At 33.6% G+C, this 71,877-nt stretch overlaps 7 protein-coding genes across 10 annotated transcripts; 5 read left to right on the top strand and 2 right to left on the bottom strand.

Annotated features, from left to right (window-relative positions):
- The first annotated feature begins 17,562 nt into the window (after positions 1–17,562).
- Positions 17,563–24,882, top strand: LOC132047711 (chromatin remodeling protein EBS-like). The gene is made up of 5 exons (XM_059438717.1): positions 17,563–17,606; positions 17,690–17,862; positions 23,452–23,791; positions 23,876–23,944; positions 24,801–24,882. Exons 1-5 carry the CDS (start codon positions 17,563–17,565, stop codon positions 24,880–24,882), a joined length of 708 nt encoding a protein of 235 aa, XP_059294700.1.
- Positions 24,883–35,862: 10,980 nt separating this feature from the next.
- LOC132043643 (heat stress transcription factor A-4c-like) lies at positions 35,863–43,954 on the top strand. Of its 4 annotated transcripts, none has more exons than XM_059434131.1 (3): positions 35,863–37,580; positions 37,684–38,702; positions 41,134–43,954. In XM_059434131.1, exons 1-2 carry the CDS (start codon positions 37,365–37,367, stop codon positions 38,692–38,694), a joined length of 1,227 nt encoding a protein of 408 aa, XP_059290114.1. In that variant the 5' UTR covers positions 35,863–37,364; the 3' UTR covers positions 38,695–38,702; positions 41,134–43,954. The 4 variants fall into 4 exon arrangements, with proteins under 4 accessions (XP_059290114.1, XP_059290100.1, XP_059290106.1 ...); XM_059434117.1 differs by lacking the exon at positions 41,134–43,954 and having other exon boundaries at positions 35,864–36,325; positions 36,535–37,580; positions 37,684–38,867; XM_059434123.1 differs by lacking the exon at positions 41,134–43,954 and having other exon boundaries at positions 35,864–36,325; positions 36,546–37,580; positions 37,684–38,867.
- A 360-nt stretch (positions 43,955–44,314) lies between these two features.
- On the top strand, positions 44,315–46,598 carry LOC132043622 (pentatricopeptide repeat-containing protein At4g18840). The gene has a single exon (XM_059434102.1). It carries the CDS (start codon positions 44,498–44,500, stop codon positions 46,109–46,111), a length of 1,614 nt encoding a protein of 537 aa, XP_059290085.1. The 5' UTR covers positions 44,315–44,497; the 3' UTR covers positions 46,112–46,598.
- Positions 46,599–46,795: 197 nt separating this feature from the next.
- On the bottom strand, positions 46,796–48,396 carry LOC132043637 (transcription repressor OFP5). The gene has a single exon (XM_059434113.1). It carries the CDS (start codon positions 48,233–48,235, stop codon positions 46,955–46,957), a length of 1,281 nt encoding a protein of 426 aa, XP_059290096.1. The 5' UTR covers positions 48,236–48,396; the 3' UTR covers positions 46,796–46,954.
- Positions 48,397–52,043: 3,647 nt separating this feature from the next.
- Positions 52,044–54,414, top strand: LOC132043630 (uncharacterized). The gene is made up of 4 exons (XM_059434108.1): positions 52,044–52,720; positions 52,807–53,381; positions 53,466–53,981; positions 54,143–54,414. Exons 1-4 carry the CDS (start codon positions 52,453–52,455, stop codon positions 54,266–54,268), a joined length of 1,485 nt encoding a protein of 494 aa, XP_059290091.1. The 5' UTR covers positions 52,044–52,452; the 3' UTR covers positions 54,269–54,414.
- A 9,086-nt stretch (positions 54,415–63,500) lies between these two features.
- LOC132043681 (heat stress transcription factor A-7a-like) lies at positions 63,501–66,434 on the top strand. The gene is made up of 2 exons (XM_059434148.1): positions 63,501–63,957; positions 65,564–66,434. The coding sequence occupies exons 1-2, from the start codon at positions 63,661–63,663 to the stop codon at positions 66,284–66,286; spliced, it is 1,020 nt and encodes a 339-aa protein (XP_059290131.1). The 5' UTR covers positions 63,501–63,660; the 3' UTR covers positions 66,287–66,434.
- Positions 66,435–66,671: 237 nt separating this feature from the next.
- On the bottom strand, positions 66,672–70,546 carry LOC132043671 (G-type lectin S-receptor-like serine/threonine-protein kinase SD2-5). The gene has a single exon (XM_059434140.1). The coding sequence runs from the start codon at positions 69,352–69,354 to the stop codon at positions 66,850–66,852; it is 2,505 nt and encodes an 834-aa protein (XP_059290123.1). The 5' UTR covers positions 69,355–70,546; the 3' UTR covers positions 66,672–66,849.
- Positions 70,547–71,877: the final 1,331 nt, after the last annotated feature.

Consider the following 71,877-nt stretch of genomic DNA (forward strand, 5'->3'; position numbering starts at 1 on the left):
ACAATTTATAATTTTCGCTTAGATGTAATTACTTGCATCTAATTAATTTAAGTTATTTTCTCTTATATGATAAAGCTCAAAGTTGTCGAATATGGTTTGCATTTCTATCATTTCAGGCTTAAGCAACATATCTTTATCCAGCATGAGACGACAAAATCTGAAAACGAAAATTCATATAAATTCAAAAAAGAAAAACAGCATATGAAATAAAACACAAAAAGGAGATGTAATATGGTTGAAAACTTGAAATATTGAAGCAATCATACTCATACTCAAAAGTAAACAAAACCCATTCAATAGCCGGAAAATTAATTGTTGTGTCCATAAACAAACACCAAAGGAGTGGACATGGTAACTGATTCAAGAGGCGAAGTGTACAATTTTTTTCCTAGCAAACCTTATTTTTTCCATACCCTTTTTCCATTTTCATGCCGACAATTCCGCCCATTTTTAAGACAGCACAAACAAAACCTTGAAACAAAATGAGAGGGAGAAAGCGTGTATATGTTTTTTTCCCACCTCCGTCCCCTTCCATTTTGATTATTTTGTATTATATGACAAGATCTCATATATATGTCATTCGAAATCAATTGGCCCGAGTAATTGATCTTTGTCTTGTGCAGTTAATTAAAAGGGAAAGTATTCTTTCTTAATGACATTTCATTCCTAGATAAGAGTGATGATCTGAAATAATAAAAGACAGGTAATTGACGCAACCAATGATTACTTGAGTTGAAATAAGTTGAGTTAACATGGGCTAAATAATGGGTTATAACCCATTCTATCCGACTCTTGTCAAGTCTTAGGACCCGTTAATTAGCCACAAAAATTATTAAACTTTTTTTTTTTTTTTTGGAATAATTTTTCACTTTATTTAAAAATACGTGTTTTCGCTATGAAAATTTCAAATCTAATTTAGTTGAAGTTGTATTTCAAATTTGGAAAACAACTTATAACCCATTTTCCAACTCAATTTTCACTTTTGAAATTGTATCTCAAATTTGAAAAGTATATTCAAGCGTGAATATTATTCCAAATATTTTTTGCAAGAAATAACCAACCATAACTCTACCCTCAACTCCAACTCCAACTGTACAAATTTCAAATAAAGTGAAAAATTATTTGTAATCTATGGCCAAACACCTACTTAATTTCTTTTTTTTTGTTTTTTTATAATTCGTTTAGTTAGTTAATAAAAACTTTCTTTTCTAAAACTATTTTGAGAAATTTCTCATGAGTTAATTTGGGCTACATATCAGCTAGATGTGTTGAATTAGATGGGTCAAAAAAGGCTGTACTAATAGATATCTTTAACAATTTAGGCAAATTCTATTTTTATGACTTAGAATTTTAGAGCTAAAATCTGAAACCCTCGTTAAGGGTGATGGCCTCTCAATGATAAGATTCGTTGATCCTCTCCGTATTGGGAAATCTTTAATTTCTATGTGTAACGGAAATGTTTCAATTATGAGAAAAGACATCATTTTCCCCCGAAACTTGGAAAAAAAACTCACTTTAAGAACTAAACTTAACTGGTAATTATTTACCCCCCTAAACAACTTAACTGGTAATTATTTACCCCTTAATTTGGTGACGTGGCAAGAAAGTGTACCAATTTCTTAAAAGCGCGTGGGATGAAAAAAAAAAATAATACTAAAAGTGGTCCCAACTGTACGTATGTCATCTTCTAATTGGATGATATATTAAGATTTTCTTAATATTTTATTTTCTATTTTAAATTAACTTTTTTCCTTGTCTTTCTCAATCTTTTCCCTTTCCCGTTCTTCTAACTCCTTCTTCCCCATCCTCCCCCTATATTGCTCTCGATCCTCATCTTCTTTCTTCTTCTTTTTTTAATTTTTTTTCCTTTCTTTTTCTAGATAAATTGAAGAGAGCATATACAATAAGTTAATGTTAATGCCATTGAAGAACAAAATAAGTTAACGATAATGCCATTGAAGAACAAAATAAGTTAACGTTAATGGCATTGAAGAATCGAGTACGATTTTAATGCCATTGCGATTCCTTCACCTTTACTTTATTACCACTAAGAAAGAATACACTGCCCCGGGTATGTTGTTGTTGGTCAAACCCAATTTCGAAAATTTCCCAATTTAAACAATACCCACTTATCTAAATCACTTATTTCTTCACTTTTTGTTACGTCATTCCTTTGAAGCTTCATATCTTCGCTATAAAGCACATAAAGCAAAAGACTCACTTGAATTGCTGTAGTAAGCTTGAAACGATGGGGAAGAAGGAGAGGGAGAGGAGGGGTGAGTGGGGGCGGAGGGACGGGGGCAGTAGCAACAACAAAAAAATAAAGAAATTGCACGGTTTGTCCTTCAAATGGGATGGTCTTTAATTTTGAGGAAGAGCCACTAAAATGGTTATGGAAGAAATGGGTTTGCTAATAATAGTAATAATGGGTGAAAAATGTTGACGTTTTGGAGAGCAGTATATGATGTTTGGTATGGTTTGATGTTGTTAATTTATGGATTGTGGAGTGAAGGAGAAGTGATGATGATGAAGCTCTCCCGTGCGTCTTTAATGGAGGAAACTTGAATTTGCCATTAAAGTAAGATCCGCATGGATGGATGTGGAAAAGAAAAGAAAATAGGAAAAAAGGAAAAAGAAGGGAGAAACTAAAGAAATAATAAAATAAATTTAGAGGAATTAAAAAAAAAAAAAATTAATGACGTGGACCTATCGTACGGCGAGTGGAACAACACCCACCTCTCAACCTGTATGGGCCACGTAAGGTTCAAAATAATTGATGTATAAGTTGTTTAGGGGTAAATAATTACCAGCTAAGTTTAGTTGCTAAAGTGAGTTTTCGTGCCAAGTTTGGGGGGGATATGATGTCTTTTCTCTTCAATTATTTTCATTCATTACAAATCAACAGTGTCGACCGTCACCTCCTATGTTGTTAGGGGTGGCAAGTGGGCAATTTGGGCTAAAGTTGGGCGGGTCAAGATGGGTTGAACCTATAGATGCGTCAAAGCCCAATCCTGCTCAAAGCTTGTTTGGGCTAAGATGGGTTGGGTCAAAATGAGCTAAATGAAGGGTCATAACCCAACCCGCCAAACTTAACTCACCTTTTCAACATTTTGAAAAATTAAAAATATCGATATTCTTTGATTGTAAATATTTTTTCGTTCATGCTTTTCTAAATAAAGGATGTTTTGAAAATCAAATTTATACACTTTTTGGATATTAAAAAAAACTCAAACATATGTTTTTACTCAAAATAATAAAGATATTCACTGTAAATATTTCCACATAAGTTATCCCAGTACATAATTTATATTCGAAACTATTCCGAAAATAAATCAAAAGAAAACTAAATGTTAATTGACGTAATGAATATTGATTTTGTCAAATTCCTCTATTTTGCCCCTTTGTCTTATTTATATATTTTTATGGTTGTCTTGTACATAACTAAGAGTGGCAAACGTAGGTCGAATATGGTGGGTCGAAAATAGGTTAAGCAAAAACGGCTTAGCATAGACCCTCAGGAAAAAAAAATTAAAAACTTAAAAATAAAAAGTTACTAGTAAAAAATTTAAAATAAGGAAATAAAAAATAAGAAAATAAAAAATAAAATAAAAATATTTTTTTCTAAAGAAAAGTAAAACATGAACATTTTAAAAAATAAAAATAATTACAAAAATAATAATTAAAAAAGAAGTTAATCATGTTTTGTAGCTTTTATTCTTATGAATGGAAGACAATTCATAGGTCAGTTTGGGCTCATTTGATGGGCCAATTTGGGTTGATGATTTGTGATGGGTCAACTTGGGCTAGCCCAAATTAGCCCATCTTCAAAATCACTCTAGCCCAAATCCATTAAAGCTTGGGTGAATTGGGCGGGTTAAATGGGTTTGGACTGGTCTTGCCACCCCTATATGTTGTTTATGCTCCAATTTATTATTTCTAGGACCATAAAAATCGTTGTTAATTTTAAGCATGTTGCGGCACTGTCGATCCTTATTGGACAATTGGGCCAGTAATTATGGGGTAATGATGCATTTTTTTGCGCGGAGTGCCCTTCTTTTGGGGTGGTCTTTAAATTTTGCCCCTCATATTTGTGGTCTTTAAATTATGCATCTCATATTGCTGGTCTTTAATTTTTGCCATTCGCATTGCAACTTTGAGCTTTCACGCCGAAATCATGAGGTTCTGAGTTCGAACCCTCGCTCAAGCATAAATTAAAAAAAAATCGCAAGACAAGGTTTGGGTCGCGTGTATGCCGGACCAGGCATACTTTTTTTAAGGAATTACAAATTTTATGCCGGACCCGGCATACTCATGCCTTATGGGCAGACTTGGAATAAGTATGCCGGGTCCGGCATAACTTTGATAATTCCTTCACAAAGTTATGCCTTGCATGGGGGCATACTTTTAATGGGCAAACTTTTATGCCGGACCGGCATAAACTTGTGAAGGAATTATCAAAGTTATGCCGGACCCGGCATACTTATGCCAAGTCTGCCCATAAGGCATAAGTATGCCAGGTACGGCATAACTTTGGTAATTCCTTCACAAATTTATGCCGGTGGGGGCATACTTTTAATGGGCAAACTTTTATGCCGGACCCGGCATAACTTTGTGAAGGAATTATCAAAGTTATACTGGACCGGCATACTTATGCCAAATCGCCCATAAGGCATAAGTATGCGGTCCGCATGACTTTTGTAATTCCTTCACAATTGTATGCTGTTGGGGGCATAGCGAAATTTAAACTCTGCCTTGCGAATTTTTTTTTAAATTTTTGATTGCGTGTGGGTTCGAACCTGGAACCTATGGATTTTAGCCGAAGGGCAAAATTTAAAGATTTCAAATATGAGGGGCAAAATTTAAAGGCCACCCCAAAAGAAGGGCAATTCTGCGAATTACCCGTAATGATGTAGCTTTCTGTAGAATAATTTTGTGGGTTGATTTGAAGCATGTTGTGTGTAAGGATAGGTAATTATGCAGATGTACAGCGGTTGAATTAGACTAAAAGGAAAAAAGAGAGTTCACTTGATTCTTTTTATGAAAAAAAAAAAAAATTAGACTAAAATATAGTGGCAATAGTTATGCCTCAATATCTATACTTGCAACTAGTTGTAGATTTGTGCCAAATCAACTCAAAATCCACATTATATTTGGATCTCTTATTTATTATCTTCGATCATACTCTTTATAAATAGAAAGAGACATATTATTTTGTTTCTATAAAAACTAATTGATACAATAAATAAATTAAAACAACGATATGATCTATTCAATGACTCACTCAACATGTTTTGTTTGTACACTCACGAAGGAATGGCCTCCCAAGTCTTAACACGACTAAAACAACTTGTTTTATTAGTGTATTCCTTCTTGCTCGAAAAGACAAAAATAAAGAGGTAAAACTAATAAAAGAATAATGAAAATGAAGAAAAATGTTATTATACATGTGAAACAGTACTCTTGGGAATATGATAGTTAATTAAATAAAATAGACAAAAGACATAAATTGACCCTTAAGTTTGTCCTCAAAAGTCATTTTTTTACACTTAAATTATCCTGCCGATCTATTACACACCTAATATATTTCAAAGTGATATTTTTTTAACCCCTGATGCACATATAACCAGTTATATTAGGGGAGGATGTACACACTCTCTCGCCACATCAATATCACGTCAGTGGCACGTCGAAAATCCTCTAATTTTTAATTTTTATATTTTTTTCCTTTTCCCTTCCCCTACCCTCCCTTTCTTCTTCATCTTTGCTCCCTTTCTTATTATATAACCACCGTTGTTTTCAACGAGCTTCAATATTTTCCGGCGAGCTCCCATTTTTTTCTGATCTTCTTCTTTTTTTGGTCACCAAATTTAGATCCGGGTTCGGATTAGAAAAATATCAACACTGCCTTTTTAAAAAGATGGAATCTTTTTGCATTTGTGGGACAACAGATTAGAAATAAATGGCACCAAATCTCTACTGGTATCAACGTTAGATGGCATCAACAGATTAGAGATTTGATGCCATTTTGGACGGAGTAATTTACTACTACTACTGCTATCAACGTTAGATGGCAACAAATTTGCTATCAATGTAAATTTCACAAGTATATCAATGGAGGGTTGTTGCTTTGGTGGTGGAGTTTGACCGGGGAGGGGGAGGAGAACGGCAGTGGGAAGGGGGGAGGGTGGTGTTGGTGAAATGAAGAAGAAGGGTTTGGGGCTGGGGTAGAGTGGCGTGAAGGTGGAGGAGAAGGGAGGGCGGGGCGGCGGTGGCGGTGGTTTGAAGCTGGAAGAGAAGGGGGTGAGGTAGGGTGGGGTGGGGTTTGGCGGGGGGGGCAGAGGTGGTGGAGGAATTATTTAAAAATTATTTTTTCTTTTAATTTTGACTTCACTTGCCTATTTTTGAATTATAATTTTTATTTTTGTCACATCAGCTTCTAGGAGGTAAAAAAAATATCACTTTGAAATATATTAAGTGTGTAATGGATCGCCAGATAGTTGAAGTGTGAAAATGACTTTTGAGGGAAATTTAAGAGTCAATTTATGTCTTTTGCCAATAAAATAAAACAACTAATCAAGCCATATGGAGTTGTCACTTGAGGTGAAAACCACTGTCTTTCACCAAAAAAAAAAAACCACTGTCTCTATTTTAGAGAGTTTGTTTTTATTATTGATAATCATTTTTTGATATTTTTTAAAAATTAGCAAAAGATTTAGATCGAGGTTTATCGTTGACTTTTAATTTTAAATAAACTGGAATACCATTCAAAATGTAAAGTATATATTATACAAAAGATAGCTTGACCTCTAGGTACCATAGAAATTAGCATCGCCAAAAATTTATTTTCTCTTGCTTATCTCCTTATAAGACTTGCGTGAGTGTAACTACTGGATGACTGCTTGCAAAAAACAATAACAATATGTTTTCTTTATTTCATTTTTCAGTTAGAAAGAATCAAATTTGTAATCCAAATTCAAGTTTAGGTAGATTTACTTAAATCTAATCCCGTGCAATCTATGTATGATATATAATTAATGGTAGGTGCATCAGAGTATTTCTCGAGCACAAGATTACGGAAACTATGTACTTCATGATAGTGGTGTGTGTATATGTATATACCTGATTGACCATTTGATGTTTAAAAAAAGATGCGCGCTCAATATTTTTCTCTGTAGATTATAATTTAGCATATCTTATCTACTTGTCCTAATTGTTGGAAATGTACTTCTGTTTTGTTTATCAGGGAAAATATTACAAAACTAGTCAAGCATGCCTCCGAACATCCCATGTGCTCAAAAAAAAAAAAAAATGATTACAATGAATCCCTAATATATGAAGGTCAATAATCAATATGTTAATTTTTTTTATTTTTTTTTGCTTTCTTCAATTCGCGTGTAACTATTCTACTAACCAAAAGTAAATTAAATGCATATAATGTCACAACTCAAGCTCAAGACACGTATTCTTTGCTTTGTCATAACAGGATTCACAAATTTGTCCCTTGGGTTACATCATCATTAAGCCCAAAAGCGAACGTATCATGTAAATTTGTGATACGTACTTATAAATCTATTCACTTTCCTTTTCCATTTAGACGTGGGATTCACCCATGATATCATATGCATCCTTTTTTTTCTTTTTTCTTTCAGGAACTTAATTATCCGCATAGAATTCTGCTAGTCTTTCTCTGTGATCCACCCTTCCCCTTAGGGACTCAGCAGACTCGCTAAGGTTTGCCCTAATACTATATTGAGAGAGTGTCCGACTCTGATACGATATTTGCCATGGCCCAAGCTCATGAGACGTAATGCCCACTTTGGCCTAACATGCATCACGTATTTGTCCCTTAGGCTATGTCATCATCGAGGCCAAAAGCGTGCGTACCATGTGAACTTGTGTTATATTTTATAAAGTTTTTCACTTCTTCCATTTCGACATGAGATTTGCCTAAAATATCATGTGCACCTCTTTTTCAAAAGCTATTCAAAGATAGAAGCCCACCTATCCAACTCTGTGACCCTACTCTCTGTCATAGAAAATTTAGAACATTTTATGTTTATTATATATAGAATTCCTAATTAATGACTGAATTGATTTATTTCCTTAAACTCGTAAACATAAGGGATTTTGTGTCTGATATATAAATAACACAATAAATATGCAAAATTGTATTGTCATAATTGAAATGTTAACCTTTAAGTTGCGAATAATGCTCAATGATTTCTTATATTTGGAAAGATGCATGCTTTAAATTACAAGATTATTTAAAATTATTTTTTCAGGCTTCAAAAGCAAATTATAAAGTAATAATGGTCCATTTTCTCAAACAGATTTGCAAGAAAAGGGAAAGCAAATTGTTAATTTAATTACGTGCCTCCCGGCTTAAGAGAGGAAGCTGAATTTAAGCAAGAAATTTCTCCACATCGAAAGCTTTCAATAGTTCTCAATATTGATATTACTATGTTCCCCCAATAATAGTACTTGCTTCGGTTTTTGTTTTTATTTTTATTTTTTATCAGTCATTTAAGATTCTGAGACGCCTATTAAGAACTGATCATTTGATAGGAATATTAATCATGTGCCATAGGGTTAATAACACTTGTGCTGATGTGGTCCATCAGTTAATGGTAATTTTTTATTTTAATTCTATGATACGTGACTAAGCACAAATTTTTTTCCAGTTAATTGACCTATGCACTTTTGATCCCTTTGCTAGTGAATATTCACAAATTTACCGTAAGTATCAACCGTTCCATCACTTAATTATTGTTATTTCATATTTGAGGGCAATATAGTTCTATAAATAGTTAAATACGACATATTTTCATATGAAGGGACTAAAAATACATTTTAATTAATTGAAGGTTAAATATGCTAAGTCATATATCATAAGAACCAAAAGTAAAATTTATCAATAACTTTGCCAGAGACCGAAAATGTTAATATCTCTGTAGGATATTTGACTTTTTAGCGTGTATATATATAAATAAATAATTGACGAGCTTATGCCTTCTTAAAGCTGTAATGGTATAATTAGAAAAGAGAAAATTATCGATTTATTGATTCTCTAAAGCGACAAATAATTTAAAACTAACATTTTTAACTAAAGCACGGATAAGAAGAACCGGAATAATTTTCAATAAGCTCAAACAAAGTTACAAAAATTAATTCTAGTGAATTTGATACCTATATCATTTCGTTTCTTAACATTCATATTAACTCCATATCGATAACATTTCGATTTCTCTTTATCTCTAGACTCCTGGACATTCCAACAAAACTCCATTGGGAAAAAAAATGCTCCCTCCGTCCCAATAAGATTGTCTTTTTTTTTTTTTTTAATCTGTCCCAGAAGGATTGTCACCTTTCTATATTTAGAAACAATTTAACTTTATGAGATAATTTACAGCTATACATTTATCTAAGGCTTATTTTAGACCACACATTTTAAGAGTCTTCCTTTATTTCTTAAACTTTGTGTTAAGTCAAACTAAGACAATTTTTTAGGAACGGAGGGAGTACTAAATTACGTGCATAAACTTACAGCTAACGTATTAATAGAGAGGTTAAGTGTAATATCTGTTTCTGATGCAAATTGCAACTTGTTAGATGCTAATGGCATGGTGACGACAGCAACAAAACAAAGCCCTAGATTTAAGCTTGTTTTTTTGGTAAACAAATCTTTTTTTGTTTTTGTGGGGTGTGGTGTTTTGGCGCAACTAATCTTGCTAAACTAACTTATCGTTGTGTATGATCATTGGTGGACATCAATCACTAACAATGTATTTAATCTCCAATATTTGAATTGGGGTATCTATTCCTAGTTGAGCAGCAATCACAGAGACCAATCCACTGAAATTTGAATAGACATTGTATAATATTCCTTCAATTTCATAATCTACCTGTTAAAAAGTTAATAAAAAAATAGGTAATTTACAAGATTATGATACATATATAATACAAAGTACATACATAGTATCAGCACATTATTGAAATCAACATATATACCTTTTACATTCAACTGTCATACATATTTTATACACAACTTCTCATGAAACATATCTATGCTATTAAACAGGCACAATACATAAAAATACTCGGCATTAAGATATACCCACCTGATGCGTCCCACCTTTCATTGTGTTGTACCATTATTGAATGAATTGTGCTATCTGCCATTGCTAGAATACGAAATTTTTGATCCGAAATTTTTTATATTCAACGTTTTATGAGTTCTGAAATTTCATTTACTATAATTGAATTTTAAGCCTCTTCAATAGTGATGGGGAGGATATGCCGCTTAATGGAATCAATTTCAAACTGTCATGAATTATGGTGGAATTGGAGAGAGAAAATCGCAGGGAGATATTATGGGGAGAAAGATACTGAACGGTTATGTGATCTTTGGGTTATGCTTTACTGTATATTAATTTTTTTTTTACTGTATTTGTTATTTTGTACAGGTTTTGTAAGTTTTCTAATGTTAGATTTTGAAAACTTAAAAGTATCGTCGTGTTTTGTAAATACACCCTCTATCTATGTATATATAAACGTTTTTCTCCAGATAAATTAAATAATCCTAATTTGCATCCGATATTCTCTTTTTTTTTTTTTTTCATTTCTTAAATTTATGAATTTAGTACAACTTTATAGGACTTAGATTTTAAAATTTTCAGATGCCTACGCTTTCAACCATTGTTTTTCCTTTTTAACTTTTCTAAAAGGTGTATAAAAGAATTTAAACTTTGATCTGCATATGCAAATTTCTCCGCTTATGCCGTTTTAGTTTGATCTCCAAGGAAATAGTACTATATGATATTTTCCGTGTTTCTTTTTTTGGAGTCCACGACTTTTTTAGTCTATATAAAAAAAAAAAAATTACATAAGTAGGTTTCGCGCACAGGATAGGCCCAAAGTGTAACTTTACGCTTAAGTCCTTTCGCGCACAGAATCTGTGCGTAATAGGCCTCCACAAAAACCCTAAAACACTAAGCCAATTTTTATCAAACTCTTCTCCTTCATTTCCTCCATTTTCACCCCCTTCAACACACTTTTGCACCCCCAAAACCATGTCTCAAAACTCAAACTTTGCTATAGAATCCGATGTTTGCTAATGCGGTTATTATTGTAAACTAAAATTATCAAGGACCCCATATAATCCGGGTCATCATTTTTGGCATTGTAAAGTGCTTGAAGATTATTTGTGCTATCTAGTTGTTGTTTATTATTTCTGTGTATTTTGTTTATTAAGTTTAATATTCCTATGTAATTTGTTTTTGTTACCCTTTAATCTATAATGTAATCTGCACCCTTTATGTACTAATTTATTTTAGTTTTTTCTTTAAATTATCAGTTGTTGAACTTTTTATGTATTATTAACTCTATAAATTAATAATAGACTTAAACAATCAAAGCAAATTTAAAATGTACTAATTTTTTTCTTATTGATGACGTCATCATAAACTAACAATACAAATTAACCGCATGAGTCAGAAATTTATAAAGAACTTAAATAACCCCTAATCTTCATCAGAATAGAAGTCCTCAATATCGTCCTCAGAAAAATATTGGCGGTTTCTTAAGACACATCTTTTTTCAGTAGATGTTAGTTCTCTACCGGTTGATGATGCTTGTTCTTCGGCCAACTTTAGCATGTAAAATCTATAACGTCTTGTCAGCATTCTGTTATTTTCTTTTCTAATCCTTTGTACGGCAAGCTCACAAGTTTCTGGACCTACTCGACGCATGGTTATTAAGTACCTTGTTGGGATTGGAGCGTTGAAATTTTCGAAGTCACGAACAAGATGTTTTGATTCGGCGAGCCGATGTGAACATTCTCGGTGTAAACCGCAATATTATTCTCATCGATCTGAATATTTTACGCTGTAGAAATCATCATTACGCTCTATAAGAAGGTGGAGATTTCGTCTAGTTTGAAATCACTGTTATCACTCGAAAAACTGCTATGATTTGAACTCTCATCATCACTGCTATTTGGTTCTTTTGGAAGGAGTAAAGACCAAGCTGCGTTTCTACTACTCGACATTGAATACGTTGTAGTCTAATAACAAAAGAAAGGGCTACTTATACAGTTGCAAACCCCCATGGACCCCTAGTTGGGAGGGGGTGGTCTTTATGACCCTACCTACTTACTTTATATTAAAAAATATTAATCTTCATCGGACATCTCACAGTTCGAATCCCACTTGAATCTAGATCTTGTGCTACCATGTACACCATATTCTACCCTAAGGTAACGTATTTGCATCCGATTGCTCTCTTTGCGAAAACGGTTAAGAGCAAAATTAAAGTCTTGTGGTGTTCCACAAGGCATTGAAAATAGCACCCTTTTTTTGGGCGTCTACTGTCGCTAACTTTTGCTCCAGTGCTGCAGCCTCCCTAACACGCCAATCTCACTCCTCTCTCATTTTATTATTGTATTCTCGATTGAATTTGTTGTTAGGGTTATTGAGTATTGAAAATCTTCATCTAGTTCCCATGTCCTAACCATTGCTTTGAGTATGTTTCCTGGGGTAAAACATGTAATAGAATCAAGATTACTAAATTGGGTGTAGAATGACATGATAACTCGTTTTAATGTGAATGCTTCCTGAAATTGTCAATCATGTTATATATAGTACTTCATTATTTGACCGTTTTAATATGACTCTCACTTGTATTGTTGATAAGCTGGTATTTTACCAACTTATTTCTTTTTTAATCTTAGATTGTTGCTATATTTTGATTGAGAAAAGAGTGCATTTAATGTTATTTACTTCCATTTTATAGGTTCATATGATTGAGAAGAGCTTTGGAAAAAATCAAGTGAAAAACAAGTAAAAAAGAAACCAAATTGAAGAAAACTGAAAAAGTGGCTAAAAATGCAAAAACGAACAGATTTGCAAAAACTGGATAGTTTTACAAAATCTGGACAGTTTTGTAAAATCTGAAAATATGGGGTTATTTTGGTCTTATTTTGAGTGAAAAAGTTGGGGAAGTATAAAAGCAAGACTTGGGGTAAATTACTATCATCTTTGGCACAAAAACACAAGTTTTGGAGGCTAGGGATTTGCTCCACATTTTGGGGTTGAAGATTTGAAGAATTGGGTTGAGAACTTTCTTAAACTTTTCTCCATTTCTTTGATTCCTTGCTTTATAATGAATATCTAAGTGTGTAGTATTTATTTTCTTCACTTGAATCTTGTTTATGGAAATATTCTATGATTAAAGTGTTGGATGAAACTCTTGTTTTACTTACGTATTGAATGATTTTTATTGCTAATGAAGTGAGTTAATGTTGTTTTAATTAATTTTGTTCTTTAATGTTTCTTAAGGGATTAGCTAACCTTAACACCCGCCCATTTACTTCGATTTGAGATCGAGAGAGAAAGATTGAGGTTGGGAAAGATTAATTAACAAGAATTTGGGGCTTTAAAACCCATCTAATAACTTAAGCTAGAGATAGGAAAGTTACTTGAGATTATATTGATTGTTAGTATTTTTCACATTCTAAGGCTTGAGAAAGCTTAGTAATGACATTCATCAATTTGGTCGAGAGACTTTTGATGAGATTATCTAATTAGCAGCATAAACTCACTCATAGTTGTAAAATCGTGAAATACATTAGATCGTTAATTGAGCGTAATTTCTTTTTGATATGATTCTCATTGGCTCGAGTGCATTTATAGAGCCTATGATTCGTGGTGGAGCTTAACTTAGAGTCTATGATCTTCATTAGAGCTTATTCACCACATTTGGAGTGTTTCAAAGGGTCTCAAGTGTGTATTTCCACACTACACACTTGATGATGATAATTGATGAGAGCCAAGTCTCTACGAGCTTCATAGAGGTGGAATCCTACAAGGTTTGGGAGATTGCTTGGTTGGGGATTTAGAGCTCGAGGTGGCTATTTACGCAAAGGACTATTTATGCAAGTGGCGACTTGGCGCAATAAGGGTTATGCTTGCAAGAAGGTCATGCATGCAAGGTTGATTAGAGGGTCATCTATGCAAGGAGGGACGTGTTTGGCCATTGAAGGTCAATCCTTGAATTGAAGACTACACTAAGAAGACTAGCCAAACAAGGCCCTTGTCTCATTAATGACATTTTTGTAATAACTTAGTCTTCTTTAGTCTAGGAGTATAAATGCTAGACTTAGACATTTCATTACTTCGATTTTGATGATGAATATTTGAGTGATGATAGGATTATCATAGTTTGTTTAGCTAGGGCTTTAGCTTAGTTTAGTAGATTTAATGGTGGATTCCATTGTTGGTCTTTGAACCGTTTAATTCCATTGATTTCATGAAGGGTTGTTGATTTGTGGATTCATTTGAATCACTCTTGCCTTGATTTCAAATAGTATATATTCTTTTAGGATTGAATTAAATTGGGAGGTGTTGGATTTAATATATCCAAGATTGCCCATAAATTCACCCTATTTGGATCTTGCTTTTATCCTCTTTTCTCATCCTTTTTCTTCAATTCTCATCTGCAATTTCTTGTTTATCTTTAATTCCGCGTTTAGGTATCGATTTGGTATTTTTCCCCAAATCGATTCGTATCACTTTTGTATCCATACTTGTGGCCATTGATCATTTTACCCACTTTCTAGTTAGTTTTATCTTTGTTAGTTGTTAAAACAAAAATCAAATATTGAGTGTTTGGCTTAGCGTAGTAGGTGCTAATTCCTTACTTGTTTAAATCGCCTAGTATATTATTTCCTGTGGAATTGACCTTGACTCATAGTTGGGTAAATTATATTGCATACGACCGTGTACACTTTCTCTTTGAGGAGTGAATTTGGATGTTATGAATTGCGCACCATTTTAATGCGCATTGTAAGTGATGATTTGACAACACACTACGCATGAAAATTTCAGGAATCTATGACACATAAAGGCTTGATTTGACAATACAATGCTACATTATTTGATCGTTTTAATATAACTCTCACTTATATTGCGCACCATTTTAATGCGCAATGTAAGTGTTGATTTGATAACACACCATACATGACAATTTTCGGAATCTATGACACATAAAGGCTTGATTTGATAATACAATGCTGCATTATTTGATTATTTTAATATGACTCTCACTTGTATTGCGCACCATTTTAGTGCGCAATGTAAGTGTTGATTTGACAACACACCACGCATGATAATTTCAGGAATTTATAACACATAAAGGCTTGATTTGACAATACAATGCTACATTATTTGACCATTTTAATATGACTCTCACTTGTATTGCGCACCATTTTATTGCACAATGTAAGTGTTGATTTGAAAACACACCACGCATGAACAATTTTAGGAATCAATGACACATAAAAATTTGATTCAATAATACAATGCTACATTATTTGATCGTTTTAATATGACTCTCACTGGTATTGATCACCATTTTATTGCGCAATGTTAGTGTTGATTTGACAACATACCACGCATGACAATTTCAGGAATCTATGACATATAAAGGCTTGATTTGACAACAAAATACTGCATTATTTGACCGTTTTAATATGACTCTCACTTGTATTTCGCACCATTTTAATGCGCGATGTTAGTGTTGATTTGACAACTCACCACGCATGACAATTTCAGGAATCTATGACATATAAAGGCTTGATTTGATAATACAATGCTGCATTATTTGACCGTTTTAATATTACTCTCACTTGTATTGCGCACCATTTTAATGCGCAATGTAAGTGTTGATTTGACAGCACACCATGCATGACAATTTCAGGAATCTATGACACATAAAGGTTTGATTTGACAATACAATGCTGCATTATTTGACCGTTTTAATATGACTCTCACTTGCATTGCGCACCATTTTAATGCACAATGTAAGTGTTAATTTGACACCACACCACATATGACAATTTCATGAATCTATGACACATAAAGGCTTGATTTGACAATACAATGCTGCATTAGTTGACCATTTTAATATGACTCTCACTTGTATTGCGCACCATTTTAATGCGCAATGTAAGTGTTGATTTGACAACACACCATACATGACAATTTCAACAATCTATTTAACATGAATGTTAGTCGAGTGAAAAACTTATCAATTTCATAAGCCTAGGTCTTACAAGTCATTGAAAAAAAATCAAAGTTCATAGAAAAAATGTCTCAAAATGCTTTAACTGTTAGGGTTTCACTATTTTGGGATGGAGGTATCGTTGAGGACAATTAATCTGTTCGTTATAGTATCAGACCAAAAGCCCGTGTTAAATTTCGAACAACTTTAACTTATGAAACACTAGTCAGTTACATGCACAAAAGAATGAAAACTACACCCACTGAGTTTGGAATCTCAATAACAGGCAGATATCCACAAACAATATCTAACGGTGTAGTGCATTATGGCATGCACAATATCAATGATGATGAATCTTTGAGTTATTATTTGGGATTGCTGGAAGAATATATTGATTTAGTATCCATTAATGTTCTTGAAATATACGTTGAAAAGATACCTCGAGAAGAAGTCCCTCAAGTCCAGCCTATTCATGGTAATACTTATGGGGACTTTAGTTCTTATGGAGACAATTTGAGTGGTCAAGTGCCGCTGGAAAATCTAAGCCAACAATTTAATCAAGCTTACAATGAAAATTAGTAAATATGCGTTTTTATATTATTATTGTGTGTAGTTGCACGTATTTGTTGTTTGAATTGGTAAATAACAATTTTTCAAATCTTTATAGGAACGATTCTTAAAACTCACCAGTGGTACCAAATATGGATGTTGGTTAATCCTCTCAGTTCGGTGGAGTCGATCATTCTCCACACCATGATAATGCTTCTCAACATCAGTAAGTTCATCAACTTGATAATAAATAACCCGTATATATATATATATATATATATATAAATATAAATATGTTGGTATTTAAAATATGTTACTTTTCGTGTAGGAGGAGGAATGCACTTGATAATAAAGATTTTTCAAATTATTATGAGTAAGCATCAAGTGATGACGATGAAATACTTAACAATGCGGAGGTAACTGATGATGAAAATGATGATGATGTCCAAGTTGGTATGACCAACAATATTTCTCAAAGCCAAACAAACAAGAACCAATGCACCACCACGTACCACCACCGATGGCAAAAACCCAATTTCTAAAAGGCCAATTCAGTGGCACTCTAATAATATTCCTTATCTTGATAGCCTACAAGGTCGTGATGATGCATTTGTCTTCACAAGAGAAGATGATCATAGTCGCTTAAAAACCTGGATTAAACCAAAGGATCTCAACAGAGATCAATGCTACCTTACAATAGGAATGATGTTCATATCTAAAAAGGCATTACAACGGGCGATCAAAAGTTATTGTTTTAAGGAAATGAGGGAGTTAAGGTTAATCAGTCAAACACAAATATATGGAGGCTAGTTTGTAGACGACGGGATCAAGGCTGTCAGTGGTTGCTTCAGGAAATTGTTAAGCCTGATAGTATGTGGGCTATCACAAAATTCCGCCAAAAAAAACACTTGTGATGTGGAAGACAATCGAGCAAATCATTATAATTTAGATACAAACATGATTGCTCAAGTGTTACTTAAAGACGTTGCCGAAACGCCAAGGTAACTTATCCTACTTAGTACATTACATGCCTAAAATCAATTAAAAGATCATTACTAAATATTGTTTGTTTAAACTTGTGCAGGATCCCTATCAAAGATTGCATTAGAATCGTTCAAACCGTACATGGTAAAACTATAAGCAACAGAAAGGGATTTCTCGGGCGTAGTCGCGTTTTTCAGATGATCTTTGAAAATTGGCATACCTCTTTTCAATCATTGCCAAGGTATATGGCGGCTCTACAACATTTTAATGCTGGTACTGTTGTAGAGTGGCGGCTTATAGGGGGTAAAAATTTTAACTTCATATTTTGGATATTCAAACCATGTATTGATGGGTTTGCTCACTGCTGGTCAGTGATATCCATAGATGGCACGCATGTATATGGTGCATACGACATCAAACTCCTAATTGCAGTAGGAATGGATGCCAATGGGTTAATATGCCCTCTTACTTTCGCAATTGCCGCTAACGAGAGAAACGACACATGGGGGATTTTTTTGACCCATTTGAAGACTCATGTTATTAAGGATCGTACGGGCATATATGTGTTGTCTGATCGTCATAAAGGCATATTGTATAATATGAATAATTTACCGGGGTGGCAACCTCCCCTTGTTTACCATCGTTATTGCTTAAGGCGCTTGAAGGAAAATTTGCAATCAAAGTTTCACAATGGCACTCTAAGCAAATTGATGTGAGGGGCTGCGATGGAGCATCAACAAAGAAAATGGGCTGCAAAAATGGTTCTGATCAGGACAGTTAGTGAACCCGCATACGTTTGGTTCATGAAGCTCGAAATTGAAAAATGGACACTTCATGCTAATGGAGGTAAAAGATGGGGCATGCTCACAAAAAATAGCTCAGAGTCTTTCAATAGCTTGCTGAAACCTGCTCGGGGACTACCTATCACTGTAATGGTGAGAATGGCTTTCAAGCAGGTTGTGGAGCGATTTGTGATTTAGGACAAGGCAGGCCACAACAATATTAGCCGAAGGGGACATGGATGCCAAAGCCCTCCAAAAAGATAGAGCATTATAGAAAAAAATGTGAGCTTCACCAAATGACCTAGTATGACCCCATTCAACGTGTGTATGAAGTTAGTACGAGTTATTATAACGGTAAGGGTGGAAACGTGCATACCGTTTATGAGGAAACAAGAACATGCACTTTTGGTAAGTGAAAAACGTACCACATGCCGTGTTCTCATGCTGTAAAGTGCTTCGAGAGAATGGCAAAAACGGTAACAAGTTATGTCGCGGGGGTATACAAGGTCCACAATTACTTAGACCATATTCCGGCCAATTCCACCCACTTGGTAATGAAGCTTATTGGCCAAACGAGCCGTTTTCGTGGTTGCTGACAAGGATTACATCAGGAAATTGGGCATTAATTCACGGAGTCGTAGACCCAATCAAATGGATGTTAGTGAAAGAACTTACTCTCGTAAGTGCTCTACATGTAAGCAATATGGCCATGACAAGCGTTCGTGTGGGCGGCAAGGCCGCAATGGTACAAGCACGTCTCGAGGTAATAGAGTCTCTAGAACTTGAAGATTGTATTGTTATTGTAATTTAGTATTGTATTGCTTTGAATTAGAATTGTAATATAATGGAATGAATTATTTTTGAATTAGTATAAATTCTCATCCAGTATCCAAAAAATGAACATTGCTGATTTCCTCTTTATATTTAGTTATTTATTCTTATGTATTTATGTACGTAGTGTATAATTTTTGGCATCTCCATTCCATACCATCTAGATCTTTTTATTTCTCAGAACTTTCATTACTATAATACTTGTTTTAAAATATTATATTAGTATTCTTATTTTTTAGTTTGAAATATTATATTATTAGTCTTATATGAAATATAATACATTCTTAATATATTTCAAGTTATGATATAGATATTCCAACTTGTCATGTTAATATCTAGCAATATATAAACTAAAGCTCTAAAGTAACTCAAATTCAATTTTTTTTATATTTTAATTTTAATTTTTAAAACTAATCTATAGATTTAAAGAATTCATCTTTTAATTCTAGTTCATTTAGATTACATGCTAATTTGTTCCTTTGCCATTTTTAAACCGGTTCATATTTGATTGGACATACAATATGAGTTTGATTAAATAAGTTTGATGAGTTAAACAAGTCTATTATTTTAAAAATATGGGGCTCTAATGACGTGGCATGCCAATTAGGAGAGAAGGAGACTTTGAGCTGCTTAGGTACTTTTTGAGGAAAGTAGTGATACTTGAATGAATTTATTGTCCTAAATAAAACAAAAATGTCTTTTGTAGGAAATTCCCTAAATTTAGATGACCATCCGGGAATTAACTCAAGATTTATTCTGAAATTCCACCAGTCCTTGGCGGAGAAGGAATCACAATAGCTTTGGATGGATCTGTCCAGCTCCACCTTCTTCTGTTGGATGACACATCTTATTTCCAAGCAATCCAGTGATTGGTGAAAAGTCATCTTCACAATTTTTTGAATAATATTAGACGTTGTTAAAGATCCAAATAATTTAGATTTATTTAGATCCATTAAGTGGTTAAATATTACTCTATTTATTTTAATTTATTTGTCTTACTTTTCCTTTTAGTCTTTTAAAAAGGTGTTACTTTTAATATCTCTTTAATTTCAATATCACAGACAACCTATATGAAACTATAAGTTTCAAAGAGTTATTGCTATATTATACACATTTTTAATTTAAAATCATAATATTCTATTTTTTTTTTTAATTTCTTAAATTTCATGATCCATCAAACTAAGATATGAAAATGAAATGGAGGGAGTACTAAACTAAAAGCACTTGTGGGCCGTTTGATTGTACGTATAAAGCAAAATACGTTGCAGAAGAGAAGTCCAGAATAGCTTCATCTTCCATCGTAACTTCAACTAGCTCAGGAAAGAAGAAAGAAAGGAAGACGATGAAGTTAGGGTTTTCAGACAACAATGTGTTGACTTCAATTACTCCTAAAAATCCCAATTTGATTTCATCTACAAGTGAAACACGGGAAGGCTATCAACACCATTCAACATTCTCATGATAGAGTTAGTATGGACCGTTAGATGAGCATATATGACAGCTATGAGAACAACACGTGAATGGCACAAGAAGGGTGTAAAATTAGTTAGTTTGTTAATATACTCTCTAGGATTAGTTTGTTAGTATATACTCTCTAGGATTGGTACAAGGGTACAGTAGTGTATTTTCCTTATTGGTATTTCCGTTTATTTTCTGTACAAAATACATGTATAATGATAGGCATTGTTCATCAATAAAAATACACAGAAATTTTCCTATATCTCAGTCTCAATATCCAACGAAATAATCATGATATAGGCTTCAGCATAAAAGAAACAGTTGGTTGCATAGCAATCCTAGTATGAGTTTCTACACTTTACCCAATTTGCTTAAATAATATTCACATAAGATATAACAAGAGAGTAAATGACAAAATAATAAAATTGTCCTCACCATTTCAGACTTAAATATATTTTTCTTTTTCTAATTAAGTCTAATATGTAGAACCACACTTCATATATTTGAAATTTTAATCAATTGTTCGACTGTCATTAGTGTTGTACATAGGTTGGATTAGATCGGATTTGAGAATTATCGATTTTATATTTCGATTTTCGGATTTCGCTGATGTAATCCAAATAAGCTCGGATTGGATCAGATTTCTTAAATTTGATTTCGAATTAATTGGTTTGCATTATGCAAATTTTCGATTTTGAGCCTATAAGTTGCGTTACTTCCTTTTCTTACGAAAATGAACATCCAATTAAAGTATTCATATTAAATTATCTTAATAATTCTCCATTTCTATCACAATCACTTAATGATGAACAACACAGATGAGGAGTCTGAAAAAAATAAGAATCACAATCATCTAAATTAAGTATTCATGCAAACAATGAAACTATTACTAAGGAAATGCAACAGAAGCATTAATAAGGTCATTCAAACTAACAAGTCTAACATAGTAAAACCATGTCATACTTAAAATATACTAACAACGACGACAACAACAAAAAAATAATAATAAAAAAATAAAATAAAAGCAGTCATCTTGAAAATCAATAAATCCCAACATATTGGACTTAGTAATTAATATTGAATATATGAGTTGATGTCTAATAAATAGGGTAGCGGGAGTTAGGGCTAAATATAAGGTATAGAAATTCAGATTTTGGGATATTCAAAAATTTAAGTGTCAAATCCGAAATTCAAAAGTCTTAAAAATTAAATTTGAAATTTAATCTGTAATTTCAAAATCTAAATTAAAAATCCTAAATGTTTGGATTTGGTTCAGATTTCAGATTTATCACTATGCACACCCTTAATTGTCATCCCAAAAATTATACTATAACAAACTGAAAATTGAACGAAAATAATCTCTATATTATCGATTCATGCATAATTAATTCTTATAAGTGTTAATTAATCCCTATATTAATAAATGATACTCTCTCCGTCCCGAAATAAGTGTACATTAACAAAAAAAAAATCACCTTAGGAATTCAAAACAAAAATTGGCATATGTTTCTAATTGTGCCCTTAGCATTAAAAAGTAATCATCTTTAAATGTTACTCAACTCTTAAAAAAATAAGTATTTAATAAATAGAGATAGCTGAATAAATTTCATATTGTATTTATTGATTTCTTAATAGGTGTGTTTCTTGCTAAGAAAGACACTTATTTGGGACGGAGGGTAATTAATTTCTGCATCTCGAAACCCAACGATCCCTCAATTCGTCCAACCAAACGCGCGCTTTGGTGTTAGCATAGCCCAAAAAAAAAAAAAAAAAGAATAAAAAAAATCTAGGAGTATAAATAAGGCCCTTCAGTTTCAGGAGAAATCAAATCAAAGCCTCCATCCTCGAGAAGCTACGAAAGCATACACAAGATTTGATTTCTCATTTTCCATGGCCAGTACTGGTAAGCGACCTAGAAAACGAGTCACGGAGAACAAACCAGTTGTCAAAGGTATCTATAGTTGTATTCTCATTGACTGCTTCGTATATACATTCCACTTCATTAATCTTTAACGTCGTTTGTTACATTTTTTTTTTCTTCCAAAACTGTGGTGTTCGGATCAGTTCTTATGTACCTTGACTCATATAGTGACTTGCTGCAGTAAAAATGTGGGAAAAACTTTGGCGATTAAGTGTTTTCTTTAGATTTTGAAGAAGAAGATATATAGGGCTCTTTCTGGAACATGCATGTGAGAATAAAAGTTAACCGAAAGAAAACTAACCGCAATAAACAATAACAAAAATGATAAATACAGTAAACTTCAATAAAAGTTAACCGAAAAAAGAAGAAGACCTGTTTGAGAAGAGTTTGAACGATAGTAGAGATCTTGTTGAAATTTTTGAGAGAATTGTAACTCCAGCGATTGCAAACCATGTGCATTCAACAGCTGTATCTGAATTTCCTTGTAAATTGTTTAGTTGTGGATATTACTTATTACTGAGTTGTTCTCCTACATATTTATTTATCTGTTTTTCTACTCGTGCCAAACCGTATACATTCATATAAGCAATTACGTTTGCATTGCCTGGAACTAGATGTATTCTTGGTTCTGACGTGTTTTCCCAGCTTCTTTATACATGCTTGCCTCTGCACTCATTCCTAAAAGCAGAACCACTTGAATGAGTGCGCTCATTTTGTAAATTGTAATGCTCTGTAGTATATAAATCCTTTACCTGCTTAATTATGTGGCCGTTGTTGGGGATTTCAGAAGTGAAATTTAATCATTATCATGAAGTTGTGATTTATGAATTGCATAACTGAGATTTGGTTTTGATTGCTATGACTATGAAGTTGGGGACTGTGTGTTGATTCGGCCGGAAAAAGCCAATACGAATCCATATGTAGCACGTGTAGAGGAAATTGAACCTGGCAACAAGAAAATAAGAATTAGATGGTATTACTCGCCAGAGGAGACAAAGAGTGGGCGGAGACAGTTTCATGGAGCAAGGGAGGTATTCTTGTCAGACCACTACGATGAGCAATCTGTTGACGTAATAAACGGGAAGTGCAGGATTCACACTTTGGATGAGTATTTGAGCCTTGAGTCTGTCCGTCCTGAGGATTACTACTGTCGGTTTGAGTATAAATCTAAAACTGGAGTATTTGTGCAAGATCGTGTTGCAGTTGAAGTGTAAGTGTATGAGATTTCGTTTGGTTGCTGATTCAACTTGAGTTATGTTCTTCCCGCTCATATATTTTTTTTTTCGCTCTGAAGGTATTGTAAATGCAAGATGCCATATAACCCAGATGTTTTGATGATAGAATGCGACAAGTGCAAGAAGCGGTATACACACATCATTTCATCTTTCTGATTAATTTGCTGAGTATTAGTAATGAATTACTTACATTAATTTCGTCTCGTCCAAAGACTGGAAAACGAAATGCTAAAGTAAATAAACAGGATAGGGAACATAAAAGAGTAGAAATCTTCTTTCTTGTTGCCAGTGTATGACTGCTGAAAGAACCTCTCAATAGTTGGGCTAACCCTCCTTATAAAAATAAAAAGTTAGTTGGGCCAACCCTGCTCTGTCTTCTTAGAGAGTTCTGCTAGTTTTCCAAAAAGAAAAAATTGTATGTGCAGTTCTTCTTTCTTTAGCTCTATTGCAAGGTTCTTGCTGATTTTTCCTTAGCATTCACTCTCTGCAATATATTGAAGAGTACATCTGTGTGGTGAAAGTCGCAGCTGACATTTGCACTATGATTGCTTTGTGTAAAGCACTAGATATTAAGTAATGGGATATTCCACCCGTAGCAACTTTTCAGAAAAGAAGAACAAGAAATTGTCTTGATTTGAATTGGTATCATTTCCTTAATTTCCAGCATGAAAAATTCAGTAGGCCTATCTATAGGTTTTGAATTGGTTGTCATGCTGTGCATACATAATAGACTTCCATATCTTGATCATCTTGCCACATTCTGGGGTTGAGTTAATGTTATGTTGGATGCTGTCCAAGTTACTTTATGAGTTCCACATTGTACATAATCTGTATCTGTTAGTTAGAACCACTGCTCTGAAGACAAGACTGTACCTTCATGGCCGATCTGGTTTGTTAAACCAAAAAACCAGCTAGGATCATGTTCCAGTTTTAAAAGAATTGCATGCTTTCATTTCTTACGATTCGTTTCCTTGATCTTTGTAGGTATCATCCCCACTGTTTGGGCATGTCTAATGAGAAAGCTGAACAACTAAAGGATAAACAATTTGTATGTTCCGATTGCTGACAAGGTAGTATGTTCTTGCCTTGTTTTAGCTGTTATTGATTGATTTTTAACATGTGAAAAGGTGGAGTTCATACTAGTTCTCCACTTTAGCTAATTGTTTAAGACAACATGAATAAGAATATGCTGGAATGGGTCCAAATTGAGTGTAATGGATAAAAGGGATTCACATATCATACTCCAACTAGTTTGTGATTACGACATTATTATTTTTGTTGTATGAAATATGTTGTGGTGAGTGGTGACAAACAACATCTCCTATCATAAGGATGAAAGGGAGGAAAAAGTGATGGGGCTTTTATGTAAGGGTGGACAGAATCCGTTATATACAGACTTTTCTCCATGTTCTAGAACTTTCTAGGTGGACGAACTTCTGAAATTATGAAAGGTGAAAAGTTATTTGTTATTAGATGATTGCACCATTGACTCCGATCTGATCTCACAGGAAAAAGAAAAAAAAAAAAAACCTCTGCTGCTACCACAAGTCTTCATGTCCGGGGTCTTACAGTGTGTTACATTAGCCAAGTAGTCGTGTTGCATTGGCTAAGAGACTAAAATACGTGTTCTTATATATCCGTTTCATTTTCTAGTTAACATGATGTTGAATATAATTTTGCTTAAAGATGACTATGGGAAGCCTCCTTTGAGGCATCATCTAAATGCAGCATTTCGTTAAAAAATCTTACTACTTTATCCAAAAAGGGAAGGTAAAGAAACAAAAGAAGTCCTCCCACTTGTATACATCCCAAGGCACGGATCTGTAAGGATCTACTCAAGTGACCTTTTAAGTAATTGTTATAGATCCAAAGATAGGTACTAGTGCGTGTTAGACTGAGAAGTGTGCTTTTGCGGTTTTGCAACTGTAGGGCTATTATATCAGAGGTGCGTTTAAGCCTTGTGCAACTCAGTGTTTGGTTGTCTGTTTAAGAAAAAATAATCCCCACATAACTAATGTAACATTTGGTTAGTATTGTAAATTAAATAATACTTGTGTTGATTTATTTAGGAATAAATATAATTATTTTATGCGGTATAGAACGTGGAATAAGCATACATGTATTAGGAATAATGGGATGGAAGTATTCAATGACAAATTGCTCTTGAATTAAGTAATCCCTAGTTAACATTCATTATTATTATTCACTGCATAACAGCTCTTATATTGCATAACAGTTCTTATATTGTTAATCATTGTATAATGAACATTTCATTATTGTTCGCCACATAATTATATATCTCACATAACTAGTATGTGAACCAAACAACTCTTTATAGCCTTAGCAAACCTGAGCTCTTTGCTATGCCTTTTTCCTTTAACAATATTCTTTTGGACACAAAGATGTGAAGTGACATGGCCCATTGCCATTCTTGAATAATCAACTAGTGGCCATGTATGCGAATGGTTTTAACATTTTGATCCACACTTCCCCAGTTGTATACCTTGGATTACTTTGTTCGAGTAGAACCCCTTACCTATGCCGTCATGGGAACTTTGTTGTTGAGCAACAGCTCCTCTTTGATGATGCTGCAATGTCATTCTGTTTTGACCCTCACTTCGATTGTTGATTGTTGTAATTCTACTCACCATCTATGTCAATTGACCCTTTAAGGCGGGGCCCTCATTTTCTCTGATGTCCTTGTCATACGCCCGCCTGGTACATACTTGTAGCATACTTAAGTCCTTGTAACATGCTTCATTGTCCTGTTTATAGTTAGAATCTCTCTCTCTCTCTCTCTCTCTTTCACTCACTTACACACACACACACACATTAACAGTGATGCTTAATAATTCCAGTCATTTTCCAGGTTGAGCCAAAGCGCAAGAAGATGTAGGTGGAGCTGTAGTAAGATGGGTGAAGCTAGTTTTTGTCATGTTGAGGATGTTAATCAGGATTTTGTACGGTTCAACGAAACTAATGCTGTCTCTTTGCATAGATTAGCTGTTGTCGGTTATGTCCGCCTTTATCAGTAGTTCTTGTATGTACTAGCTAGTATTAGCAGATGACGTTCTTTTGGAATTTGGAAGTGAACTAACAAGACAGTCTTTTGGAATTTGAATAGGAAATTTAGTGTAAAAATCGTTGACATGTCATCTTATACTCTGCTTAGAATCTATATACACTCCTGATGGTATTATTTCCATCATATTACCCGTTGAACAATCTATAAACTAAAAAGCTTAAGTCATGACGGCTCCTTAAAGTTGTCCACAAAATTCAGTTAGACACTTTTACTCGGACTTATCCCTATTCAACACTCTACCATTCGAAATGTGTGCCTATTAGACACTTTTTGTTGTGGACAACTTTAAAAGAGATTTCTCTGTTGAAATTACTGTATGAGAATCTCTGATCACATTTGTTGTGGTAATTTGATTAAAATATTGTTCTTATTTCTATGTCTATTCAGTCAATTATTAATTATGGACTACCAGTAGAATAATTCTCAGACTAATATGGATATTTGGCAGAAAAATGAATGATCAAATCACAATTATACGGTACATATATAAGCAGGGCCGGCTGAAGGGCCAAGCTACCAAAGCAAAGGCTTTAGCCCCCAGCTATTTGAGGCCGCATTTTGTAAGATCTCTAATAGGATGTTACGAGGCCTTAATTTGTTCTTCATAAAATGTTGAACATTTTAAGGTAAGAAAATACAAGATACTTATTTATATATAAAATAAAATAAAAATTATTTAATATATCATTAATGATAACCCATGGAAATTCACATATTGACACCAATTTTCTTGTTTATTCCTTTCTCATAATAAAATTTGTATCTTGTAATATCTTTTCTTCTCATATTTTTGACAATTTTATGATTTTGCATTTTACTCTATAGGTGTATATTGTTTCTTAATTATTATTTTTTTGTGTGTGTAGAGAATTATGACTTATATTATTAAACTCAAAAGGAGAGAAGAGAGAGTGGAACTTCAATAAAATTTCAAAAAGGGGCTCATTAGACAATGTCTCAAGATTAAATGAGTTCGTTATATTACTATTTGAAAAATAATTATAAGGAGTAATCTATTAAATATTGTAGTATTAACAACTTCGTATCTCAAAATTGTAAAATAAGTTTAAATAAAATTAATATATATTTGACATGTATTTTTAAAATTAAAAAAGTTTAAAGCCTTTTAACGAGGTTTTGCTTTAGACCACCAAATTTTTTGAGCCGCCCCCCAAATAAGGAAGAAATTTGGAGTGTCTACACGGTAACAAGTTTAATAGGTAATGTAATTGATCCAAATTTGAAACATCCATAAAAAGGGACGTAATTAGTGCAAATGACATATTAAATTGATCTTCATCAAAAAGCATATGCACATCTTACTCAATGGGATAGTCACACAAAAAAAAAAAAGGATCTCAAATTCGTTTCTACCTTTTTTTGCAGCCATATTGCTTCATTCATCAAAGCCTTTTACTGGCCATTTTACTGGTCAAAATGATCGTCAAACTTACATTGTGCAGCTTGAGTTTCCTGATGATCTTGTTATCTTTGATTCAAGAGATTTACATCTCTGGCATCAATCATTTTTGCCTTCAACTTCCAATAACTCTAATCATTCATTGCGCATTATTTATTCTTATCGTCATGTGTTCAACGGATTTTCTGCAATGTTGTCATTAGACGAAGTGAAAATGCTGGAAAAGCAACCGGGATTTGTTATTTCCGGAATGCGCCGTGGATACAAGCTATGAAGGCGGAGGCAATTGATTGGTTTGATCTTAGGCACAAACTGTTAGGTCATCCTTCAGCACAAGTAACGAAATCTATTACGACATTAGGCCTAAAAGAACTAGATTAGATAAATAATATGATGTATGCCAAAGGGCAAAGCAAACACGAAGTGTTTTTCCTTTAAGTGATAATATAGCTTCGGATATTTTTGATACGATCCATTGTGATTTATGTGGACCATATAGATCCCCTTCTTCTTGTGGTGCTTCGTGTTTTTTACTTTTGTAGATGATCGTTCGCGAGCCGTGTGGATTTTTCTTTTAATTGATAAGAAATGAAGTGTCCAAAACCTTGAAAAATTTCTTCGCCTTGGTAGGTAGGCAGGTTGGTAAGAAGGTGAAAATTGTTAAAAGTGATAATAGAACTAAGTTCACATATATGAAGACTTACTTCTTCGAACATAGAATTATTTTCCAAACATCTTGCACAAGGACACTATAGGAGAGTGGAAGAGTCGAAAGAAAACACATTCGCATTCTTAATGTGGCGCGAGAATTGAGATTTCAGGGTCATCTTCCAATCAGATTCTGGGAAGAATGTGTTTTGCTTGCGGGGTATTTGATCAATAGAACATGATATTCGGTTTTGAATGGGAAAACCCCCTATGAAGTTTTGTATGGGGATGCACCCCATTATGACCACTTAAGGGTGCTAGGGTCAGTATGCTATTCACCGACAAAAGGAAGAACGGGGGATAAGATTAAGAGTCGGAATCGTAGGTGTCTCTTTTTGGGATACCCCCACGGACAAAAGGGTTGGAGATTGTAAGACTTAGAAAACGAAGAATATTTAGTCTCAAGAGATGTGGACTTCTCCGAGACAGAGTCCTCTTTACTGTAGGATCATGTAACTTAATCGACAACATAGAAGTGAACCCGAACGAAAAGGAGAAAGAAAGAAACCCAACACGACTTCTAAGAAAACCAGAGATAAGGAGGGAGCGGAAGAAATCCAGATGGACGAAGTACTGACACCAGATAACATACCTAAGGAAGAGCCAGAATTAGACTGAACACATGCTGGTTCAGATAGAGATAATATGGAAGAAGCATGGACGGAAGATATCCGGGCCAACGATAGGAGGAACAATTGGGTCTGGTTATCTCAGAAGCATGAATCGATTCGGTTGCATGGCTACGTCACTGAAACATTCCAAAAAGAAAGTCTATCAATGTGACTGCCCGATCCTCAGCAACCCTCAGGTGCTACTTATACTTTAGCTCATTATATATCTTGTGCTAATTTTTTCTTGCAACACCAAAGCTTCTTGGCAGCAATCACCACAGGAACCGAGCCAAAAACCTTCTCGAAAGTCATGAGAAATGAACATCGGAGAAAGGCTATACAGCAAGAGATCCAAGCATTGGAGGATAATGGAACGTGGACATTAGAAACATTGCTACCGGATAAGAAAGCACTCAGATGTCGATGGATGTACAAGATCAGGTGCAACTCCGATGGCACAATCAAGCAATATAAAGACGGGTTGGTTATTTTCGAAAATAAACTGGAGGAAGGAATTTATTACAATGAAATGTTTGCTCCGGTTGCTAAGGTAGTAGCCGTTTGGAACCTCCTGGCAGTTGGGGGTGCTTGTAATTGGGAGTTACATCATATAGATGTTCATAATGCCTTCTTGCACCGTGACCTTATGGAGGAAGTTTATATGAAATTGCCACCAGGATTTCATGTACCTGGTTCAGACCAAGTATGTCGACTCTAAATTTTTTTGCATGGTTTGAGACAAGCCTCACGGTGCTGGTTTATGAAATTGTCAAGTGCTTTGATGAAATATGGGTTCAAACAGTCGTACTTAGACTACTCTATGTTCACGATGCACCGAGAAGTATGAACTTAACGTCTTAGTCTATGCAGATGACTTGATTATCTCCAGAAACACTCATTATGTCATTGAACGATTCAAAGACAACCTACATGCATGTTTTCATACGAAGGATTTGGGCCCTCTGAAGTACTTTCTGGGAGTTGAAGTTGCATGTAGACCAACTGGGTTATTTCTCTATCAACAAAAATATGCCTTGGATGTAATCTCTGAGTCTAGTTAACTTGGAGCTAAACCAATCAATACTCCTATGGAATAGAATCAGGGTTTGGCGCTGGCCAAAGGAGCCTTATTGGGCGATCCGGAACCATACCGACATCTGATCGGTAGACTAATATACCTTAATTTTACGAGACTCCAGTTGTCGTATTGCGGGCATGTTCTGTTCCAATTCATGCAGCAACCAAAGGAAGCACGTTGGAACGCAACTCTCCGGGTAGTGCGCTACTTGAGGAAGAACTCAGGACAAGGCATTGTGATGAGAACAGATTGTGATCTCCGATTGTACGGATGGTGTGATTTAGACTGTGCTAGATGTCTGTTGACTCGAAAATCACTTACAAGTTGGTTTATCTCCATCGTAAATTCACCCACATCATGAAAATCAAGAAGCAGCACATTGTCTCTCACTCTCCAGTGAAGGTGGAATATCAATGAATGGCAATAACAGTCTGCGAGTCAAATAGGGTAAAGGAAATTTTGCATAGTTTAAGCGTTGAACATAAATCTCCGGTGAAAATGTACTGTAATAGTCAAACAACATTGTATTTTGCACGAAGTTCAATGGTTCATGAACGAACTAAACACATTAAAGTCGACTGTCACTATGTTCGGGACGCGCTGCATTCTGGAATCATACTTCCCAGTCATGTGTCTACCAGTGAGAAATTGAGCAATGTGTTTACAAAGGCTTTGGGAAAATTGCAGCATCAGTATTTACTTGGCAAGTTGGGCATTCGAGATCCTCATGCTCCAACTTGAAAGGGGTATTGGGACTGAATGTGATTGGACCAGTTTGTCTGATCACGTCGGTGCGTCGGTAAATCCTAAGCAGTGTTTTAAAAGGCGTTTTCGGGGCGAGCCCCGATGCGAGGCGTACCTAAATTGCCCCGAGGCTATGGTGGGGGCGAAAGTATCGAAAGGCGTACGCCCAGCAATTCGGGGCGTACGCCTGGGCGTTTGGGGCGTACGCCCGGGCGTTTGGGGCGAGTTTTTTTTTGTTGGGGCGTAAGCCCAGAAATTTTTTTCAAACTAAAACGAAATTTGTTAAATAAGTCCTTAGTATAATGCCCAAATTCTCAAAAGTCAAAATGTAATTACTCAAATGTTTTAAAAAGGAACTGAAACATTAAATTTAAAAGTCAAGACCTTTTTCTATTGCTAGAATGCCTAATATATGTTCTTTTCCAACTATTTATCTTGTCTTCTACTATCTCAAAAAAGTAACGAGCGAAATCACCATGCTTGTAAGTAAACGTATAATGAGATTGTTCTAATTAGTTTTTTTTGTGGGGGTAGAGCATATATATATATATATATAGACGTAAAATATATTGTTCTAATTAGTTCTTTTTTTGGGGTGGAGCATATATATATCTCTTGAGTTCGATTAACTGCTTTAAAACTCTTTGGGCCCCATCGTCACGTGAACTTTATATATATATATATATATATATATATATATATATATATATATATATATATCACTTATTTATAGTTTTCTTCATTTTTTTACGCTAATTCACCTATTTATTATAATTATATCATTTTATAAAATACTAAAAATTAAAATCCCATGGGCTTACGCCCCGTGCCTCGGGGCTTACGCCTCACTGAAGCAGACGTAAAACGCCCCGCCTTACGCCTTCGCCTTTTAAAACACTGATCCTAAGTCTGTAGGAACTCTATCCTAGTATAATAGTAATAGTTATTTATGGTAAATTTATAATTATGGTAAAATTAGATTTTTAATTCTTTTAGTAGGCGTTTGGCCATCAAAATTGAAACCATGGTTTCAAACAAGCGTTTGATCATCAATTTTCAGTCGTGGTTTGAAACCTGATTTGAAACCATGGTTTGAACCCAAATCATCCAAAAAAGCATGGTTTCAACTTTTTTAAATACAAAATTTAACCTATAAATTAATATTTTGTAAAAAAAAAAAAAACATAAGTTGGTAAATATTTTTAACAATTACCCCCATCAATCATTTACCAATCTCATTAACTTCCACCAACCTTTATTTATGTCTACCAATCTTTAATTTATGTGGGAAGATTATATTAATTAGTAGTTACATTACTATTCATGTTAAATTTTCGATTTTATTGAAGTAAATTTGATTAATTGATGTTGCAATTTTTTTAGAAAAGTCTTCTAGTAGTGTACTAATTTTGTTATAAACTATGATTTGCTCATTTAGTAAGATTGTATAAGAATTGAGAATGTTTTGATAGTTTTCACAATTTGTGGGGGTTTTATGTCTATAAGAGAAAATACAACTTAAAATATTCAGATTGTATGTCCAAACATGGTTTGAAACCATGATTTGAAACCAGGTTTCAAACCATGGTTTCAAACTATATCCAAACGGGGCCTTAGAATAGGGTTACCTAATTAGAATAGGACAAGGAGAAACTTACTTGTATATAAGGAGATCCTTGTGATGAGCGAAAGGTAGAAAGAATTTTTCCATTATCCTTGTGTCTCTAAATTTTCGTCCCTATCTCGATTTTAACAAGAAGCTTAACATAAAACAATCCCTTTAGATGTCTTCTGCCCTCGTAATTTATTTTAATATAGATGATAATCAGCTCGATGTTGGCTTAAAATTCTTGATAAGCATGTATGTCACTAAAGTTTTTAAGATGTCGTTTTTTCCCATGAAAATTAACATGGATGTCACTATGAAGTTTTCACAATTAATTGATGAAGCTCCAATTCTACTCCCTGCTAGAGCAAAATTAATATATTTACACAATTAAGTCATTGAAAAAGTAAAATATTTGACTCTTTATAATAATTATTGGTAATCTAGAAAATGACAAGTAACTTAATATAATTAAATTGCTTGGATAGTGTAAAAAATTTCATATGGCAAAAGTGCATGACTTAAATACGTTTTAATTTAATCTTCACCCACCTTAATTGTCTTCCTCTGATAGATAATGTGCTCGGCAATTGCTCTTTTTCTCGAAACAAAACTATGGTAAAATGATATCAACTAATAATTGCTCTTTTATCGAACCAAAAATATGGTAAAACGGTGTCTTGACTAACTTTTGCATCCAAGCTTCTAGATTTTGTCATTCACCAAAAGGGTATCTTATTTCTTGATTCTACATTTCTGGGTTTCACTTTTAATTTTAGATAGATTTATACATAAATCACAAGAATTCACATAAAATAATCAAAATCTATTTATAAATTCAGAAATATGCCGCAAATACTTTAGTGACTGATTGCTTGTGAAATGATTGGCTCCAGAGCTTTTTCAAATAAGCTTTTCCTTTTCTTTTTTTTTCCCCATTCAATAAGACGAATATGAAGTGTTAAAAATTGGAAATTTTCCTGAAATATTCACTGCCAAAAGGGCAGTCCTTGAGTCCCAAAACGTTAAAATACCACAAAATTTGCAAAATTCAAGGGTCTCCTAATCAATAAAATCATGTTTAGCTTTTCAGAAATTAAATAAACAACAAAAAAAATTCTCTATAAAGAAACTGGAGTCTCAACAAGTTAATTGGAAAAAGAAAATGGTAAACATCTAGAAGCCATTTTGCATGTGCACACTTTTGTGTTTGATCATGACTATTTATATATCTTTATCTTGATGATTTATAACTAAACCATGGAATATTTAGAAAAAAAAAATATAGGGCATAGGCAAAAAGAAATTCCTCCGTAGAAAATAATTTGCTTATTTAATTCAATAACTGCTAACTTCACTTATCCTATACTTCCTTTGTTCGAGTCATATTTAAAATTGCTGCTTGATAACTTAAACTCATCATATATATACTTCACTTGTCTAATTTTATTATGAATAGGATTTTTTCATATTTTTAATCTATCCAAAATTCCAAATGATACATACTTATTTAGATATCATGTTGAAAATTACCATCAACCCTTTAGGCTTTAGCTTTTAAGACTTCACTTGAAATTTATATTTACCTTCTCATCTTCGCATTGCATATTACAATTACAAGAAAGAGGATTACAATTCCTTAATTTCATTTTGCAAACATACTTATCGAGAAAGAGACGTGGATTATATACTGTAATTCTTTCTTATATTATCAGCATAATTTAATATTTACATTAATGACTTATTAATTTTTAATTTCTAATAGGTTGGTACTTGTTATAGAAAGTTATTTGTAATTTAGGGGACAAAAAAGCCTCTGCACCTGCAAGAGTGATTGAGTTGGTTCAATAAATGATTTCTCACGTAGAAAACATAAAGTAGATTCGCTTCGTTAACAATCTTCTCAATCTAAAATTATTTCAATGAATGATTTCTCACGTAGAAAATATGAAGTAGACTCGCTTCGTTATCAATCTTCTCAATCTGAAATTCTCACACGAGACTTTGCCTAATGCAAGTTTTCTAATTTTAAAAGAATAAATCCGCGTGATCATTAGGGGCTTTGAAATAATGCCCACACGGTTTCGTCGGCCCCAAGAAATTCTAGTTAGCTCACCTAAGCAATGGCGTCACTAAATAATGTGTTTCATTATCTTCGTCCCCAAGATAAGAACACAAATTTTATACTCGGTCTATTTCAATTTATATAATACACATTTTTTTAGTCAGTCACAAAAAAATAACACATTTTTTATTAAATAATAATTTAATTTAATATTTTATCTTTTATACTTAACGAGATGATCTATAATCATATATTTAACTTATTTTAAATCATAAGATTCAAAAATAATTTTTTTTATTTCTTAAAGGAAGTGTCTAGTCAAACTACATCATATAAATTGAGATGAAGGAAGTAGTAACAAAATTATTATAGTACTCCCTCCGTTTCAATTTATACAACATATTTGATTGGGCACGACATTTAAGAAAGCGGAAAGACTTTTAAAACTTGTGGTTCAAAAATAAGGCTCCTCAAAATTTGTGTAGGTGTCAGAATCATTCATAAAGTGAATTTATTTTCAAATTAGGAAAGAGGTCATTCATTTTGACACGGACTAAAAAGAAAATATGTTCAAACAAATTGAAACAGATGGAGTAACATTTTATGAATTTCAAAGAAACAAAAAGTTTAAAATTAAATTATTATATATATATAAAATATCATTAATAGAGTTTTTTTTTTTTTTGCTAAGTAAAAGGAGACAGGAGTATAACAAAGAAACGAATCCAACATCCAGCCATTCACGACATTCCAACGACGCCGCTCGATCAAACAAGAACCAAAATAATTTACAATAATTTTTACCACAATAATTATAAATTTTTAATCTCTACCCAATTATTCTTCTTTCTGCTAAAACAAATGTTGATTATATTTTTTCGAATTATTTGTTCATCATAAAATATTGTTAAAAATTAAGTCTAGTGAAGCTTGAGTAAATTAGGGGTTTGAGCATTTATTGCGTGATCATTAATGTTTCACTAAACCCTAGAAAAATTGCACAAATTTCAATTTACCTGTAAATTCCTCACAGATCCCAATAAACATAACCAAATCCTCAAGGTACAAACGAACCAACCAGCTATTTCATCATTATTAGAAGAAGAAGAAGACAAAGCAGCCTAAACAATTTTCTTCTACTACTTTTTTTCTGGGCATCAAATTGTTTTAAACGAGTTTTTTCCTCTCTCAGGTAAAACATCAAACACTTTATAAGCAAGATTTTGTTTTGTTTATGTGATTATTTTTTATAATTCTTGTTGGGTCTATGTTGCTTTTGCGTGGAATTTGTGACACCCATGACTTTTTTATAACGACTTTGATGTAATGGGTTTTGAATTTATCTGTTGGGTTTTTTGACTTTTCTTTGTTTTTTACTGTCTAATTTTGACTGTTGTTTAGTGTGAACGCAGGAAAAAATTGACCTTGATTGTGCTTTTGGGGTACAAACATAATATTTGGAAAAAGGGCTTATTTTTGGAAGATAATGCTATTTTTCCATTTTTTGAGCTTTGGAAAATTTTGGGTTTCTGGAAATGATTGCAAAGCTGTTGGCTTTGTTTGGTTACAGGGTGTCAAAAGGTGTAGAATTTCTTGAAATTGTGAAGTTGACTTGTCAAGATTGCGGTTGACATAAGGAGTTTCGGGTATTATTAGTTTGGGGCTAATAGTTTCTGGAATGTGTGAGAAGTTTTTTTATTTTTTTTTCTACTTTTATTAATTGTTCTTCGAAGTTTCTTTTAGTTGACTATAGGGAGGAAGATCTTCTGGAATGTTGAATATCTTGGCAAACTTGAATCTTGTCAGATATATAAGATAAGAATCTCCTTTCACAATTGAGCAGGTAGTCTGGAGTGTGGGGGTTCTGGAAACAAGCATGTGCTTGTAAATTGATGGAGATCTGAAATTGCGAGATGTTTGTGTAATCAGGTTTCTTTTTCACCTTTCTTTGAGTGGGTCTATCCGAAACAGCCTCTCACGTTTGTGTAAGGCCTGCGTACACTCTACCCTCCCCAGACCCCACTTGTCTGGGTGGTTGTTGTTGTTGTTGTTGTTTGTGTAATCAGGTGAGAGTTGCTACAATTTGATTTTATTGCAAGGAGATCGAGCTCCTAACGAGCCTTACTAGTTGTTTGTGTGTTCTGGAGTGTGATAATAAGAAGTTTTGTTCTCAGTAGATGCTCTTTTTCATCATTTTAGTTTAGGGGTTGTGATTTTCGTTTAAACCTATCATGGATGAAGCTACGTGCAGCACGAATGCACTGCCTCCTTTTCTTACAAAGACATATGAAATGGTGGAAGACCCCTCCTGTGATGCCATTGTCTCCTGGAGTTCGAGTAATAAAAGCTTCATTGTGTGGAATCCTCCGGATTTTGCAAGGGATTTGTTGCCTAGATACTTTAAGCACAATAACTTTTCGAGCTTTATCAGACAGCTAAATACTTATGTAAGTGAGTTAGTTCCCCTCGCACTTTTGAAGTGATATTTTGTTTCTGTCATTTTCATCTTATGTTAGTATTCACATGCCTTTGGTTTCTTTTGTGCACCAGGGATTCAGGAAAATTGACCCCGAAAAATGGGAATTTGCAAATGAAGATAATTTTGTTAGAGGTCAGCCGCACCTTTTGAAGAATATCCATAGACGTAAACCTGTTCACAGTCATTCTGCACAGAATCTTCATGGCCTGTCGTCACCATTAACTGAATCAGAAAGACAAGGGTACAAAGAAGATATTCAAAAGCTGAAGCATGAGAATGAATCACTTCACTTTGACCTACAAAGACATAAGCAGGATCACCAAGGACTTGAATTGCAAATGCAGGTTTTGACTGAACATATTCAACACGTGGAACATCGTCACAAGACCATGCTCTCTGCTTTAGCTCGAACCTTAGATAAACCAGTACCGGATTTGAGTCACATGCCACAAGTTCAAGTGAATGACAGAAAAAGAAGGTTGCCAGGAAACAGCTGCTTCTATAATGACAGTGACCTGGAAGATACGCGAGGGATTTCATCTAGGGCTTTGGCTTTAGAGAATATGAACCCGTCCTCTCTTCTGACAATGAACGCAGAACTATTAGATCAGTTGGAATCTTCTTTGACATTTTGGGAGGATGTGCTACAAGATGTTGATCAAGCTGGGACACAACAGAATTGTTCACTGGAGTTGGATGAATCTACAAGTTGTGCAGATAGTCCTGCTATATCTTACACACAACTAAATCTTGATATTGGGCCTAAGGCTTCTGGAATTGACATGAATTCGGAGCCTAATGCAAACATTACTCTTGAGGTTGCGGGATCAGAAGATCAAGAAGCAGTAGCAGGGACAGCTACTCATGTCCCAACAGGGGTTAATGATGTATTTTGGGAGCAGTTCTTAACTGAGAATCCTGGTTCAGTTGATGCATCTGAAGTACAATCGGAAAGGAAAGACATTGGTAGCAAAAAGAATGAAAACAAACCAGTGGACAGTGGAAAATATTGGTGGAACGTGAAGAGTGTAAATAGCCTGGCAGAACAGTTGGGACATCTTACTCCAGCAGAGAAAACTTAATTTGGTAGGTTATATAATAAATGCTTTATTCGTGGTGTTGCCCTTCTGGCTTGTTGTATATCTAGTGTACTAGTAGTTTTTATCAGGGGGGTAGATATACGTGTTGATGTATAAATTGATTTTGTTCTCAGTGTGCATTGCATGATATGAGGGAAATTTCGAGGTTCTGAAAATTCAATTGCATGAATTCCCTGTTTTTTGTTGTTTTTTCTCTTATTAACCTTGCTCGTTGTACTTCCGTTTGTATACAATAATTTCTCTTTGTATTATTTGATTTAAAATCTCCACATGTTTGCAGTCTTCTGCGCTTAATTGATTTTAGTTGGTTATCTTGTAAGATGCAGTCTTTCTTATACCTAAATTTTGCTTTCTTTTAAGCTACTCTGAAATTATTCAATCTACACAACTTATTCTCCAATTGTCCTATGTCATGGAATGCATATGCACTATAAATCACAATATTACTGAAATCCAGGCTTCTGGTTTGCCATTTTCATGATAATAGTATACTCTTTAAGTTGTAATTATGTGTAGAGATGTTCAAGAGTTTTGTTTCTATCCTCAAAGGCACTTGGTTATACAATTATGGTTGAACTTCTAGCAGTTTCTCCTGGAAACAGGAACATATGCTGCTGTTTGGAAAAGACAACAAATGCTCTTTTAGATACATAAACTAGGTTAGATTACAATTTGGTTTTGAACAGTGGAGCACAATTGTGTAGAAAACAGTCAAATACATACTCCTCTTTCTTCCCTTTAATTTACCCCCTGCACTTTTCTATGCGTACGTATTGTTGTAAGAGGGTCACTTCAGATTATAGAAATTCTGTTGTGTCTGAAGCACAACAAGAGCAAAGCGAAATTGAAGAAGCAATATGGTGAAGGAAAGACAAAGTACAATTTGTCTTGCTCATCATCTTATTAGAATTTTCCTACTACCCCTAGCAGTGAACACAAAACTTTAGAAGACAAATAGAACATATTTGCTTTTGATGTAGTACCAGAGAGGAAAAGAGGGAAAGGGAAGGGGAAGAAATGAGAAAAGGGTGAAGAGAGAGTGAAGAGGATATTAAGACAGAAAAACAGTATGTGTAGCAGCAGATGTTTCCTGTGTGAAGAGACAGTGGAAGGTTCAGAGCATTTAAATATGCATTGTTCTATATCCTGGAAACCTGGGGCTTGTTTACCAATAATTTTTTATATATAATTGGGTGATGCCAAGCAATCTGTAAGACATAATTAAAAATTGGAGATATCAGAAGATAAAGAAGCGTCTTAAGGCAACATGGAACGCCATACATCAGTGCCGGTTTGGGAGTATATGGAAGGAAATGAACTCCAGTTGTTTTGAAGGAGAAGCAGTTGCATTTCATTGTATAAGACACAATTGGTTACAGTTTTTGGCTTTCTGTTGTAAGACGTGAATCCTTTTGACACCTTCTGAATTGTATTGACTCTTTCAGTTGGTAGGGAGTACAACCAATCAATACGTCAAATATTATTCAAGTCTGTTAAACAAAAATACACGAAGGTCCTATTTATGTGATACAAAGTACTGAACAAATTAGAACACTTTGAAAGTAATAGAACTCTACCTGTACTGGAAAATAAAAGACTAGATAAAATTTCATCTCTAAAATGAGATTTTGTTTATTTTATTTCTAACCGATTGAGATATAAATAATACACATCAATATCTTCATTTTCCTCATCAGTTCTCTCTCCAAACTTAAACACAGAAATTTTCTATTGTAGCTCCTTCGTGCAAAAGGCAAGCAGAAAGAAATATGAATATCTAGAAGAAGGAAATTTTTAAAAATTATAAATTCAGTCTAAGGGGTGGATATCAGATACATAGCACCAGTAAGATGGTTTGTGGTAAAATTGTGAAGTCTGGTTAGCGTTTTCTTTCCTGTATGTGTTAGTGTTCTTTATTTGTGGTTTTGCTTTGAACTTTGATTAAAACAGACTTCAGATATCCACTGTACTGGCGAGTGGACATGACTCTTTATTTAGCAAATGCACTATTATCTCTTATTAGCCTTTATTTTCTGTTGGAAGCTGTTCCTTTTACCTTTTGTTTAGTAGTTCAACGGCTGAGGTTGACCATAAACTACTAAAAGCAGCTCAAGTAAATGTCATCACTGGGGAGAGCTTTGAAAGTTGTTACTCCCATTTAAAGACAGAATATCAGATACAAAACCTGAATTAGCATTATGTTGTTTGAATGTCAATATTCATCATGGGAGAAAGATGAGGTTTGCATAATTCATAAGGAATTCAAATCTTTTCAGTTTCTTGTTTCATTTCAGATTCTGGAAGAAAGTTTAAGAGAGCCTACCTATTTGGCTTGGTGTTCAGCTATTTTCTTGTTTTGGAATAAGAAGAGGTAACAGGCAAAATAACATAGAATTGTTTTTTTTTTTTTTTTTGATGAAGAGGTTGTATTGAAAAGGCATGAAGAAGATGCAAGAGAGTTACAAAGAAAATAGATGATAACTCCAGAATTGCAAAAAAACAAATGAGATCTGGGAGTTAAAACCTATAGCAAAAACTCAAAGCTGTTAAGCAATTGAGAGGGAGCTAATGAAATCTACAAGGGAAATCACATCATTTACAGGGGAATATTTGCTCCAACTAAACAGAATAACATAGAATTGTTTCCTCTCGGACTCAGGTATTCTTGGCTGGGATGAAGTCATTTCATCCATAATTTGCTTACAAATTTTTCATGAAACCAAGTGAAAGCAAGAATGTGGTTTCTTCTTTTTCATTTTCGTGTGGTTTATCCGTTTCCTTTTACACTCTTAGAGTCTTTTATCCGCTGATTGTTACATCTTAAAAGCACCCCATTTCTCTATCAGGGAAGTTGTCAAAGGGGCAAAACTAGTTGCATCCAACATCTACCAACTTAAAAGCTTCTTTCTTGTCCGCAGAAGTTTCAATAGTGACTAACTGTCGTTATTAGAGTCGTAGACTAGAAGGTTAGGAGTGAATAACAGAAATCTTGAAGTCAGATCTCTACGCTTATATCTAGTCTGGATAGATAGATCTCTAATGTAATTATTAGGTCTCTACACCCTGTCATGCTTTAGCTTGTAAAATTTGCAATGTGTACCAGTTCCATTTCTTCAACCTGAGAATCCTCTGTTTCAGATTAATATACCTGGTGTTCCACTTTGCATTTATTCATGAAATGCCTTAGTAATAGGTTAGGCAAATTTCCTCCCTGAATGCAACATTACAACTCTGACTTGTAGATCATTGCTGGGTCTTTGCTCTACACCTCTTTTCAAGAACCAAAGAGGGTGATTTTGCTGCAAATCTATTCAATAGCTCAAATTATCTCCTGGGAGGAAGAAACTGATAAACTTCTTCACTGCATTACTTTTTGAACTAGTAGAAGCCTCTGTAAATATGCATTGCATCTGGCGGAAATATTCTGTCAGAGTGAGCCTTATCGACCACCGTGGCCAGCTACAGCTTCTCACTTGTATGTGTTTGTTACGATGTCTGCACATTTGACAAGTTAGAAACTTTTTAGACCTAAACTAGCCTATAAAATAACGAGTTCCAATCCTGGTCGGTGTGATCGAAGATATTTGTAGAATGGGCTTGTGTATGTGATTCGTAGGTGTAGTGGAACACTGGAGGATAAAACAGCTGTCAAGATTGCAAATCGCGATGCTAAGAAGTGCTTTGTGGCTAACGTGCTGCATAAAACTTTATGGGGAAAGGGTGCTAGTGGCTTATCTAAAGTTGTGGAAAGGTATATAGAGGCTTGGATTCAGCTTTTCCTGATGAAGCTAATATGAGCTATGACTCAGAGGCAAAGGCTTCAATACGAGCTTCATTTACCTCGGATTGTTGTTATGGTTGATGTAAATTGCTTAACCGTGATTTCTAGGTCTAAGACAGATATGTATGATTGCCTCTTAGTCCTCTTAATCTCGGTTTAGCTTGAGGAGATACCAAATCTGTTGGATCTGCATAGAGACTTTGCTCCAATAACAGTGTGATGAGTTAAATGTAGAGTTGAGAATGTAATAGTGTTTTTAGATGGTACAATTTTTTTTTGACAAGTAGATGGTAGTTTCTTTTCTTCTAAATCTGAAAATGTTTTATGATTTCTACTTGCTAAATTTTAATCATGGAAATGTGGGAGACTACCATGCTCTGGACGATCTTTAAAGCTGGACTTCCTTTCCTGAAATGTGGCCAAGCCCCAAGGCAAAAGGATACCTCTATGTTATGTTGGTGTGTAGCAGGCTATAATGCCAAACCCCTTTTTCTTTTCATTTTAAGAAATGTTAAATCTGTTGCTGCTGCTCCTTTTCTTTGACCCTGGCATCCTAAAGTGGTGGTTCTTTGTCTGAAGGCATCGACGAGTAATAGAGTAAAAGGGATTTGCAGAGGTTTCTTTTTGCTATGTAGCTGAAAGTCATCTTTGTTTTTTTCCAACTAGATTGCATAGTTAACACTTCTGTCAAGAGGCCTCTTAATTGTCCCCGAAATTGCAGTGTTCTGTAATATTCATTAGAAATTCTACCTTTGATGCTATGGTATTGTAATCTGAAACTTATTAGTGAGATGTTGATTTCTCACAATCTTTTTTTAAAAGAAAAAAAAAAAACAATGGTGATTGATTATCTTTATGTATGTCATTTTTTTGTCAGGTTCGTCCTCATTTACTTGAAATTTTAGTGCCTGATCTAGATGTGTGATGTATCGCTAGCTCTTGCTTCCTTAGCTATGTAGATTGTTCATTTTTGTCTGGAACCCATTGCAAAATCCACCTTGATCAATGAGAAGGTCTCTCAATAGGTTTATGCATTAGTTAGCTGCACCAAGTTTCTTATGCTCTAAAATTGAAAGTACCTGGGATTCCTGTGGTGCTAAAGGCAGCCTCGTATATTTATCAGTTAACTTGTTACTTTTTTCATAGTGGAACACTTTTGTGCACCAAATAGCATAGGTTATAAGACCAAGTAGCGGGGGCTGCTATTTTCAAATGTGGGGCTCCTTCTAGAGACTGGTCTTTGTTTAAGATCACTGTCTTTTCTTCCTGTTAGAAGCTACATCTCTGAAGTTGTGCAATTCAATCTTGGTCAAAATTTTATCAGGCCAGAAAGCAAATTTAGAAAATTCAGAGATTGTTGGGATTTTGGAAAAGCAGGATTCAATCACGAATCCTTGTAATTTCATCGTCGTCACCCCAACCAAACACCCATCACCAAAAAAAATATTAAAAAAATAAAAAGTTGAACAATTCGCGAATTCTTCTAATTTCACCAATATAGTCGGTCTCTCAAGCCAAATTTGTCTGGCCCAGTGATCATTTCCAAGCACCCCTGATCCAATTTTTTGTGAGTTTTCTATTTGAGCTATTAGATGCTATCTAAATTATTAGTACCAACTATTTGTCGAAGTTTACTAGACCAAGAGCCTGTTTGGATGGGCTTATTTTAAGCATAAGCTATAAGTTAGGAATTGTAGCTTTTGGCTTAGTTTAGTTATTTTAACTTAAAAATTAATACTTAAAAACACATTTTTACTTTATCCAAACACTATAAAATGGCTTAAAAGCTATTTTGGCTTACAAAGCACTTAAAATAAGCCAATTCAAATGGCCTCCAATTGTATGAATACAATCGCAAAAGCACAAAAATATTACTGTATTAGGATTATGGAGAATAAAACTAGCGTCAGATATATAAAAGTCTAAAAATCAGAAAATATGACAGGCAAAATGTGTACGCTCCATCAAACACATACTGCTCCTAACAATTAGTACCAAAATACAATGTCAATGGCATCAACTTCCCCACCACCTTCAATCCTCTCCTTTATAGAAATAGCCACTTCCATCTCCCAACTCCACCAAGCTCACGCTTTCATGCTCAAAACTGGCCATTTCCGTAACTCTTTTACTGCTAGCCGCCTTTTAACTAAAGCCACTAATCTTCCCATTTCTTCACCTGATAACCTTTCATATGCACTCTCAGTTTTCACTCACATTGAAGAACCCAATTCATATATTTACAACACTATCATTCGTGCTTACTCCAATAGCCCCTTTCCACAACTAGCACTTATTATATTTCTAAAAATGCTAAACTCTGTAAATAAAGTTTTCCCAGATAAGTACACTTTTACATTCATTGTAAAAGCTTGTGCTACTATGGGAAATGTTAAACAAGGTGAACAAGTTCATGGGTTGGTGAAAAAAGTTGGACTTGAGGAAGATGTGTATGTGTATAATACATTGATTCATATGTATGCGAAATGTGGGTGTTTTGGTGTTTCGCGTGGTATGATTGATTGTTTGGTTGAAGATGATGTTATCGCGTGGAACGCGTTGCTGAGTGTGTATGTAGAAAAGGGGTTGTTTGAGTTGGCACGAGAGTTGTTTGATGAAATGCCTGTGAGAAATGTGGAGTCTTGGAACTTTATGGTTTCTGGGTATGTGAATGTTGGGTTGGTGGATGAAGCAAGGAAGGTGTTTGATGAGATGTTGGTGAAAGATGTTGTTTCTTGGAATGTTATGATTACTGGGTATACTAAGGCTGATAAATTTGAGGAAGTTTTGTCTCTTTTTGAGGATATGTTGAGAGCTAAGGTGAAGCCTGATGATTGTACGCTTGTGAATGTGTTGTCGGCTTGTGCTGGTGTTGGATCTCTAAGTCAGGGAAAGTGGGTTCATGCGTTTATCGAGAGGAATGGGATTGAGGTTCATGATTTTCTCGCTACCGCTCTTGTGGATATGTATTGCAAATGTGGATGTATTGAGAAAGGTTTGGAGGTGTTTAATGGTACTTTGATAAAAGATATTAGTACTTGGAATGCAATGATTGCAGGGTTAAGCAACCATGGGTATTTGGATGATGCATTAAAGACTTTCGATGAGCTTCTTGCTGATGGTATCAAGCCCAATGAGGTCACTTTTGTAAGCGTTTTGTCTACTTGCAGTCAAGGGGGCTTATTAAATGAGGGTCGCAGGATGTTTGATCTCATGATTAATGAGTATAAAATTCAGCCTACACTCGTGCATTATGGTTGTACGGTTGATCTGCTTGGGCGGTTTGGATTATTAGAGGAGGCTGAAGAACTCTTAAGCAAATTGCCGGTGAAAGAAGCTCACGCTATCTGGGAGTCCCTCTTGAGTGCTTCCAGAAGCCACAATAATGTTGAATTGGCAGAACGCATCGCTACCAAACTTTTAGAGCTTGATCCTCGAGACAGTGCTGGTTATGTTCAACTAGCAAATGTCCTTGCATCTATGGGGAGATGGGATGATGTTAGGGAAGTGCGGAGAAAGATGAGGAGTGAAGGGGTAACTAAAGAGCCTGGTTGTAGCATGATTGAAGTAGATGGAGTTGTTCACGAGTTCTTGGCTGGTGAAGGGATAATACTGTAACAAGGATAAAAGACTTCTTGTACAAGGCCAACAATGTAAATTAGTAATGGCTCTACATGCGCTGCATCTAGGCTTCAGAGGAAGCTGAATTTTCCATTTGTCACAAGTGCTTGTTATTACTGTGGTACTATTTTGCTGGCCTGCTTCTACTACAGCCTGCAACCGATTCCCTTAAAACTCTTGTATTTTTCAGGCTGCCAGATGGAAATTATGGTATGTAGACTTGAGTTGTAGCAAGACCTTAGGAATCATATATGATGCAAACTGTTGAAATGGGTGGAGTTTGTCTTCTTTATGCAGACCAAAACTGTTGCTCATGTTGATAGAAATAGCTCTCTTGATAAGAGAAGCAAACAGTTTGTTGTAAACTATAACAAGCACCTATCCTAAACTTGTGCTAGAGCCTAGAAGCAGCAATAAAATCTGTGTTGTAATCTCGGAACTAAATTTATTATTCCTTTGCAAGAATTTTCCTGCTTATAATTTACACTGCAATTCTTATCATTCAGGTACTTTTTTTTTTTTTTTGTAAGTTTCTTATCCATTAGTTAATGCATTGGTATCCATCTGCAGATGGAAGTTCTGGCTGCCAGATTGTAGTCGCAATTAAACTCAAGAGAGCTAATACATCTTGTTGAACATGAATTACTTTGTTCATTGCCCTGGAAAATATATAAAACATCATTGCAAATTTCAAAAAGCAAAGCTTGTGATTCTAATTCCTTTTTCCTCATTTTAGTATTAAAGTACATTATAATTTAAAAACAATTAACATACTCCTAACAGAGGGTAGTACGTAGAAGTTTTTTACATTTGGATTAAGAAACTGAAACTAAGCAATTGTTAGTCATCAGAACAACAGCATTTCTGTAATTCTGCTCCAATATTGACCTGGTTCAGCTCAAACCATACCTGCCGAAAGACCTTGATAATGAGATCATGGTATTCATCACAGTTGAGTGTTAGATAACAAGCCAATAACTCTTCAAGCTCCTCTGAGCTTTTTATCCCTCTCTCTGTGATCATCTCAATCATCGAGTCTCTGAAGTCGCTGAAAGGGTCATATGAACTCTTCATAATAGCATAGCTATCGAAAACCGTCCTGTCTCCTCCCGATCTTTCCTTTGTCTTCTGTCTCATCTTCATCTTTGCTTTCTTCATGTCTTCAAGAGCTTTGATTCTGCATTCCATCTTGGCTGTTGTTCTTGGTGAATATGCTCTGACTTTAACACCATGTTTTCGTCTTCTCTTCTGGTTTATGTACACTGATTTTCTCTGCTGATAGCCACTTTCCTCTGTCATATCTTTGATCTTCATGTCTTTCATCTCAAGGCATTCTGATTCAAATTCTTCTTCAGACAATGCATCCACTTCTTCCTCTAGATTCAGAGATTTAAACATCATGCAACTTTCCTCGATTGAGTTCAGACTGGAATCCGTGCAAGACAGACTCCTTGTCTTTCTTGAACTATAGGCTGTTGATTTCTCCTTCCCCCTTCTCATTACCTTCTCATTCTCGGGCTGTATCTCGAATATATCTTTCTCTATCACCTCTGGTGCTATTTCTTCCTGTTGATCAGGTTCTCTAGCATTTTCCGCTATTCTTTCCTCCAAAGCTTTTCTGCTAAGTTTCCTCAACTTGTCGTCTCTGATAGAACTCCTCTTTCTGTTGCTCAATTCTGCTTCATTCTGTGAAATGCACATTTTCTTGGGCTTTTCCCGTAACTTTCTAGAAACCATATCATTAAACTTGTGAGTCTCTTCTTCTCCTAAAATACTCTTGGAATTCCAGGATGAAACTTGATCACATTCATCATAAGAACCACACCAGAGAGGGTTCTGAATCTGTTGATTCTGTTCATGAGCTTCAAATGCGTCTTCAGTAAAAGAAAGCCTCCAATAAGGATCATCATCATCATCCCCACCATAAAATCTTCCTTCTTTCAGACGAACATCCGTCCGCGAGGTGAAAGAAGTTGAATTCACCTTGCCCTTGTGCTTCGTCTTTGCTGCTTCTTGATGCTCACCGTTGCTATCCTTCTTTTGCTTGAATTTTGACAGCCAAGAAACAGGAAAAACATGAGTGATCAACGAAGATGAAGGTTTGTTTTTTCCCCACTTCATCTTTCACTAGGAAAAAACGAAAAAAGTTGAAATCTTGGAATTATGCTAGTAGTGTTTTTGTGAATGATTTTGCTTGGAAGTTTTAGAGAGGGTAAAAGAAGTGAAATAGAAGCAGTTAGGGGGCAGTTAGACTGTTAAATAGGGAAGTGGGATTCATGTTGGAGAAGGTGTCCACTTTTTTAGGTACTGTGTTTGCTTTTTTGGAAATGTATTTACTATTTAGTTCAAAAGAAAGGCCCGCCATTTGAAAATCTTGTGACCACTTACCCACTTCCCCCACTTTCTAGTTTTCTGCAGAAATGCTGTTCTATCTTGAAGGAACCAAATTCACTTGGTCTCCTACCTAAAGTTATTACCCACAAGTACTTTAAAAGTCTTTTATTTTGTAGTACTACCATTTTTTAAATAGAATTTTACTTATATATTTACTACGTCTTCAAAAAATTTATATATTTTGACATGTAACAGTTAACCTGTCAATGATGGAAATTAACTCTTTATTTATAACTACCAAGGCTCATAATCTAATGGGAATAAGTGAAATTTTACCCTCGATAAGTGTAGGTTCGATTTCCTTTACCCCATTCCCTTTCCCTTTATGTGATCCCATTGTGATGGAAGAAAAAAAAAAGAGAGGGTAATGGAATTCACATATATGGGTGAAAATATTGCAAGTTTTTTTCTATCATGATGCTGAAACAATATAGAGTTTATTTATATAAATTATAAATTCGACATGTTTTTTATGTGCTGACTAAAATATGACCCCTAATTTGAGGGAAGGAAGTTTGGTGTAAATGTAATAATAATAATAATAATAATAATAATAATACTGTAATAATAATAATAATAATAATAATAATAATTGGATTATGAGAGACTTTTCTAAGTATTGTTAATGATAGGTGTTTTCGAGTAGTGACACTTACACTCATTCATATTAGTTCATTCAAAGTTTCTTAACTTTATGCAAAAATTATTGAGTGAATCATATTTTTATCAGAATTGAGGAGTCAATGGAGCACATTAACGATAAGATTGAATACCCGGATCAAATCAGAGGAAATTTAGTCCGAACTCCAAACTTGTGGAGAAGATTAGACGTCCAAAACCTTGAACATTAAGCCAGCTCCTTATGAATTTATTACTTATCTTATTTCTAAAGAGAAAAAGTATTTTGTTTTATAGATATCACGAGCATACCAAAATTGTATTTAAATGCAGGTCATATGGGTAAAAGTTACAGTACTAGTTTGATGTGGAGGTGGTAGGGCACATACTAGGGCCCAAAAGTTTGCACTTTAGTTCTACCTTAAACATGATTTAGCTTTGTCTTTCTTTTGTAGATTTAGGTTCCTTCTTTTGCTTTTAGCTTTGTCTTTAGTAACTTCCCCTTAACTATGGCTAATAATGATGCTCATTAGGGATCTTTACACAGTTTGCGTGATTGAGACTTGCATTATTTTAGGTTCAATTAGCAAATTATGGGCCAAAATTGCTTTGTCTTTTGAGAATGGACATTGGCTTCAGCAGGGCAGCCAATATTGTACATTTGTACTAATTGCTTTTCTTCTTGGCCCAATACCCAAGGTTCCTAAAGACTCTCCAAGTTATTAGTAGTGATAATCCTTTATACAAACACATACACTAATTCGTTTATAACCATTGATATCCAAAATTTACAAAATCGATTAATTCAAATTCACGTTGGGTAGGACACATTAAAGGAAAAAAAACTTTCTCTAATCAAGGACGACGGGATCTCATCCATCCCAATATACCCATGGTGATCACATAAAAAAAAATCATCCTTTCCCAGCTACTAGTTTTTTCTTTTGAAGAAAACAAAGTTCTACGCACCAGAAGAATGTGATATGCAAGCATTCTTCTTTTCTTTTCTTTTTTTTTTTTTTTGTGAAAATTTTAATTATAGCTCTCTTCGTTCCAATACGTAGTTACTTTTTGCCTCCCAATAATCAAAAAAAGGATTTTGCTAATATGACAAAAGTTAAAAGTTTAGCAGATTAATTCAAATGTGAACACATTAACTGTCACTTAAGTTGGTCAACTTTAAATTTAATGTTTATGAAGAAGTAATTAAAGACTTAGAATTCCATCTGAATAAGTAATTGAATATTTTTCTTTTTTGGGAAAAAGAAGTTTACTAGGGGTCGTTTGGTTCACGAATTAAGTTACTTCGAAATTATAATTCTGAAATTATAATTCTTAGACTAATTTATTCCATCTTCCAGGTGGGATAAAATAACATTAAATTTGATACATAAATTTATACCTCAGCCAAACAAAGTATAAATTAATCTCAAACTTAATCTTAGATATCCATCTTATCTCATCAACCAAACCACCTCTTAACATACAATGTCAGCTTTCATAGCCCATAACGAATATGGAGTTGTCTAAGACTAACCAATTTTGTGTATTGTCACCAAATGGTTCTCTCCAACCTACCTTCTTGTGGGGTCTGTTTTTGGTATATTGGGGTATATTGGGTTTTAAGCATTTGTAGTGTCAAGAAAATTAAAATGACTTTAATTGTATTTTATTGGAAAGAATATTTGCTACTACAGTCAAACCCCTCTATAACAGCATCGTTGGGTCCGAAATTTTTTTACTGTTATAGAGAGTTGCTGTTATACACCTATAACAACATTTGCCATTAAAATAATATGTGGTGCGTTATAGGCAAAAAAAGATGCATAAAACCTATGCTTTTTATTTTTAATGTTGTAAAAAATAACAAATTATTTAAAATTTAAATCTCAAAGATATGAATACTTCACTAACTAAACATTTAAGAAAGTTAATACAATTTCAATAAATTCATAAATCGAATGTATAAAGTTTTAAGCTCTAAGACAGACATTTTAAATCTATAGAAATATAGTATATTAAAATATCAAATTAATATTTTTCCATGAAGCTCTTTTATTTATTGTAATAAAACAATGATATTCATATGTATATTAAATAAAGTTATAGAAGACAATGATATTCTTAGATTACAAATATGTATTCATATGTAATATTCTGTCATAAATATAGTATATTAAAGTATCAAATTAACTATTTGATCAAAATCTATACACTTGTTATTGGTAACCATATATATTCTATTTTTTTTAAAGACAATTAACTACTATATTACCCGAAAAAGCAGATAGTTGTTATATGGGGGTAATTTTACAAAGAGCGTACTGTCATAAAGTTGGCCGTTGCCGTTATAAGTAAAATGTTGTTATAGAGAAGTAAAACATAACATAAAAGATTGGTTCCAAAAAATCTTAGCTGTTATAGAGAGATGCTGTTATACGCGGATGCCGTTATAGAGAAGTCTGACCGTACTTGACATCTTTTAATCTTCAAAAGCATAACTCTATTACTTCCTCAAACATGATAAAAAGCATGCCTTTATGTTCAAGAATTGATACCAATTTTTCTTAGGCTCAAAGTTCATTAAACAAACACACCCCCCCCCCCCCCCTTCCCCCCACCCCCAAAAAAACCCCACACCCTAAAAAAACTATACTAACCTTTTATTCCATTTTCCATTTGCACTTTGCACAGCTTGTCCTTCTAAAAAAAAAGATTCTTGAAATTGCTTTGCATATAATAACTTCAACTCTTAGAAATAAGCTGAAGTCCTTTTTTTTTTTCTCGTTCTAGTGGACAAGATTCCATTTTACATGTGATATAGGGCACAAAGTTCACTTTTACTTATTGCTTTTAAGTTAGATATATGAATTTGAAAGTTTTATAAAATATGAATACACAGAGGAATACAAGGCAATCAACATCTAGTTTGTTGGATGATGCTGTTAAAAAGTATATTACATCATTCTTGTTGGAGGTTTTGTTTAAAAGAACCATTCTGATAGCGATTTCAAGATCAAGTTTGAACCTAACCAATTACGGGAAAATGGAGCAAGTATCAACCACCAACCAGCTGCAATGCGTTATTTTCTTTCTACACTGGTACAATAAAGAGGAAAATTTGGAAAAAGGACAAAAAATGATCAAACAGTCAACTTTCAAATACTTAATGAAACAATAAAGGGAGTAATATTTGGCCAATCTTTAAAGATCTGAGGTTGTTAGAATCTACAAAAGATTGAGATATTTAAAGAAAATCAATCTGCAGTCCTCCATATTTATTATATATATAGAGCTAGTTTTCACCCCAGACTAAGAACATAGACATGGCTCAGTATCAAACTCCACTTTCTCGGTTCAATTTGCTTTCTCTTTTGTTAATCAATGTGTTTGTATCTGGGGTTTTCTCCTTAAGTCTTGAAGGAAATGAGTACATTTCAGCTGTCGGAGATTCAGGAATGAAACGAGATGCGCTAAGAGTAGCCATAGAGGCATGGAACCAGTGCAATGAGGTTGGAGAAGAAACTCCCAAAATGGGAAGCCCAAGAGCTGCTGATTGCTTTGATGTTAACAAAGCCTCTTCTCAACAACGAAGTGAGTTGAATTTCTTTTCCCCTTCTTTTTATGATTCTGTTTTCTTGGTTTTCTTATGTTTGAAAATTGTTCTGTCTATGGTGTAGATCCATACAAGTTGGAACACAAAGTGACTGAGAAAGACAACAAGTTAGGAGTAGGAAAATCATTTCCTGGACTGGGGAAAGAGGCGCTTAACAATGCAGATCTTTATGCAGCAGAGAAGGAACTATATTTGGGATCAAAATGCCAAGTTGATGACAAGCCAAATCCATGGCAATTCTGGATGATCATGCTTAAGAGTGGTAACATGGATACTTATGCTGCTATATGCCCAAAAAACGGTCACAAAGTAGGTCCATCCAAACCTGTTGGCCGATTCCCATGTTTTGGCAAAGGATGCATGAATCAGCCATTGATTTACCACAATTACACAACTTTACAAGAGAGTACCCTTAAAGGAAGCTTTTATGGAACATGGGATTTGAGCAAAGGTGCAAACACGACTACCTCTTTCTATTCTGTAACATGGCAGAAAGAACTAGGTAAAGGTAGCTGGATTTTTCACCATGTTTTAAGGACCTCAACAAAGTATCCTTGGTTGATGCTGTACTTAAGATCAGATGCAACATCTGGTTTTTCTGGTGGATATCATTATCAAACGAGGGGCATGTCAAAAATTGTGAGTGAATGCACAAACTTTTCGCAATTTTGTACATTTTTATGACTACTTTTTTCTGATATTTATGGTTTGAACTTACTGCAGGTACCAGAATCACCAAATTTTAAGGTAAGATTCACCTTGAATGTGATTAAAGGTGGAGGTCATAATAGCCAATTTTATTTAATGGATATGGGGAGCTGTTGGAAGAACAATGGAAAGCCATGTGATGGGGATGTGACTTCAGATGTCACAAGGTACAGTGAGATGATACTGAATCCAGAAACACCAACCTGGTGCAATCCAGATAGCCCAAAATTGTGCCCTCCATACCACACATTCCCAAATGGAACAAGAGTTCATCGAAACGAGACGTCTCGTTTCCCCTATGGGGCTTACCATATGTATTGTGCACCAGGGAATGGGGAGCATGTTGAGCAGCCTAGTGTTCCATGTGATCCTTACAGTAATCCTCAACCTCAGGAGATTTTGCAGATTTTGCCACATCCTGTTTGGGGTGAATATGGTTATCCTACTAAGAAAGGACAAGGTTGGATTGGTGATCCAAGAACATGGGAGCTTCATGTTGGAAGGATGTCACAATCCCTTTATTTTTACCAGGTTGGGATCTATACTCTCTTCTTGGTTTCATAGTAGTATACAACTTAGGCATTTTGATCAGATTTAAGTTATGTATACTGATAGTGCAAAGATTTTTATAGCAAAAGTTTCTTAATTTGAGGAATGACATGAAAATTAATGACGCAACATGTTTATTGCAGGATCCAGGCACTGCACCAGCAAAGAGGAAGTGGATGTCAATTGACTTAGGAACTGAAATTTATAGAGACCCTAATCAAGTGGCAGAGTGGACTGTCACTGATTTTGACATTCTTGTACCCAAGTAGAATTAGAAGTATTGAATGTAAAAAAAATAAAAAAATAAAAAAAAGGAACACCAGAAATTGAGGGTGTACTCCAATTGAGAAGTGGAAGAAGATTCTCATGAATTCTTTTCTAAATGGAAGAAGTTTCTCATGAATTTCTTTTTTTATTCTTGGATATTCTGTTATTCGATTTATTTATTTTTAAATTTAAGCAATGGTTCTTTTTTTATTATTTCTCTTAAAGTGGAAACGGTTGAACTAACCATGTTACAACAACTGATTGGTGGCGTAATTGGACATATATTAGCAAGACAAACTCCTGTCATTTTATGTCGATTCTCATTATCAATTAATCAACTAAACTTCAATCTGTTAAAAATTGACTATATGAATATTCTGTTCCCTTATGATACGAAAGATAAAAACATTTTTGCTTTAATTTAAGACAACCATCATCCTTCCGTTTGGAACAATCAAATCAATGGTCTTTGTAATCAGGTGCAATCTCCTAGTTCCCGAAAAGAATGATATATTAGCATTTAGAGAGTGTAATAATTAATATACTAACAATCTTTTCCATTAAAAAAAAAAAAGCCAACTTTAGAAAATAAATTTTTAATGTTTTCTTCTATTGCATAGAGGGGAGGAAAAAGTGAAGGAAAGGGAAGAGGTCGGTGAGAACAAAATTACACTTATTGTGGAATAAATTTACCCTCATAATGTTTATGCCAAGTTGATAGATGCATGGCACGTGTTTGCTCATAATTTTCGTTATATTTAATGATTAATTAATATATATATATATATATATATATATATATATATATATATATATATATATATATATATATATATATATATATATATATATACGGTCAAACCTCTCTATAATGGCAGCGTTTGTCCGAGAATTTCATGGCTGCTATAGTGAGGTGCTGTTATGTATGTACACTGACATTTCATGTTCAGATCTTATTTAGCTGTTATACACAAAAATACGCAAAAAAACTATTTTTCTGTATCTTTTATGTTATAAATGAAAAGAAATGCTTGTTAATTTTAAAATCTTAATTGATTTTCATATTTCATTAATTAAAAATTAAAAAGACTAATAAATTACTCATAAATTCATAACTAGTTGTACCATTCCGATAAAAGATTATAATCTAAGGAACACATGCATTTGAAATTAATTAAAAGTTTTAATATTTAAAGTTTGATATAAAAATTATACAATTGTAGGTTGTTTCGTAATTTTTGATCTCTTTGTGATAATATAATGCTTGAACTGACTTAGATTTTTGTCCAAACTTTCAGCAAAAGGGAATTCAATAGCTTTCCATTGAAGGTTGTCTAAGAGCTTCTTTTTTATCAAGCAATAATAGTGCTAAAATATATCCAAATAGCCAAATTGAGATTTTTGTGAAAGCAGAAACAAAAATATACATATAGCGTTGGATTTTGTCTAAGAGCTTAACCATTGACTCTTCTATCTCACCCCAAGTATCAGTAGGTTGAGGCTGTTCATCAGCACTTTCATTATCACCTTCTGCATGCGTATCTCTTGTTCTTTCACTCCCATAACTCGTGCAATAATCTCTTCATCGCTGGAAGTTTGAAGGATTGGAAGTGTTTCATCAAACTCCATATAAGTGGTAGCATCCTTTGCTTGATTGGTTTTATGAGATGGGATTTGAGCTATAATTTTTTTCTTTTAGATATTCGTACTTGAAATTTACTATATGCATCACATTAATCATGATTACCACAAATATTTTAATATCTTGTATACACAATACATTCTTATAAAATACTAGTCTAGCGTACGCGCTTTGCACCTGACCAAAACGCGCACACCATTTGACAACAAATACTGCAGAAAAAAAAAATTGGACTTAGCTACGAACTTCGTCATTAATCAGTTGCTAAATTGGTCGTAGCTAAAAGTTTTTATTTTTTATTTTTTTTAATAACAGATGCTTGCAGGTCATACTTTTCATGGCTGCCTTTTAAGAGGACGTCAGAGATTGTACCAAAAGATTGAGAAATCGGATTCTCCGCAACAATTGAAATAGGTTGTTAATAACCCGTCGCTAAGTAGCATTAGTGACGAATTTTACTGCTTAACTCTCTCGCAATAATACATGTTTATTTAGTAGTGAAATAACTTAATATATAAAAAAATATTGAGAATTTTTATTTGTTAGAATAAGTGTAACAAAAAAAATAGTGACAATTCATTTCGAATATATTTTACTTTATACTATTTCATCCTTGTTACTTTAAATTTGTATTTTACCAATTTGACATTTAACATTATACTATAATCAAATTTGCTTTATGTCTAATCTTTTCTCACCACAACAAATCTTTATACGTAAGAATTTTGTCAACTTGAACAATAAATTTAATAATGTGAGGAATTTGAACAAGAATAAAATTGAATTTAGCGACAGATTTTATTGTTTAGCTACAAAATTTATCACTCGTTAATTTCTATATTTTTGTAGTGATTTTACTCATTTTACAAGGGTGCTAAACTTTCACGACCCTATTCTATTCAACCATGGTAATCACACGGGCATCTGAATTCAATAATTATTAGTCATCCTTATAAATTTTAGATCGATTATTATATCATTCAACCTATAATTTCTTATAAATATTTTTTATTTTAGAATTCTAAAATTTAACCTAAGTAAAACATTCAAAACATTTGGTTAGATTTATAAAGATGAATAATTTTAAGATGTTAATGTTTCAATTACTCTCTAAGCCACCACAAACGTAAAAGTACAAAATAACTATGATAGCTTAGCAAATAAAGCTTTTATTAGAAAACGATTTCTTAAAAAGAAATCAAAATAGTAAAAAATAGGCTCTCTAAAAAGCTAACACAATTATTTTTTAGAAAAAAAGCACAGTAACACAAATGTTTCTGAAAGTATTCTTTCTAGTGCTAAACCAAGCCTATTCTTCCCACAATTATTCTAAGACATCTAAAAGCAATTTTTTGAAGACTAAACCAAAATTGATCCCAATTAAAAATTATAATTTAAATTCAAGTGCACACACAAAAACAAGAATCATAAACCAAAGAGGAATTGTAAGTGGCGAAGAAAAGAAAAACAGATATTGTACACCAAGAAGGAATGTAAAATTGATCTTTTGGTAGAACAAAACTCTCACAATATTTTGCATTGAAACGTATCTTGCGTGGAAAGTTTTTGAAAAAGGTAAAAAATATAAGGACTCCTAATTTAATTGGTTTTCAATTCCTAAATGTTAGGAAGTAATTAAATGTCTATTTCTAAATAAATAATCTTTTATTTTCAACAAAAAGTATAATTTTAGAAGGTAAAATAATTAACTAATAATTTGAGAAAAACAGTAAATGACAGTTTTGTCTATTGCATAGTCTCTTAGTGAAGGGCAAAAAGTTCATGCCTGCATATTGAAAATTAATATTTACTATAATTCCTTACTTCGAATAGCAGAATATTTGTACGCGCTTTGAGCGTGTATTTAGATGAATGTGTATAAATTTTAAAAAAATTTACATAAATATTTTAAATAATAATATTATACTAAATATATGTGATCAATATTTTGTGAAGGAGTAGTACAAAACTTGTATGTGATAATTTGCGAACAATATTCTTCCCCATATTTTATTTCTTTTATGAGATTTGCTAAAACTGGTTCTTTTATCTTATTCATGCCTATTTCATGTTGATCAATAAAAAATATATTATCGAAAAATAGTAATTGACGTTAAAATAAATGCAATATTTATTTAAATAATGAAAAGTGTTATTATATTGGTATCTTCTGAACATGCAATGATGGTGAATTTAGTTAATTTAGCTACACAATATTTATAAGAGCACATATATATTTGGTTATATGAGATGCCAATATGTTATGTTGTATCTTTTCTAAATCCAAACTCTCAAAAGTATACCGTTCTTAATTAGTTTTTCCTTTAATGACTTAAATCCAAATCTAATGGTTAGTGGTGAGATATTAATCAAATTTGGTTCTTATAGTTGGTCCTCAAATAGGAAATTAACTTTTATAAGGAAATATTTTAGTTGATTTTAATCTCTTTAATATATACTAGTGTACGTACCCGCGCGATGCGCGGTAAGTATTAACTATTTAATTTTATGCTTAGTGTTTTTATATATTCTTAAGTCATATTCCTCTATATTTCTACATTAAAGTTTTTTACAATTGTATTTCTTGTTTATCGTTATAGGTATTATATTTATTACTGGTATCATTACATTGTCAAAGCTTGAAATACTTTTGTCGTTCAATATTTCTTACTTTTAACTTTTCTTGTTATGATTTCAGTTACGTGACTTTATCCATAATATAACTTTTCTAATGATAATTCAAATGATTTTTCATCTCATATTCAAATAAAATCTTATCCAAATATATCTACACTCTAAGAAGATAATTTTAGAAAAAAAAATTCTTTTCTACGATTTTTGTCTATTGTTATATGTTTTATCTACTTCCTACATAATAGTTTAAAATGGAAAGTTTTAATAAATAAGGCTTTAGTTAAGTCGCAAATAATTAAATGATTAATTTGTCTAGTGTGAAATTTGTTTCTAAAAGATAAAAAATGCAAACAATAGTTTTAAGAACCTTTGTAGTTTTATACTATGTAATATATAATTTTTCTGGAATTTATTTTGTTTTGTTTCGTATACTTTTTACTTCCCTATAACATATCAATGAGAGTAACTAAAAAGTCGTTGTATTTCCTTTTAGAATTCTAAAAGTCTTCGTAGTAAATACCAAAATCACGATTGCCTACTGCAAATAGAATTATAAATACAATCGAATAAGGAAGGATCTAACAAATAGAATTTTAGTTGATTTAAAAGGCCTAGATATTAGAGGAATAGATAAACATCTATTCCTAAATATTATAAAATTATTAAATGAAGATTTTATAAATTTCAAGGATAAGACATCATTACCCCCCCGAACTATACCCGAAGTTGCTACGACACACCTTACCTTTTCCTAGGATCTATTACCTCCCTAAACTTTTTTTAAAATAGAATAATTACCCCCCTAAATGCTGATGTGGCAAGAGAGAGCGCCGACGTGGCAAGGAGAGTGTGTTTCACTCTCTTTGGGAGAGTGAGAAGCATAAAAATGTGGAAAACTTTTTTTTTCTTAAAAATGTGTATTTTCTTAAAATATGGAAAACTGAATTATTTTTAAAAAAAATATGAAAAGTCCATTTTTTTAGAAATCTGGTTTTCCAAATTTAGTTTAAAAAGCGGGTTTTCCACATTTTAAAAAAATAATTAATTTTTCCAATTTTTTTTATATAATTCAGTTTTTTCACATTTTGACAAGAAAAATAATATTTTCATTTTTTTTAATAATCCAGATTTTATTTGAAAAATAAAAGTGTCCTAAGAAAATGAAATCATGAATATCAAGATTTTTTAAGACATTCTACAAAATAATCAAGTTTTCCATATTTAAAAAAAAAAAATCCATTTTCCATATTTAAAATAAATCCATGTTTTCAATTTTTTTCTGACTAGTTTTTTAAAAAAATCATATTTTTAGATATTTTAAATATCCATTTTTTATTTTTATTTTTGAAGAAAATATGATTTTTCATTTTTTTTATAATAGGGTTATTGGTTCGTCTATGATTTATTAATAATGCTTAGTTATTTTTAACTTAAAACGGATGAGAATTGGATGTTTATATGTATGTGTGTGTGTGTGTGTGTATATATATATATATATATATCCTTTTAACTTATTTTTTTATTGGCCTTTGAATAATTTGTGTATGTTATTGGTTAACATTTCTCTTTGGCAAAAGATTTGTATACTGAGTCGTTTAACTACTACTATTTTTGTGGAAAATTGTAAAAATATTGAACAACAATTTTCGAAAATAATAATTCAAATAAGGAAAGAATTTATGTTTATATAAGTAAAATCTTAATCAATATTAAATTTTTAAATATTAGGAGTTCTTATATGGTTCAAATTTTTCTTTAGTTTGAAAGTATTAAATATTTGAAAAATTATTAAATGCCAACAACAACCAGTATAATCCCACAAAGTGGCTAAATCTTGTCAGTTTTGAAATCTATTCTTCAATTTTTAGATTTTAATTTTTTTTTTTATGTGAGAACTGATTTTGTCATTTTCATACAAAATTAGATAAAAAATTGTTTATAAATTTAAGAAATATATCGCAACACAAACGTGAATAGTGTTAATTTTTTACTTTATAACGTGCACAAATAATTTGAGGTGGCTTATAAATTTGTTTTTTTTTTAATGTAAATTAAAGTGGTTTAATCATTAACAATAGATAGAAAATTTAAAGGGAAAAAATATATGTTAACAGGAATTTTTCTTTTTAATAACATAAAGACTCCTAATCCTAAAAGGAACCCAAAGTGGTAAAGTTTTAAGATCCTACTTAGCTTATTCAATAAAAGAATAAACTATGCTCCATAGAAGTACTTATTTAATTTTATTGTGTTTACTTTTTACTTCTAGAAACATATTATTATATATGGTTTTCTATTGATCATATGCACGTATAAATAGGCAAGTGCTTTTATTTATTAATACTTTGTTCTTTTCCTTTCATTAAATATTTGTACTCACAGAGTTATGTTTTGTAAATTATTTAGTTCTAAACTCAAGTATATCATAAAAATAAAACACAAACTAAAAATGTACATTATTAAAAGGATTTAGTTTTAAATTCTAAAGCCTCCCAAGAAATAATTTAGGTGTACCTTTTAAGCCTAAATGCCATTGAATTCTAAAATCTTTTACACCGGCCAGGTCAAAATATCATTGAACTCTAATTTTCTTTTTTACTTTTGTTTTTAATTTTCTTTTATTTGTTTGTCTATTGTTATATTTTTATTTCTTTTATGAAAAATATTGAAATGGACTCTGATCACATGCATATTGTTTGTGGGACGAAAAGAAAGAAAATTATATGACCATTCTTTAAGTTAAAGAGGTAGAAGTCATACCTCAAAATAGTTCTTGCATCGATGGAGCATGGCACATTCATCCTAATTATTCATGGCCTGTACATATTTCAAACACATGTTAGGAATTAGAAAAAGAACTAAACAAACACAATATTTAACACAAATAGTGACAACGACTTTTTTAAATATTTCTAAATAAAATTCAACACACATTATATGAAACAATTTAAACTAAAACTAAGGATTATATTCAATTTGATCATATGCATGTAAGTGGACAAGCATCTTATGCAAATCTAATTAGAATTTTAAAAAAAAATACAAAAACAAAAAGGAAAAAGACATCAGGAGTTTAGGACCATGCTTCTCGAATTAATGGTGCAATCAGCTCTCTATATATAAGCAATAGGCAGCTGAAAATTGTATATAAGGTAAGTTTAATTGAATACAAAGTCTTAAATATTAGGGTTTCCTACCTATGGCAAAAAAGGAATGATTTAATACGTTTTTTTAATTATTTTTTAATTTTAAATAGGCAATTAGTAAATGACGATTTTGTCTACTGCAGAGTCTTTTAATGAAGAGCAAAAAGTTCAATCAACATTTCTAAGGCCCTTCACACTTTTAATATAATATAGATTATGATACAATATTTGAGTATGGCCGTTATAGAGAGGTAATTTTACAAAGAGTGTACCGCTATAATGAATGTCACTACTGTTATAGGTAGAATGTTGTTATAGAGAAGTAAAATATAACATGAAAAATCAGTTCTTGAGAAAATTAGGCCGTTATACTGAAATGCTGTTAGAACAAATGACAATTATAGAGAGATTTGACTATATATATATTCTCACCTCATTAGTCACTTAACCCTGGTAAGTTGATATGATTGGTGTGAACAAATATATTGTTTACCCTCTCAGCAGGTACCACTAAATTATAAGTATCATTTATCAAAAATTGTATCTTATAATAGTTTTATATTATTTCTTAAAATAGGTACCTTTTCATTTCTTAAAAAATAAGAAACAGTGGAAAATCCTTAATAAAAATTCTCCAAAACTGTTTTAGTTTTTCATAGAAATATATTCGTTCAAGAAGGACTCCAAAAGATATTAATCATAAAATAAAACAGCTTAGCTTCAGAGGTTGTTGGCCCTGATATTTATGGCTAATCCCATGCATAAAGCAACCGTAAAAGGGGTTAGCTTTAAGTAAGGGCTAATTCTTCACACTAACATTGTTCCCCACAGGGAATATATTCTAGTAGTTAGAACGTTAAAAGTACAAAGTTATTCTAAACACTCCTATAATGGGATTGACTAGCGAATATATATTTTATTTTCAAATCAAGCACTTAAATCACGTATATAATGAAAATTTTACACATTTGATTTCTCAAAATTAAACACTTAAATACCTTATATAATCTATTGAAAATAAAATTAAAAAACTCTAAAAATTTCACACAACATTTTTGCACAGGGTTCAATATATTTAAAACTTAGTAAGAGTTGGGCGGTGTAGAGGCGTAGAGCTATGACTCATAGTTTAGACAATTTTAACCCAGTTCCTTTCAGTCTAAGTAGCAACCCGCCCATTTATTAATTTAACTCATTTTTACCTGCCCAAATTCAACTCAACCCACCCATTTAGACACCCCAACTAAAAGTATATTTTCTTCTTTACTTGTTTACTATCCAAAGGAGCATCAATAATCCATTTTCAATATTACTCTTATCATTAAATAACTGTTTTCTCAAACTAATGACCCGTTTGGTCATGAGAATTGTTCACTTTTTTCCGGAAAACTTTTTCACTTTATTTGGAAATCAACATTTGTCGGAAACTGAAAAACACCTAAAAACCTGTTTTCACTTCTTTTTTTCACTTTCAGTACATTCAAATAACCAAATATTCTTTGCAAATGTTATAACCAAACACAACTCCATCTCCAACTCCAACTTGAAAATTCCAAATAAAGTGAAAGATATTTGGTTTTCATGGCCAAAAGCCTACTAATTTTAGTATTAATAGTCAAATTTAGATTTTCAGATTAATAAAGATGCAAAATATAAACTAAACAAGTAAAAGGGAACAGAAGGAGTACACTTTAGAGGACGAAAAAAAAAAAAAAGTGAGTTGTCCTTTAGCGGCTGGCATTTGTGTGTGACCATAATAACAATACGATCAAAGGAAAGGGAATAAAAACTCCAATGGCCTTAATTCAAATGCAGTACTCTGCATTTGTAGTGAAAACATTTGATTTTCATAATATATGTTAGTATGCCTCAAACACCTATATAACATATTTCCATGCATGATCAATTCTTTCACTCACTTCCAAATTCTCTCAAAAGGTTTCAAAGAAAATACTAATATCATCAATCAAGAATGAAGATCAACAATGCTGAAAATAGTGCTGCTATTGGACGAAAAGGAGGAAGAGGAGGAGGAGCTGCTGCTCGTGGCGGATCTAGACTCAATGGATTGCGGGGAAACTCTCCGCCACCCTTTCTGTTGAAGACATTTGAGATGGTGGATGATCCTGACACTGATCATTTGGTACATTGGAATACTAGCAAAACCACTTTTCTTATAACTGATCCTAACAAGTTTGCTGGAGAAGTACTGCCAAAGTACTTCAAACACAAGAATTTATCTAGCTTCATTTACCAACTCAACAACTATGTGAGTAGGATGCTGCAAATTTGACTTCTCTTTCAGTATTGTTTTCTGTGCTGTGTTCCTATTTCTGTTGGATTATGTTTTCGAAATTTTGTTTCCATCTCTACTAGCTCAACAACTATGACAGTGTGTTACTGCAAGCAATCCTCTTCTGTGTCTAATATATGTTTTCTCTCATTTGAATTGATTCTTGAAATTTGACTTCTCTTTTAGTATTGTTTTCTGTTTTGTGTTCCTACTTCTGTTGGTTAATGACTCGAAACTTTCTTTTGATCTTTACTCAAATTAACACCCCCTGCATTTGTTAAAGTCATCATTTCTTTGTTGTATGCTGAAAAAAGAATTCAAGTTATCTCTCACATGAAGTCTTGAATGATTATACGTGGAGTTTTAAAAAAAAATGAGATGGAGATATCACATTCTTCAGAGTCCATACAGACCTCCTATTAGAATTATAAATTAGTTGCTTGCCCTACTGCTCCAAGCTTCAACTCAAAATCAGTAAAATCACTCAAAATCACGATTTTACTTTTTTGATCTTCATGGTAGAGATTTGCATAATCTAAATAAATATATTACGCAACTTGGTTTAATTTTAGAACGCCATTAATTATATGTACATCTTCACAAACATTGCTACCCATATATAAAGGGAGAAACACTATAATTCAATCATATGATCATCTGAAAAGCTTCATCTGAAAAGCTTACTCATATTTCTGAAATTCTTAAAGGATGCAATGATCTTGTAGAGCATTAAATGAAAAGGCATGTCAGAACATCAAAATCATCAGAGGAAGCAACAGGATCCAGTATAGGAGATTTTTGGCAGAATTTCAACCTGTGAAATATTAGTACATATTAAGCGTAACAATCCCATGAATCTCTGAATGCGTAATTGCTATTGAGAGGAAGTTTGTTCCCTCTTTGGAAGAAAATTTCACTTTTCCTAGTTCAAGTAGAAGTTTCTTTGTCTTTTGATCAATTGCTTGCGATTAACGAAATAAATTCCATGAAAAGTCGATGTGTTCTTTCAAAGAATTGAAACCTGGTAAGTGTAAGTTTTTTTTTTGGCAGAAACAATATGTAGAATATTACCAGATTTCTTGTACAGATCAAAGACTCTCTCTATCTCTTTCAGCAATTTAAGAGTCTTTTGATGGATTTATTTATTTAAAAAATGGCTTGTTCATAATCAGAATGGAAGAAGAAGGTGTTCCTTTTCAATCAAATGTTTGGCTTTTGTTAGTTAGTAGTTAGTATTAATTAATGTGGTAAATGATTAAAACAAATGCAGTTAAAACTAAACGGCAGTTTTAGTAGTCTCTGTGTTCTGATATGTTTGCTAGGTTATTTTCTCATCTATGTTGATTTCTTGAAATTTGGCTTCCCTTCCAGACTCGCCCCTTTTTTACTAGGTCAACATCTAGGTGGCTTCAATCTCTAAACACTAAACCATGACATGCTTTCGTCTTAATTTAACGTTCTAATATGTATGCATTTGGTGTGATTGTCAAAATGGTATTGATTTGTTAGAAGCTGTTTGGTTTGTTTCCTTTCTATATGAAGTACTTGGAACTTTGATTTGATAAGAATGAATGAATTTCAGCGCTTTAGGAAGGTCTGTTCTTACAAATGTGAGTACGAAAATCCATGGTTTCGAGCTGGAAAGAAGCACTGGCTGAACAATATCAAAAGCAGGATTCAACTATCCAAAGAGAACAAGCCACAAGAAGGTTCACATAGTCCTCGTGTTGATCCAATGAAGGATAATCTGGAAGAGGAGCTGGAAAAGTTGAGGAATGATCACGTTAATCTGAGAGTAGAACTTCAGGAGTTGAAAGAAAGACAAGAAAACATGAGATCTTTCTTTCCTACTTTGCAAGGATGCAGAAAGGAAACAGAAATTAGGAATATTTTGAAGTTGCTTCTCGAGAAATCGGAAGTCAGAGGAGATTCTAGCAGCAATGATACCAGCAAGAGGCCACGAGTAGTGGAGTCGCCATATCCTGTTGCTAGTTCTGTCCAGGATGGGATTGGACATGCATTAAATTCTGCTGGTGGCTCTGTGAGTTCTAACGAACAACAGAAAGAAGAAGCAACTACTAAGAATGAGAAGAATCGCGAGTTCTGGGAAAAACTGTTTGAAGATGATTCAGAGTCTAAAAATGAAGGAGCAGAGTTTGAGCAGGAACTGAATCGTGCGAAGGCGATGGCAGAGATCGAGGAGATGGTGGAGAACAAGATTGCTATGGAAGGAGATGCTTTGATAGCAAAGACTGCTGCTAGTTTAGATGAGGAGACGGAGGCTTATCTTCAACTATGGACTTAGTATATTCTCTTTGCTTAATTCCACTACATGTTTAGATTGTGACCTTCTTATCAAATCAAAATTGTTACTTTGTCTGCAGGGTGGAGATGAAAAGTGGAGATGAACTACAGCTGATGAAGGTCCTCTATCCATATAGATTGTTCTTATATTTGTTCCAGGAACTATTTAATGTCTTTTCTGTTTACATAATTTCACCTAGAAACTATACTGGAATTTGGAAGTTATGGTAACTTTGTAATGATTCATAATTGTAACTATGTAGAATATCTATGGGAGTAGCCTATCTCTAAAACTTCCTCTGAGTTATGACATCTCAAGCTGCTTCTGCTTTATGTTCACAGTTCTGTGATAGGAAACAATTAGGTGAACCTAAGACAGTAATTTTCGTTTGAATTTACACTGGAAACTACACCATGGTTCTCAACTACAGTCTCTTATTAAGTCACAGAAAAATAAACAAATGAAACCAATAAATAGCTATATAACAATGATATCAGACAAGAAATTGGATAATGGAAGGAGGATAGTTTCTTTGTTTCTTCTTCATCATGCTTAGATATTCCTTACCTAGGTCCTGAAAGAATTGAAGGAAACAAGGTATTGGTTGTGTCTGTCACTCTTTTGATTGCTGCAATTGTTTGTGAATTTGGAACACTGTAGTCTAAGTGAGATTCAATGTCCATTGTCCCCTCTATTACTTTAACCACTATGGACATGGAAGGCCTCAGAGTAAAATCACTCTGTAAGCACCAGACAGCAAGCTTCATCATACGGACCACTTCTGATGTATTGCATTGCAGATCATCGTTGTAGTTTCCGATCATATCGATCAACTGATTGTTTTCAGCTTTTTTCATAAACAAACTAAGCAAATGTGGAGATTCCAGTGAGTGTGAATAGTCCAAGTTCTTGCGTCCACAGAGGATCTCCATTGCAACAACTCCAAAGCTGTAGACATCTGCTTTTTCTGTAATGAATGCGGTAAACCATTCAGGAGCTAAGTATCCCGGGGTTCCCCTAATTCTGGTCACTATCTGGCTCTGATCTTTATCCACTAACTTGGCCAAACCAAAATCAGAAACCTTTGCACAAAAATCGTCATCCAACAGAATGTTCTGCGGCTTTACATCTAAGTGGACTATCCTTTGCATACATTCTTCATGAAGATAAGCCAATCCTTTCGCTATATCATGGATGATTCTTTTTCTTATTTTCCAATCAAGTGTAAACTGTGTAGAGCCTGTTCCGAAAATCCATTTATCCAATGATCCGTTACTCATGAAATCATAAATTAATAGCTTATGCTCTTTCTCAGCACAAACTCCAACTAGTCTAACAAGATTAACATGATGGATGCTTCCTATGGTCTGGATTTCTGCCAAGAATTCCTTCTTCCCTTGTCCAAAACCTTCGAGAACCTTCACTGCTACTTTTTGACCATCTTGAAGAACTCCTTCATAAACTGAGCCAAAGCCTCCCTGACCAAGCTTTTTCTGGAAATTCCCTGTTGCCACCTTCAACCGTTCGTAAGAAAATCTCGGAAGGCCAGATATCTCCTCTGAATAATCATCATTATTTTCTTGCAATGCTTGTTTTCTGTTGAAAGCAATCAAGATGCCAACACTTAATGCTATCAGAAGAAATGCTCCACTAGTTGATCCAGCTATAATGCCAATTCTTCTTGCAGCTGTAGACTTCGTACTTTTTTCTGCATCATTGGGTAATTTGATGAATGCAGATGACTCATAGCCACTTCTTTCCTTTCCATCATTTATAAGTGACAGAACAGGCGATGGTAGATAGCAGTCACCACTTGAAAAGTTAGTAAAATAGCGGAAGAGAACTACTTTACAAGAGCAGTTCTTCAAGCACAACTCTTGGCAGCTTTCCTCATCTGTTCCTCTTAGAGCTGCTGCATCAATGTCAACATAGTTAAAGTAATAGACATCCGAAACACGCACCATTTTGTGGGAGCGTTGTCCATTACATTCCACTGGACTAACTTCCACGCACCCATTGTTTTGCTGATCATTGCTTTTTCTGAATGAACCCGGACAAGAACAAAATCCATTTGCACAAAGCTCCAAACTGCCACAGGCTGTGGGGTAATCGCAAAAACTGATGAAATCTGCCAAAAGATCTTTTGGTTGATCACTTCCCTCGATGTAGGCTCGAAGATATCCATCATAATCATATCTCAAAAATTTCATCCTAGAAGGTCTTGACAATACAGCATTTGGCTCATTTGGCTCAGTTGATGATATGTACAAGGCAAGAGTACCATTCACTGCTTTCACATAACTTTCATCAAAGTTATCCCTTTCTCCTCTAACCAAAAACTTAAAATACATACGTGGCTTGTTCGATATGTAAAATGCAAACAAGCCTTGATTTGTTACAGAGAGAAAGTAGTTACCTTCAGTCCATTTGGATGAAGAAACTCTAGCCACAAGTTTTTGACCAGCCCTTAATTTCTGTTCCGGAAGGAGTGCATCTGTTGGATGATCAAAAGACTGCCAGACAGTCTGATTATACATGTCATGAAGCACAAGGTTTCCAGTCTCCATCATGTTAATGCCTGATATGAACTTATTTGCAGTACTCGTAGACCACACAAGAGTTCCATCCACATCTTTTAACACTAAATCTCCATCTTGCAGCAATTGCAGCGTTCCATTTTCACGAACTGGATGGTTTCTGTTTGCAAACCAGACCAGCTCAAGGTCAGACCAGTTCTCGGCTCCTACAAAGTCCTGAATAAGACGTACAATTCCTATGGAGAACACAAAGGAATCATCTTCTCCATTTGAAGCAAAACCACAAGCATATCCCATGTCCTTTTTTATCTCTTTGAGCATTACAATTCTCATGAAAGGTCCAGAAGATTGATTGAATGAGTAAAAAGGGTACGTTAAGGGCTTTGTAACATTGACAGCCGAAACATTATTGTTTATCCAGGTTGTGGGGATTTTTGCGGTGTGATAGTCAGGAAATTGAGCTAAAGTAAGATTCTCAAGGAGCAAAGTGATCAAAAGCTTCAATACATGTTTGACAGAGGCTAAAGCCATGATTTTTTTTTAGACAAAAAACTAAAATACCAAAAATATAATTCAAGGGAAAGGATTCAAAGGAATTCTTACATAGATGAATAGTTCATCTGTGAAATCTCTAATTTATATCAATGACTTGATGATACTTGTAATGAATCATTCCCGTCTGCTTAACTACTTGTCTGGATAGGGTAAAGATAACTTTGAAGCTGATATTGTCTTAACCTTTTTTCTGTGCTTGGAAAACTTAGGAATTATGTGATGGTCTGGACTGGAAATGTTATTTTACTACAGTTACAAATGGCAATAATGCATTTGACTAGTATGCTCTATGTGGACAATCATGGGAAGAGAAGTGTATACGGTAAAATTCGTAGGCACCTGGTGAAAGTATCAAAAGATGACAGTGGTGATTGTAACATGTCCGATTCAAGTTAGCAAGTGAGGGGATTTGGGAAAGCACATGACGCTCCGGATAAGTAATTTGGTAATAGCTAGCGGAGGAAAAAACTATAAAGGGTCCGGAGAAGCATGCTAATTCACCGATCAAACATCATTCAATGCACAACCGTTACAAGAAATCCCAAGTCTTCCTCAAGTCTTAAAAGCGCATTAATACCCTTTATTACCATTCATTGTCACCCATTAATTATCTTTTATTGCAGTATGAATATTAGTAATTAATGGGGCATGATTGGTGGATCATGCACCCCATAGCTCTAGTATAAGTAAAGCTTTTTAAAACATAAGAAATCATATGGCAATACAAAGATACTTACTTTGTTCTCTATATTATTTTGTTCTGGATTCGAAGTGTTCTTAACGGCTGAGTGTTCAACTGGAGTCATCCTCATTAAGAGATTCCTTCGAGTTCCTACAGCCCAGGCTTATTCTATATTTTACTTAATTATTGTTTTATATTTACCTGATTTCATTACTTTGGCACTTATTATCTTTTTTTGCTTATAACAAATCAATTCACTTATCCTTTAAACTACTGACTTTTTTGGGGTAAACAAGAAGTACATTTGAAATATCGAACTAAGTTGAATGTTATCCCTTTGTCCTAGTTGTCCATGTTTTAACATTGGACTTTTCTTCTCCTTGCTGAGTTTGACGATGACTGGGGCTTTGCCCAACTCTCGTAAAGAACTCTGACAAATGAGTTGGGAAGGAACATCTGTTTTATCATAGTTGTCATTTCACTAGATTCTGACCAGTGACAGGTCCAGAATTTTTACTGAGGGATTCAAAAAATAAAAATATAGTGATTGGAATTTAAATTTGTAACTTCAAGGTGAATTTTGAACACTCTAAACCACTGAACCAACCTCTTCTCTTATTTTGTAGAGTGTTCAAAATCTATGTACGTACATAAAAATTAAAAAATATCTTATATCGTATAATTTTTTGCCAAGAGTGTTCGGGTGAACACTCCCGGCGGGCTCTGGATCCGCCCCTGCCGAGAGACTTGTAAAAAAAATAGCACAGAAGGCTACTCGAGTTTTTGTCGTGGCCAGGATAGTGTTGTAAGGTTGAACGTCCAAGAAATGATTTTTATTCCATCTGACAGGTTTGTATGTACTCACGCTCCTGTTTTAAGTATTTTTGTATATCCGTTGTCATCTTCATTGTGTGAAGATCATCCTTCCCTGATATCTTGTAGAATTCTGTGCTTAAAAGAGTAGATAACTTTTGATGCTCTTCAATTCACAGACCTCACTTCAAGTGACTAGTGGATGAATCAGAATCTTGAGAAAAGTCTTTCATTTGTCTATCATTATAGACAGGCCCATCCATATTATCTATTCTATGAAATTCGAAAAAGATAGTCTCATGAATGACTTACTGATCCCTTGACTAACCAAAAACCTCAACTTCAGAACAGAAAGAAGTTGGAATGTAGAAGAGGAAAATGAAGGTTGGAAATTTAACTTAAAACAAGAAAATTCTTTAGGACAGTCCATAGAAAAGAAAGATTTGTTTGTAAGCTGATATTTCCTTAACCGTGTAGCTGTAATCTTTGATTGTAGCTATTATTGACTGTCAATTTTCCCAAGAAAAGACAAATGTGATGTCAGCAGAGTATGACCTGAAAATTTGAACTTTGAATGACTGTTAAAAAGTTGAATATTCCTCCTCTATAACTTTTCTGTTTTGTCCCCTTTCATTTATAGGGTCATTGTTTATCAACAAGGAACTAATTTTTATCGTGATAATCTAGAAACTATCATGGTCAATTTAGAAATGGTTTGAAATTCGGTGGATAATGAGCTCGCTTCTCTATTCTTCAATATAAATACCAAACTTTTATCTTTGATAGTATTCGAATTAGTGACGTGCGACTAATTCGCACATCACATGTTGCGCTCTTATTACTGGACCAAAAGTCCTAAGAGCTTTTTCAACAAGGAACTTTAGTAAAGTAATTCTTCAAAAATAATTTCTTAAAAAAATATAAAAGAAAAAAGAGGAAAAGCACAAAGTCTAATTTCTGTTTTCGTTTCCCACCCATCAAACAATTTTGTGGCTCCTTTTTTT

The sequence above is a fragment of the Lycium ferocissimum genome, chromosome 2 (genome assembly GCF_029784015.1).
Source record: "Lycium ferocissimum isolate CSIRO_LF1 chromosome 2, AGI_CSIRO_Lferr_CH_V1, whole genome shotgun sequence".
NCBI classification, from domain to species: domain Eukaryota; kingdom Viridiplantae; phylum Streptophyta; class Magnoliopsida; order Solanales; family Solanaceae; genus Lycium; species Lycium ferocissimum.

What these genes read in the sequence shown, in the direction of transcription:
- LOC132047711 (XM_059438717.1), top strand. Translation starts at nt 17,563, where the DNA reads ATGATTGCTCAAGTGTTACTTAAAGACGTTGCCGAAACGCCAAG. An exon ending in GATCGTGTTGCAGTTGAAGT is followed by an intron (nt 23,792 to 23,875) that starts GTAAGTGTATGA and finishes TTCGCTCTGAAG; the next exon opens with GTATTGTAAATGCAAGATGC. An exon ending in TGCGACAAGTGCAAGAAGCG is followed by an intron (nt 23,945 to 24,800) that starts GTATACACACAT and finishes TGATCTTTGTAG; the next exon opens with GTATCATCCCCACTGTTTGG.
- LOC132043643 (XM_059434131.1), top strand. Translation starts at nt 37,365, where the DNA reads ATGGATGAAGCTACGTGCAGCACGAATGCACTGCCTCCTTTTCTTACA. An exon ending in TCAGACAGCTAAATACTTAT is followed by an intron (nt 37,581 to 37,683) that starts GTAAGTGAGTTA and finishes TTTGTGCACCAG; the next exon opens with GGATTCAGGAAAATTGACCC.
- LOC132043622 (XM_059434102.1), top strand. Translation starts at nt 44,498, where the DNA reads ATGTCAATGGCATCAACTTCCCCACCACCTTCAATCCTCTCCTTTATA.
- LOC132043637 (XM_059434113.1), bottom strand. Translation starts at nt 48,235, where the DNA reads ATGAAGTGGGGAAAAAACAAACCTTCATCTTCGTTGATCACTCATGTT.
- LOC132043630 (XM_059434108.1), top strand. Translation starts at nt 52,453, where the DNA reads ATGGCTCAGTATCAAACTCCACTTTCTCGGTTCAATTTGCTTTCTCTT. An exon ending in AGCCTCTTCTCAACAACGAA is followed by an intron (nt 52,721 to 52,806) that starts GTGAGTTGAATT and finishes TCTATGGTGTAG; the next exon opens with ATCCATACAAGTTGGAACAC. An exon ending in AATCCCTTTATTTTTACCAG is followed by an intron (nt 53,982 to 54,142) that starts GTTGGGATCTAT and finishes TGTTTATTGCAG; the next exon opens with GATCCAGGCACTGCACCAGC.
- LOC132043681 (XM_059434148.1), top strand. Translation starts at nt 63,661, where the DNA reads ATGAAGATCAACAATGCTGAAAATAGTGCTGCTATTGGACGAAAAGGA. An exon ending in TTTACCAACTCAACAACTAT is followed by an intron (nt 63,958 to 65,563) that starts GTGAGTAGGATG and finishes AATGAATTTCAG; the next exon opens with CGCTTTAGGAAGGTCTGTTC.
- LOC132043671 (XM_059434140.1), bottom strand. Translation starts at nt 69,354, where the DNA reads ATGGCTTTAGCCTCTGTCAAACATGTATTGAAGCTTTTGATCACTTTG.